The sequence below is a fragment of the Phoenix dactylifera genome, unplaced genomic scaffold, assembly GCF_009389715.1.
Source record: "Phoenix dactylifera cultivar Barhee BC4 unplaced genomic scaffold, palm_55x_up_171113_PBpolish2nd_filt_p 000545F, whole genome shotgun sequence".
Classification (NCBI taxonomy): Eukaryota; Viridiplantae; Streptophyta; class Magnoliopsida; order Arecales; family Arecaceae; genus Phoenix; species Phoenix dactylifera.
The window spans coordinates 119,333-191,421 of record NW_024067954.1 but is presented as its reverse complement, the minus strand read 5'-3'; the positions used below and the strand labels follow the sequence as shown (position 1 = coordinate 191,421).

General features: G+C 38.1%; 1 protein-coding gene and 1 long non-coding RNA gene across 2 annotated transcripts; both read left to right on the top strand.

Moving 5' to 3' along the window:
• The first annotated feature begins 24,168 nt into the window (after positions 1-24,168).
• LOC103702015 (primary amine oxidase) lies at positions 24,169-63,285 on the top strand. The gene is made up of 12 exons (XM_039119411.1): positions 24,169-24,705; positions 31,256-31,365; positions 31,473-31,778; positions 34,271-34,383; positions 34,504-34,834; positions 35,297-35,512; positions 35,633-35,869; positions 37,405-37,590; positions 51,987-52,127; positions 58,368-58,636; positions 58,995-59,076; positions 62,888-63,285. The coding sequence occupies exons 1-12, from the start codon at positions 24,504-24,506 to the stop codon at positions 63,008-63,010; spliced, it is 2,316 nt and encodes a 771-aa protein (XP_038975339.1). The 5' UTR covers positions 24,169-24,503; the 3' UTR covers positions 63,011-63,285.
• LOC113462404 lies at positions 24,714-29,645 on the top strand. Its single transcript, XR_005508559.1, has 2 exons — positions 24,714-28,818; positions 28,929-29,645. It is a non-coding gene; the product is annotated as an uncharacterized LOC113462404 (long non-coding RNA).
• Positions 63,286-72,089: the final 8,804 nt, after the last annotated feature.

The following is a 72,089-nucleotide window of genomic DNA, read 5'->3' as shown; positions in this document are numbered from 1 at the left end:
TCGAGGCAAGTGGTTTTTAAGTGGGACCTTTGCAACGCATCGTGACCCCCCCACTTACCTGGGAGCTTACCTGGTCAGCTCAGTCATTAGACCGGATTGGAGGCTTAGGTGCCCTCTTCAAACCAGTTAGGAGCTGTCTAGTGATTTTAGGGCGAACATAAGGAGTTGATGTGTTTTTCTTTTTAATGCATGCTTGACTGTACTTGACTGATCAGAGGAGTCTTAGTGTATGCTAGGGTGTCGTTCCAGATCTCCTAAATTAGTACCTTTCGATTCTGAAATAGAGCGTTCTATTAGGGCCCTTCGAGCTGAAATCCGCACCTATAGAACCATAGGATCTGCTCCACTTATAGAGATGGCTGAAGAACAACCCAAACTCCTAAAGAAGTACTTCACTTCTTCCATTTATACCTCTCCATCTTGTATTCGACTACCTGATACCACCGCTGCTGCACATTTTGAAATTAAGTCTAGTGTCATCCAAATGCTTCCCTCTTTTTATGGACTTAACAATGAAGACCCATATAAACATTTGGATGAGTTCCTTGAGATCTGCACTACTGTCAAAATTCAGAACTTCACTGATGATGCTCTAAAACTTAGGCTGTTTCCTTTTTCCCTTAAGGATAGAGCTAAACAATGGCTCCATTCATTAGAAGCCAATTCTATTCTCTCTTGGGCTCAAATGCAATATGAATTTCTAAAGAAATATTTTTCCATAGGAAGAACAAACCAATTTAGGCGTGCTATCACAAGCTTCTCCCAATCTGACGGGGAAGAATTTCATGAAACTTGGGAAAAATTTAGAGATTTACTCCGGAAATGCCCGCATCATCAAATACCCAAGTGGCAATTAGTGCAATGCTTTTATGACGGACTGTCCGAACGAAATCGTCAAATGGTTGATGCTTCTTGTGGGGGTACTTTAATGCTTAAAAGTGAACATGAGGCATGGCAATTGTTTGAGAACCTTAATGAAAATTCCCTCCACCATGCTTCCTCTGCTCGTCAAGCACCCCCGAGTTCTCAAAGAAAAGGAACCATATATGAAGTTAGCCAGTCCATAGGTCTATCTGACAAAGTAGATGCACTATCCCGCAAGTTGGACCAGCTAATGTCTAGAGAACAGCTTCCAAACTTTCACCAAGCACAAGTGTGTGCTCTCTGTTCTAGTCCGTCTCATACTGTTTTTGAGTGCCCTTCGGCAGCACAATTCCCTGAATTTGTGCAAGAACAAGTAAATGCTGCCCAAGCACAGTCCCGACAGGGTAATGATCCGTATTCTAACACTTATAACCCGGGGTGGCGCAACCATCCAAATTTCTCTTGGAAGCAGCAGACTTCCAATACCTCCCAGCCTTATTCCCAAAACTTTCAACCATTCCAGAATGTTAATCCCTACCGTCCTTCGATTCAATTTCAACACACTCCTCCTCCACCCCATAGAAACACAGCCTTTGAGGAGAAAGTGTTGACCTCCCTTCAAGGTTTGGAAACCATTACACAATCGGTGCACTCTCATATGCAATCCATCGCCAAGCTAGAATCCCAAATGGGACAACTAGCTAATGCACTGAACAAGCGAGAGGAAGGAAAGCTTCCAAGCCAACCAGTGAGTAATCCTAGGGGACAATACATGGCTCAAGAAAATCAACTAAATACAATTCATCATGAACAAGCCAATGCTTTGACTACCCTAAGGAGTGGACGTGTAGTAGACAATAAAATTGGGAAGGGTAACAATAAGGAAGGTAAAGAGGAGGAGAGAAATGTATCACATGATAATCCAAAACCTTCTTCTTCTTCAGCTAGTTCACCTTCTGTCAAAACTCACATTCCAAAGGCCCCATTTCCTGAAGCACTTAATGCACCCACTCCCTTTGGCAAGAAAGAAACTTCACTAGAGGAGATGATGAAAATTTTCAAACAAGTAAAAATTAACCTTCCGCTTCTTGATGCTATTCGACAAGTTCCCTCCTATGCCAAATTTCTCAAAGATCTTTGTACCCAAAAGCGAAAATCTAGGACACATGTGCCTAAAAAGATCTTCCTAACTGAGCAAGTGAGTTCTATTCTCCAACACAACACTCCTCCGAAATTCAAAGATCCTGGTGCTCCCACCAGGGCCTCTTTCCTCCTCCCTTTTCTGCTCACTCGTAGGGGTCCGGACCCCCACAAAGGGGGAGGGAGTCGACTGAACATCTCAGCCATTGGCAGGAAACCGAGACCCATGCTGACTCTATTAGATGAGTGGTTGACGAAGGTCTGATTTCACCTTTGAGCAGAACAACAAACAACTAAAGGAAACTGTCCCATCCCCGCTTCCTACCTCTGAACAGGACACTCCCTTATCTAAGGACTAGGTTATGGAACGTTTCCCCCCAACCCCCTCGGGGGGAGTGTTTATATGGACGTTTCCCCCCCAACCCCCTCGGGGGGAGTCCTTACAAGTGAAAGTTTCTCCGACACAACTCCGATCGGAGAAACTTACCTGCCATTTATGGTTCGTTTTCCCCCTTCGGCCGAGTCAAAACCTCTTTCTCAACAGAGAAAACAAATGAGTTTGATCGATTTGTAAAAATACCTCGAACTTTTTTGATCTTTGAATCCTAGGAACTATGAAAAGGTTGGTATAACCTTTCCTTCAGTGATCTTACAACGAACATGAGTTTTTCCATTGTAAATGAGTACGGAGCAATCAATGAATTCCGGCGAAATAGAAGATCTGGAGCAGTTGAGAGGTTCCATATTGCCGAGCCGAAGGGCAGAACTTCTGTACGTGATCGTATGAATCGTTTTTTGGCCTAAACCCTTTTTCTCGACGTTTTGGATCGAACTAATCCATTGACACAAATCGTTCATGGGCGAAAATGGATGTGTCTTAGGAAATAATTTCATTGATCGAGCACTATTAGATCTAGGGGCAAGTGTCAACCTTTTACCTTACTCAGTTTATGAGAAACTTGGGTTAGGTGAGTTAAAACCAACCTTGGTATCCCTTCAATTGGCTGATCGATCTGTAAAAATACCACGTGGGATAATTGAAGATGTTCTTGTCAAGGTAGACAAATTCTATTTTTCAGTAGATTTTATCGTTCTTGATATGGAACATGAGCCTAATCCTAAGAAACAAATCCCCGTGATCCTTGGGCATCCCTTTTTAGCTACAGCCAATGCGAGTATAAATTGTAGAACTGGGGTAATGAATATATCTTTTGGTAATATGAAAGTCAAGTTAAATATATTTTGTGCCTCTGATCAACCCGCAAAGGAAGTTAAGTGCTTTCTAATAGACAAAATGGACGATTTTGTAGAAGAAACCCTTCATTATATTTTGGCAGATGACACTCTGAAAACATGCTTGGCCCATTTTGACTTTGCTATAAACAAGACCATAAAAGCTGTCAACTCCTTGCCCGACAATCAGTCGCCCATCAATTTTTTTCCTTGGAAAATTCGGCATGAGCCCGGCATGATATAATTAAGGATGCACTGCGTCTGGCTGAAGACGTTAAACTTAGCGCTTGTTGGGAGGCAACCCAATGCTCGTAGGTTATTTCTGCACATTTTTTTATTTTTCAATTTCTTATCAGGAGTCCTCATATTATTGATGCAACTACGGTAAAATGCTTCTATCCTCCATATGCATCATATTTTCGTCCAAAATAAAAAAAATATATAAAAACTAAAAATCATAATATAATATCTCAAAAAAAAAATATTGAGGACAATGTCTGAACTAGGTTGGGGGGTATAAGATTCGAATTTTATAAGAAATTTTTTTGCATTTTCGCATTATTAAATAAGTTTTTCGAAAAAAAAAACCTAATTTCTATGCCTTAGTGCTGAAATGATAAACACACGAAGTATATAAAATCTAAAAGCCCAATGATTAGTCAGGAGTAAGACAATTTAAGTTCTTTTTATTAAAAGTTCTTTTAGCGAGTTGTAAGATCATTTTTACTTTGGAATTTCACAACACACATGGCCTGCACTTCTAAGGGTTAGGTTCAACATTATGTTGTTAAGTCTGGTAGCAACCTTGAGTCCTGATGAATCATACTTATCTAATTCCCTTTTATCTCAAAAAAAAAGAAAAAAAAATGAATTTAGTCAGGTACATCGAAAAGGGCTACCTATTGTCAAAGGTCAGCAGGCTTGTATGAGGAACCCGAGCATAGGTCCGTAGGAGAGTCTTGATGCCCAACACCTTACGCCATCTGGTGTGGGAGTGTTGACTGAATGCTCGTTACACGGAGGAATCATTACAAGAGTAAAAGTGCATAATTTATTTAAAATAAATAATAAAAAAAATAGAGAAAGAGAAAATAATATTGACCTTGAAAAAGACGATAGTGTGAAAGCCGTCGTTGTAAAATTTCGAGTAAACTGGAATATTACAGATAAAGCCCATGAGGTATTAAAGTAAACATCCACAACTTTCGAAATCCTGCAAGATAAGATAATTTTGAATCAGTGATTAGGTCTTATCTGACCAATTCTTGGAAACTACTAACTTTAGCAGTATTTTGGAGAATCTAAAGCCTTAGCTTGTGTATAGTCCAGATTTCACCGAGCACCCAAGTATAAAAAATCTTACAACTTCCTAACGGAAACTTAATGACTTCAACTTAAGTTGCATACTGACCTAAGATTTGGGCTGACTTAGTAATTAAAACTTTGTGTGCTTTTGAAATTATTGGCACTTATGCATTTGAAATTAGATTTTATAAAACAATAAAATAAATTCTTTTGACAGCAGTTTGTGGGTAGCTGCGCCGGAAACCCTCACGAGACAAAACTCGTCTACTAGGGCCACCTAGGGGTTTAAAGCCTTATTGCATACGGTAAATGCAATCGCGATTCCTGCGAAAGTGAGTTAGTTTTTTTTATTTTTATTTTGCTCGAGGACTAGCAAAATGTAGGTTGGGGGGTGTGATAAGTACTAAATAATGTATAAATTAATATCTTGTTCATAGCACTTATCATTATTTTAATTCACATATTTTGTAAATTCAACTAAAAAAATGTATTACCTTCACCAGTGCATTTTAATGAATTATCAAAGGTAATTCAAGTTTGATTTGATTATTTATTGATTAAGTTTAATGCATGCAGGTCAAGTCAAGCTCAATTAGGTAAAGCCTAAACGGACACTACATCATTTCACAATTTTATATTTTCAGAGTCGACTCCAAGAACTCCTTTCCAAAACTCAGTGCTTCCCATTAATTCCTAACTCTTCATGCGTTCACCTAAATTTCTCCTCACTCATTCCAACTCTTTTTCCACATGATCCTATTTTAATAAAATCCCTTCAATTATTTGTTTCTCATATCTCAAAGTATATCATCTAGTTGCACGGATCCCAAAGCCTCAACCCATCCTCATTCCATCTCTAAACACAACCCCAAACTCTTCTCCGTTAACAAAACCAACTAAACTTCCCAGCTCCCGTGTCCCACAATATTCCCTGTTTCACGTACACAAGTTCATCCCACTCCCCATGCTCACATCCAAATTTCCCCTCGCATCCGTTCCTCACCACATATCAGCGTTCCGAATTATTTCCCCTGTTCCGAAACAAAGATGTCTTCACCAAACTACCAGCCGAATCTCAAGCATCCAGTTCCATCACCCTCGGATTGCATTCTAACTCCCCTGTTCCAGCCGCAACCTTATCTCTTGAACAAAACCAAGCCAGCAGCCACCCTCTTCTTCCGAATTCCAAGCTTATCCCGTGATCCTCTTCACCCGGATTCATTCTAGATATCTCCCAAACATCCGCAGCCTATCCCGTTTGGAACAGAGTGTCAGCTTATCCACGGGATGAACCAGCTATCTCCCAGCAGCCATCCAAGATCTTCTCCACGTTGAAGCCCTTCCAGATTTCTCTCATCCGAGATCCCAACATCCAAGTTCATCCCCTGCATCTCGTTCGCATCTTTCCCAACTTCCGGATGAGAACCACTCGTATCCCAACCCGAGTTTCTTCCTCACATCCCATTCGGATTAACTCTATCATGGATTACATCCTTATCCCCAGCTTCCGGATCATTTCACAGCCATTCCCAAGCTTCCTTTCTCCCGAATTGAGTCCGATATCCATGGGATAAGGCCCAGGCGTTCAATCCGGATCAGCTCATGCATCATCTGCAGATCGGATCAAGCTTCCACATCCCAGCCGCGTCCAAGAGTTCCTTCCGCAACCCCTGCTTCGGAACAGAGTCCGAGTCTTCATCGATCCAACCACCCACGGATCTGTCTACCCTCCACGGATAGCTCCAAATCTCAGCAAAGCCAGCCAACCGTGGGTGATCTCCCGCTTCCAACGAACAGGGCTCTATTAAACTAAATCCAAACCAGCAGCATCCATCCATGAATCCGATTCCACCACTGCCAGCAGCTCCCCTGTTACGAGTATCCCATTTTCATCGCCTACCGAACTCAAGATCCATTTGATCCCAGCATCCCAACCACTGCCAGCAACTCCAACGTCTTTCGGATCATCATCATCCAAGCATTCCCTTCCGCATTGTTCTCCCAGCAAAACAATATCATCTCCCAGCCGTCCCAGATCCCGTTCAGAATCCAAACTCCCACGTCTCCGTATTCATCATCCTCCTAGCAAAACAGCCTTGCATCTGCTCCCAAGCTTGATCCGAGTTCCTCCCGAGCTTCACGGCATCCAACCGCATCCTCCCCTGTTTCAAACAGGGTTATCATCCCGTTAGCATCCCAAATCTCCCAACCGTTTCCATTCAGCAACATCCCATGCATCCGAGATCTTCTCAGCTTGCACATTCATCCCCTGCTTCGGAATAAAGAAATCCAACGCCAACCGTATGCATCTTCCTCCGCTAAGATCCCAGCCTTCCTGTTCTTATCCACGGACAAGTTCACAAGTGATCCTATCAACACCACCCGCATGAGATTCCTTCTTCCGGATAAGATCATCTCCCAGCTCTCATCTTGTTCCGAGATCCATCTTTATCCAAGCAACTCCTTCAGCTGTAAGCATCTCCCCGGAATCCACGTCAACAGTCTCCGCGTTGGCCTCTTCTGGATCATCACCCTCTTCCCAACGGCGGATCAGATCAATCTTCGACGACCTTATCCTCCCACGCACGTGAAGAAACGGAGGAGGAGGGAGGGTGAGCATGCAACCTATAAAAGGAGGAAGCATTCATTCTTGGGAACCCATCTCTCTCACAGGCCAAGTTCTCACGGGAAGAAGAGGAAAGGGTGAGAGAGTAGTTTTGGATATTTTAGGAATGATTTCCCAAAGAAATACAATAATAGAGTTCAAGAGGGAGAGGAAGCCGGCGGGAGAAACAAGGAAGAATCCAATCGTGATGAAGGCCTTTTACATCGCTGCTGCTGTCGCCCACGACTTCATGAAAGGCTGATCTCCTCACTAGGGCTGGATGCAGCCCTAACAAAGGGCTAAGGGTTTTATATTTTATTCTATATTCTTGGGGTTGTATGAACTTATTATTTTTAATGGATATCTTCTTTTGAATCATATTTAATTTCTGTGATTTTAAGTATGATGTTCGTACAACTGTTCTTCATGACCACTAAGTAAATATAAGATAGTCCATGCTTAGGGAAGATGCGATGTGCTACCATCTTAGATTAGGGTAGACATTTCATGCCAACTGAAGATGGATTATGCCCAAATTACTTTTGTGAATTTTTATTTAAATGTTTATTAGGCTTGTAGCCAATTTGCATGTTAATCCAAGAACGAAATAAAATATAAATAACCCTTGTTCCGATGTTAGTGGTGAATTCCTTGCCCTAGGTTCTCTAAACTGATATCCTTTTAATTGCATTTTCTTTTATTAAATTTCTTAGTTTAATTTTCTTCACAAACTCTTCCTTTTAAATATTTTTATTTTTAAGAAAAATAACTGTACCCCAATCCCTGTGGATCGATACCCGTAATCACTATCCTACCAGATACGTGCTATTGCGTGGTCTTTAAAGTTGACTATCACTTAGCTTCTTGGATGGCAGTAACTTTTGCTTTCCAAGTTTTTGGAAGTGACCTGAGAACTTTACGGACAAGATCACTATTAGTATAAGATCTGCTAAAACTTTTCAGACTGTTAATAATATTAGTGAATCTAATAAACATTTCAGATATAGACTCATTGGGTTCCATTTTAAACAGTTTATATTTGTGCACTAACATGTTAATTTTAGATTCTTTAACCTGGTTAGTGCCTTCGTGGGTGACTTCCAGCCTATTCTAGATTTTTTTTTGCAGACATGCTGATGGATATGCAATTAAATTCACTAGCATCTAATGAACAGTATAAAACATTCATGGCCTTTGCATTCAGTTGAGCCATTTTTCTTATCATAATCATCCCATTCCCCTTCAAATTTGGGTAGTGAGATGCTATCAATGATTTTTGTGGGTGTGTGCGGCCCATTGACTATGGTGTTCCATAGATCATAATCGAGTGCTTGGATGAATATGCGCATGCATGCTTTCCAATATGTATAGTTGATGCCATTAAAGAGTGGTGGTCTATTTGTGGATTGCCCTTCGGCAATAGAGGTTCCTAATGGAGCTGTCATGATCTTTAACTCTAGATGGTTAGATCAAAAGAAGCTGAGTACCGGGCTCTGATACCACTTGTTGCCCAGATATGCAGCCCAAGACGGGGGTGAATTGGATTTTTTTTAAAAAACTTTAACTAGAATGCAGCGAATAAACAACAATTTCAATATGAAAGATATAGTGTGCTTTAAGTAATGAATGAATAATAGCAGAGATTAAAATGCAATAGTGTAAAGAGAAAAGCATACACAGATACAGAGAATTTATAGTGGTTTGGTGTAAACCACACCTACATCGACTCCCCAAGACTCTTGAAATTTTTACTATAACCATCCAGATTACAGTATGGTTTTTTCAAACTCACAACCCAACTCGCTGTTTTTTCGGGATCATAATGAACCCAGTCAGTTTTCACAGGATCACCAACCACAATCTTAACCTGTTTATTTTTGGGTTTACAAACAACCCAGTCGGTTTTCACAGGCTCACCAACCAAAACCTTACATGATTGTTTTCCAGATTCACAAACAACCTAGTCGATTTTCACAGGCTCACCAACTAAAATCTTTAAACTTTGTTGAATTTTCTGATTCAACAACTTTCAATTTAGGTGTGGAAGAATCTTTATCAGTTTTAGAATTGATGGACACTGATACAACAGAGTTTAAAGCAAAGAAATAAATATTGTAACAAAGTAAACAAAGCTTCAATATAAATGAAATCAATAAATATGGATCAAAAGCTTTGAAGATGGTTGTTGGCTGCAAATGAGAATCTTGATTGCACAGTAGCACTTCTCTGTTGAATATCTCAACTGATTTGCTCACAAAATAGTTGTTCTCTTTGAAAGATCTCCTGTGAGGATTTGATCTTTGGAAGCTTGGATTTGGAGTTTTGGATTCTCTCTCTTGTTTCTCCCTTTTCTCCTCTGGCGCTCCTTTGAATTTATAGACTTCATGCTGTCCAAAAAGTACAACTAGCCGTCTCATAAAAAAAAAATATCCGTTGACACCAAAGAAAAAGCCTGTCGAAAGTATCTGTTGGAACAGTCAGGATAACAAGAGTCGACTCTCCTGGTTTAGGGGACGTCCCATGTAATCAAGGGGACGACTCACTAGGCATAGGAGTCGGCTCTTTCCTTCAATCCATATATAGTTCATGTGCTGGTCTCAAGGATCGACTCTTCAATGTCGGGAGTTGACTCGTGTAGATATTGGGTCGACTCTTCAAGCACAAGAGTCGCCTCATTTCTTTAGCGCATAGAAGTTTTCTGCGCTCCTCCAATGGTCGACTCATTAATGTCAGGGGTCGGCTCATGTATAAATTGAGTCGCCTCCTTAAACATAAGAGTCGACTCATGTAGTTGGTCTCAGGTGATGATTCTTCTCTGTTTTTCTTAAACTATATAGGGGTCGATTCAGTTTCTGTATAGGTCGACTCATTAAGTTTTTCACAGATTTTTTAGAGATCTTTGATTTTATTCTTCTTGATTCTTGGAGGTTGTAAGTGCTACTTTTGTCTAGAGTTCTAACCCTTCACATTTAAGCCAACATCATTAGAGTACATATTTAACTCAATTATTTTTGTGATCATCAAAATCCATCCTTTAGGATTGACACTACCAAAGATAAATAAGGACTTCACTGAGATCACTACCGTCGCACTAAGTATGAATGGATTATCTTGCTAGCTAATAAACCACTGTATCTGAAAGTAAAAGGTCAAAGAGGGATTTCAATAGCCCAATAAAAAAGAAGAACTTCAACCAGTTGGATTAAGTATGAAAGAAAATTGAACAAAATATGCTCATAAATTAATACAACATATTTTAGCAAAAATAGAGTTTAACTAAGATTTCATATTTTCAAAATTCTCTAAATATATAAATAATCAAAAATAAATTTTAACTCAACAATTATACTGACTATGACTACACTTATCCATGTGATAGGGCTCAAAACCATATTTAACCCTTATGGTGTAGATCTAGAATGAAATTAACTTCATTATGATCATGTTTTCCCTGTATGACCCCCTGTTGGCGGGTCAAAAAAAAATGATCGAGAGTCATAAAATAATAAAAATCCAAATATTTTTAAATTTCAATCAAATAGCTAGTTTCAACCAAGGTTTGTAATCTTGTACCGGATATTATATCGGTACCTTATCAGTTTAGTATAGTATGGTACTGTATGGTACACCTCTTAACCCAAATAGCTCTCTAACTTTTTTTTTTTAATTTTTATCTCGGTACGCCTTGATACAAACTGGTACTGGGTGGTATGCCTTGGTACAGGCTGTACGGAACTTGTACCAACTTGAAGGTATGTTTCGTACCGATTTTTTTCGGAACAGTATGGTATGTCCTGTACCAGACGGTACAGGGCAGTACAACAGACCTTGGTTCTAACATATTTCTCAAAATACATAAAATTTGAAGGATGTCCCAACCATGCACTGTATATAATTTTTAGCATTTGATAAACACGAAAAGTTGTTGGGAACCCGCCCATGCCGCTGATATTTCAAAACAAAAATCAGATGGCAGCGGAAAGGGGGCATGTGCGGGATCAACGTTCATCGCATGAACGTTGTTTCGAGACCTTTCGTAATTAGGTAAGAATTAAAACTTTTAAAACCATTAGGAAGATCAGATCTTCACCTTGCGCGGGTAGATGATTACCGCAAATCTGAATTCGTGGTTTTGGAAGAGGGTTCGCTTGAAGCCGTTCAAACGTCCGGCCTCTACGGGTATCCACACGAAGCAGGATCCGATCCAAGCTTTCTATCTCACCGGGGTGCTAGCTCCCTTGCAGAGATAACTTTTGATGGCTGATTTCCTCTCTTTCAATCAACTCTTGAATGCACTTGAGAGGAGGAAGAAGAAGGATGAAGAAGAGGAAGAAGAAGAATCCCTGCAGCCTTCTTCTCTTTTCATGCGTTGGAGCCAAGGAAGAAGACCAAGAGGAGGGAGACGCCTCCTCTTCTTTTTCCCTTTGCTGATGGCGGCTGAACCAAGGAGAGAGGAGGCCACGGCTGGAAGGAGGTTATTCACACCCCTAGGGTTCCGCCAAGGCCTCTCCTTTTAAAGGTGTGGAGCTCCTAACTTTTAGGAGCTCCTTATTTTCTTCCAAAGAGGGGCGCCGGCCCCTCTCTTCATGCCGCACCAAAGAAAAGCAAAGGAGGGGCGTGATCCTTCTTTATTGTGTTGCCCTAGTCCTCCTCTAATGAGGATTAGGAGGCCCCTATTTGGTTTAGCCCTAATCCAATTAGGGTTTAACCAAATCATGAATCAATTGGGTTCAATCTATGCTAGTCCTAATCCAATTAGAACTTGAATGAACCATGACTCAATTGAACTCTTCAATCCTAACCCAATTAGGAGTCATGTTGATTCATGAGATTAATAATTAATTAGGACTTAAAAAACCCTAATCCAATTAGGACTTATTTAATGTTAGTCCTAATCCAATTAGGACTCTATTTGAATCCGAAGTCCTAATCCGATTAGGACTCTAGGAATCCTACTCCAAGTAGGAATCCAATTTTGATTCAAAACTCCTAATCTCATTAGGATTGTAGGAATCCTATTCCAAGTAGGAATCCCAGTCCTACTCCAACTAGGATTCCCAGTCCTAATCCAATTAGGACTCTAGGAATCCTACTCGAAGTAGGACTCTTGTTTCAAGTCCAATTTAATTAATTCCCTTTCCTTCTTCAACTCCTTATCAATCAAATTGATTTCTCGTGATTCATAATCACTTTTCAACCATCGGATCGGTCAATACTTCTAGTGTGTGTGACCCCATAGGTTCTATTCTGACTGGTAGTGAGATATATTGTGATCTCCATCACTATATCATTGAAAACTCCTTTCAATGGGTTGGAACGATTCCAACTCTACTCATTAGGGTTTATCGATCATCGAGATAATCCCTGTGAGTCCCACCATCCACCAGTGACACCTAGCAGCATGTAGTGGCTATCCAGCAGAATGGAATGATGAACCTCTAGGTGCAGTTAACGTGTGATACAGTCCTTCTATCGTGGATCCCTACAGGACGGAGGTCATGGATAACTCGTCAAACCCCATCGTCTGTCATATGTCAAGATTTATTCGACTCGAGTTCGATAGTGGAAAACTCTTTTTCCACTTTATATTACTGCCCTGGCCAAGGTCTTAGAACTCAGTCTAACAAATCACATAGGATCACTCCTCTTCTATCAAGGTCGATAGATTCCTTATAGGTGCATACCCTACTCCTACAGTGAACTTACTGCAGCCAATCTACACTGCATGGACCCATATGGCTAGAGACCATGTATGTGTGCAGTCAAACTACAATAACCTCACTGTGAGTAGCCGAAGCACCGCAGGTCAAAGGACCAGTCACACTACTGCAACATCAAGCAAGTCACTGACGAGTGGATAGACATCCAAGTGACTTCTTGTCTTGGTCACGCTCAGTACCCTTGTTCTCTAACAAGCACCTGCACTATCACTTCAGTGTCCCTACACTGTGGACTCAAGTCTCCTCCATCCAGAAGGAAAGTGATCTGTGCACTGATCGGATCGATCACCGTCCTCGTGATGGTCCATTGATCAAGAGCATTTTAGAAATTAATCACCAATGATACATGGCTCAAATTCTCAACTCTTGAGAATATGTATCATCATTTTATTAATTCCTTGGACGATTCATAGACACATAAATAATATGAATGAAAAGATGCCTTTTATTTATTCAATAATAAATAGTCAAGTACAAAATTATGTCCCTAGAATTAATAATGTGTCAGCCAGATTGGCTTCTAGGGCATACATCTAACAATCTCCCACTTGCACTAAAGCCAATCAGTCATATATCTAAGCCCCATCTTCTCAAGGTGGGCTTCAGTCTTTTGCTGACTTAGCTGCTTAGTGAACGGGTCTGCCACGTTATCCGCGGAGTCTACTCTCTGCACCTCTACATCATAGTCGCGTATGAAATGGAAGCGCCGCTCTATATGCTTAGACTTCTGATGAGACCTTGGCTCCTTAGCAAGGGCTATGGCGCCATTATTATCGCAGTAGAGTGTTATGGCATCTGATGTCATCACGTCCAACTCTGCAATGAATTTCTTGAACCAGAAGCCTTCCTTAGCAGCTTCAGAGGCGGCGATGTATTCAGCTTCCATAGTAGAATCAGCAATGATCGGTTGTTTAGAACTCTTCCAATTTACCGTACCACCATTGCACAAGAACACATATCCAGATGTTGACTTCCTGTCATCGACATCAGTCATGAAGTCTGAATCTGTGTACCCTTCTACCTTTAACTCTGATGATCCTCCAAAAACCAAGAATAAATCTTTAGTTCTTCTCAAGTACTTAAGAATATTCTTCACAGCTGTCCAGTGTTCTTCACCTGGATTCGACTGATATCTGCTTGTGACACTCACAGCAAGAGCTATATCAGGTCGTGTACACAGCATGGCATACATTAGGCTTCCTATTGCCGATGCATAGGGAATCTTGCTCATGCGTTGAATCTCTTCAGATGTGTTGGGGCACATCTTCTTGGAGAGATGAATTCCATGCCTAAGGGGTAAGAGACCCCTCTTGGAGTTTTCCATGCTGAACCTCTTCAGCACCTCCTCTATGTACATCTTCTGTGAAAGGCCAAGCATCCTTTTAGATCTATCTCTATAGACCTTTATTCCCAAAATATAGGATGCTTCCCCAAGGTCTTTCATGGAGAATTCTTTTGACAACCAGACCTTGACCGAGGTTAGCATGGGAATATCATTTCCAATCAGGAGAATGTCATCTACGTACAGTACGAGAAAAATGACAGCACTCCCACTAACCTTTTTGTAAACACACGGTTCCTCTTCGTTTTTGATGAAATCAAACGTTTTGATTGAGTCATCGAAACGAGTGTTCTAACTCCGAGAGGCTTGCTTTAGTCCATAGATGGACCTTTGCAGCTTGCAGACCTTGTGATCTCCATCACTGGAAGTGAAACCCAAAGGCTGTTCCATATAGATATCTTCATTAAGATATCCATTCAGGAAAGCAGTTTTCACATCCATCTGCCAGATTTCATAATCATGAAATGCTGCAATGGCAAGCAATGTTCGGATGGATTTTAGCATGGCTACAGGTGAAAAGGTCTCCTGTTAGTCAATGCCTACGCGCTGACTATACCCTTTCGCCACAAGCCTTGCCTTATAGGTCTCTACCTTTCCATCCGAACCTATCTTCCTTTTGTAGATCCATTTGCATCCAATAGGTACAATACCTTCTGGTGGGTCTACTAAGGTCCAGACTTGGTTGGAATGCATGGAGTCTAACTCTGACTTCATAGCTTCCAGCCATTTCTCGGAATCGATATCAGATATCGCCTCGTTGTAGGTTTTTGGGATCCTGTATGTGATCCCTATCTCCCACTAGGAACATTTCCTCGGTATCCTCTTCTAGTATACCTAAGTATCTATCGGGAGGATGGGAGACCCTACTAGATCTACGAGGTGGTTGAGGGACATCGTGTACTGGTTCAAGAAGGAACAGGGGAGAGTTCGGTTTGGGGAAGAAGAAGAGAAATGCTCTGTTTTCTCTTTTGAAAACAGAGCATGTTCTGTTTGTTTTTTTTTTTTAGTTTTCTTTTTGTTTTATTAAGAGTTTTATTGTGAGAGCAAGTGTTTTGGGATTTTTAGTTTTATTCATGCTAAAGTTGTAATTTCTGTTGTTTTTAATCTACTTTAATGTTTTTCTTTTGATATTCAAAAATCGATTTTGAATCCGAGTGAACGTTCTAATTTTTATGCAACTCCAATCGCTTCCCTGTGGATCGATCTCTTACAACCGCTATTTTTCGAGTAGGAAAGGTAAGAGTAAAATTAAATTTAAAATTTGTTTGTCGGTTCTAACAACGATCTGTTTAGCATCTTTTTAGTTAGACAGGAAAGGACGAACAGAATTTTGGCGCCGTTGCCGCGGAGGCAAATCGAGAAGCAAGAACGATCACGAAGATCTAATCGGATTTTGGATGCCCGGAGTGAACGCACTCCGGTAGTAAGTTTTTATTTTTATTAATTTTCCTTATTTTGAGTATTTTTAGTTAGTAATTTCGTAGTTATTAAATTCTGAAATTTGAAATTCGAAATTAAAGTTTTCTAAAAAAGAAAGTAAAAAAAATCTTAAAAACAAAAAAAAAATTTTAAAAAAAATCAAGAATTCAAAAATTTAAATTCAAAATTTGAATTCTGTGATTCGAAATTTGAAATTTAAATTCAAAAAAAAAAATAAAAAAAATTAATTAAATTAAAAAAAAAAATTAAATTTTTTTTTAAAAAAAATCTATATTATTTTTGCTGGTAATTGATAAGGCGCAATCCCCCGAGGTGATCATACCTCTATTGGGGCTCCTCGCGGAGTAATCTTCAGAGCTTATTCAACGGGCATTCGGAGATTGACTGACGCATAAGGATTAGTTTTAGTTTACATTCAAGTTATTCCTATATTAAAAATTAAAAAAAAACAACATAAAATTAAAAAAAATTTAAGAAAAATAAAAAAATAAAAAAAATTGCTTGCTCATTTAATCAGTACAACCTAATGACATTGCATAAACTTTAAAAAAAAAAACCATTGATTATTTGCTGCATTTAGTATTAAGCATTTGCATAAAGTAATTAAGGGCAAAACCCATTAAAAAGATAAGGTCGGAAAGTCATTACCTGTCCTTAGCCCAAAAAATCACCACCTTGTATACTTATCCTAAGCCAAATTAAATTAAAATCAAATTAGACGTTGGCCTTAGGGTTTTCGAGCTCAATTAGGCTCTTGGAAAGAAGCGGCTGAAAGCCACTCCAGTGAGAATTTAGTAATTGGTGATGTCTAGGAAAGTTTTACAACAGTGAGAACTGTTACGGGTATTGTGGTATCGGTGTATCCCTTCTGGCACCACCACACACCCCGGGACTTTCCTGGTCACTGATTACTGGATTGCTTAACTGGTAAGCTCAAGCTTAATCTGAAAGGGAGATTAGGAGCTGTCTAATCTAGAAGAGAATTTCAGGAACTTTTTAACCTGATACATCTCTGTGCAACTAGATTTAAGAAGCTACTAAACCTCACTTAGTTCTAAGACTAATAGGGTCAAATTGTTGTGTGGTGTTGGTTGTGGTCATCTGTGTCTAGCCCTTCTCTTCTTTTAGGATTTCGTTTAGGAGTCGAGTCTAATTAAGTTGTGGAAAATGTATGCATGGTAGAAGGTCATTAAGGGATAAGTTAACCCCATTTGATCCTGAGATTGACAGAACTTTTCATCACAACCTGCGAATTGTAAACCAACCGTCGATCTCTACAATGGGTGAACATATTAGAACCCTAAATGAATTGTTTGCACCCGCATCCGCTAGTCCCCCTACCTGCATAGTATTACCAATTAATAATGCAGCCCAATTCGAGATTCGGGCTGCAACAATAAACATGTTACCCAAGTTTCATGGGTTCGAGAGTGAACAACCCTACATTCATCTAAACAAATTTTTTACAATTTGTCAAACATTTAGAAATCAAAATTTAGATGAAGAGGGTATTAACTTAAGGTTATTTCCCATGACTTTAGAGGATCGTGCTGCTGCATGGCTGTATTCCCTAGCTTCAAATTCCATCACATCATGGGAACAACTATCTAAGAAGTTCATGGCTAAGTTCTATCCTATGGTAAAGACTGAAAAAATTAAGGATGCCATAAGAACTTTTAGAGGAAAATCTGAGGAGGAATTTTTCCAACTTTGGGAAAGATTCCATGACTTGTTAGTCAAATGCCCACACCATGGGCTTGATAAGGCTAATCTGGTCCACTTCTTTTATAAAGGACTACCTCCAGCACATAGAAACATGATTGAGTCCATGCACAAGGGTAGGTTCATGAACCAAACCCCGGATCAAGCCTATGAATTTCTTGTTGACTTAGCTGAAAATGCCCAAAATTGGAGTAGCTATGGTGAGGAAGTAATTAGAGATGAGTTTGGGTCTAGAAAACCAGGTAATTATGAAATGAAAGCAGACCCAGAACTCAAAAATGTCATGTCCAATCTGGTGGCTGGAATGAACAACTTGAGTAAAAAGTTTGATGCTTTCACTGTTTCCACTAGTTCGAGTTCATACAAAGAGTCAAATCCCGTCATGAAAGTGGATCACGAGTCATATAGTTTGTGTGTTTTGTGTAACAGTCCTGAGCATCTAGTGGAGTGCTGCCCTAGTCTGCCTAACATAAAGGCCGAGCAAGCAAATGCTCTAAATTCATATAGTGCCTTTAAGAAGCCCACTCCCAACTCGTTCAGCCCAGTTTACCACCCTGATAATAGGTTCCACCCAAATTTCTCATACAAGCAAAATGAACCTATTCAACATCAAGGTGGTCCACCAGGTTTTCAGAACAACTTCCCTAGGATAGGTCCACCACAAATGAACCAACCTTTGGTTCCATCTGTACCGCCTTATAATGCCCCTATCCCACAGCAACCTTCACAATTAGAAACCATGATGGCTAATATGATGAAACAACAACAAGATTTTATCAAGCAACAACAACAGACCAATACAGCCCAAGCTCAGACTAACCAATTCCATGCGCAAGCAATTGCAAAACTTGAGGTTAGTCTGAGCCAAATAGCTAACTCTCTAGGGGATAGGAAGAAAGGTGAACTACCTAGTCAACCAGTGCCTAACCCTCGTAGACAACAAAATCAAGGTCAGATAGGTCAGTATCAAATCAATTCTAATGGAAATCCGACCTATGAAGTCCAGGCAATTACCACTTTAAGGTCTGGCAAGCAAGTGGACAATAAAGTCCAACTTCCTGAAAATGAAAAAGAAAATAAAACTGAATTCGATAAGAACCCTATTCAGAAGAGGGGTCAAGAACAGGACAAACCGGAAAAAAGGGAAGAACCCATAGAAACATACAAACCCAAGGTTCCCTTTCCCAGTAGACTTCAGGACTCCAAGAAACAATCTAACTTTGATGAAATCATGGAAGTCTTTAAAACTGTTCAAATAAATATACCTTTTCTCGATGCCATAAGACAAATTCCCTCCTATACAAAATTCTTGAAAGACCTCACCACGGTCAAAAGAAAAACAAGTATTCCTAGGCAAGCTGTTATGGCTGCACAAGCCTCATCTCTCATTCAACAACAGATTGCCCCGAAATTCAAAGACCCTGGTTGCCCAACTATTGAAATAAAAATAGGAGAGACGATCATCCAAAGAGCTCTATTAGATTTAGGAGCCAGTGTAAACCTACTTCCCTACTATGTGTACCAAAAATTAGGTTTGGGAGAATTAAAGCCTACAAATATTACCCTTTCCTTAGCAGATAGGACAGTGAAGTACCCCAAGGGGATTGTAGAGGATGTAATAGTGAAAGTAAATGAGTTTTACTATCCTGTGGACTTCGTTATCCTTGAGACTGAACCTGCAATACATCCAGACAGTCACACACCTATAATTTTAGGTAGACCTTTCTTAGCCACAGCAAATGCTGTGATCAACTGTCGAAATGGAATGCTGAAGTTATCTTTTGGCAACATGAAAGTCGAGCTTAATGTCTTCAACATAAGTAAACAACCACCAGACGACAAAGAAATCAATGAAGTTGACATGATTGAAAGTCTGGTTCAGGAGACTTTCTTACAAACTTATAATAAGGATCCTTTAGAAGCTTACCTTGCCCATTCCGAGGAAGGGGTCAAGAATGCGCCCCTTAGTTCTGTTCCCCTTATGAGCATAGATCGTCATCAGCCGACTGTTCTTCATCGGACTCTTTCAAAACCATTCTTAGATAATGGTTGAAAAACAAAGGAGGATTTATATTTTGTTTGGCTGAAGACATAAAACTTAGCGCTCTTGGAAGGCAACCCAACATGTAAGTTTCTTTTATGAAAAAAAAAACATCAATAAATTACTAACATGCCGGTTTGGGAGATTTTGCCCTAACTTTCAATTCACCCACCCATATCAGGTACTTCTCCTCTGTCCTCTTATTGCTTTAAATTTTCTTTAACATTGAGGACAATGTTAGATTTAGGTTTGGAGGTATTTTTACGCATTTGAAATTTTCTAAACAAAAAAAAAGAGTTTTTAGTTAAAATTTTTGAAAAAATATATATATATATATATATATACAACACACAAGGTATATAAAATCTAAGAGCCCAATGACTAGTTGGAAGTAGTGCAAAGTGAGTTCTTTTTATTAAGTTCCTTTTAGTGAGTTGTAAGCTAATTAGTGCTTTGAATTTCACAACACATCTGGCCTGCATTTTCTAAGGTATAGGTTCGACATTGTGTTGAGAATATGGTAGCAACCTCGAATCCTGATGAACCATCTTTTTCTGATCCAAAAAAAAAAATGGTGGATTTAGTCAGGTACATCGAAAAGGGCTACCTATTGTCAAAGGTCAGCGGGCTTGTGATGAGGAACCCGAGCATAGGTCCGTAGGGGAGTCTTGATGCCCGACACCTCATGCCAACTGGTGTGAGAATTGTCGACTAATTGCTCGCTACATGGAGGAATCATCACAGGAGTAAAAGTGCACAATATATACATTATCATTTCTCTTTAATGCAAAAAAAAATAAAAAAAAATAAAAAAAAATAAAAAAATAAATAAAAAAAATGAAAAAAAAAGTATATTGACCTTAAGAAAGACAATAGTGTGAAAGCCGTCGTTGTAAAAATTCGAGTAAACTGGAATATTACAGATAAAGCCTATGAGGTATTAAAGTAAACATCCACAGCTCTCGAAATCCTGCAAATAAGATGATTTTGAATCAGCAAATAGGTCTTGACCGACCAATTCTTGGAAACTACTAATATTAGCAAATAGGTCTTGAAAGAAGCTGCAGGGAGGAAGAAGAACAGTGTTTTCACGGAACACTGTTCATATGAACAGTGATTTCAGCCATGAATAGAAATTTTGGGAATAAATAGTAATTTCAGCTTTTGTTCATGGGATTGGAGGTTAAGAAAAAATTCTTTTTCTTTGTGATGAAGTGAGAGTGGGAATCACCAAGTTCCGTCCAATCATTCATATAGATAAAATTTTAAAAAAATAGTGTGATATGAAATTTGGCTTGTGGACCAACGGACTTAGTTCGTCACGGGTCATCTGTTCTGACTGGAGGTCAAGTGCAAGTCTTTCAAGTCATGGGTCACCCAGCACCTCATAGTTATGATATGGTCAAATTAGATTTGCCCAAAATTCTTTTCTAAAAGCATAAAGAAATTGGACCCGATTCGGACCCGAACCCGACTCGGACCCGAGTTGGGTCTGGGAAGTCAAATTTGTACTCAATGTGCATTTTATCTCTAATTTATGATAATCTGTGTCAAACCCAAATATAATATTAATCCAGTGAATTTATTATTATCGGTTAGCAATAATACTAATTTAGGTGACATATAGGTCGCACTTTTGTGCTCTCATCAGTTACTTATATCAAATGTCCGTGTAGTTTTAAAATTGTCCGATATATATAAAAGGTACCATTGAGAAAACAAGATCTACAAGCTTCGCTTTAAAAAATACCAACACTCTTCTCCTTTTAAGACCTAGTAAATCAACATGTCACTCAACGGCTCTCCACTCAACATAGCAAGGGTGCTCCAACATGCATGATAATGGTCCAAAGTGTACACATATATATATTCTCCTCTCAAAAGGAAAGGGTATCTACTCCTCTCGAATCCAAAATTAATAATAGAGCAATTTAATCAAAAATCCACATCATTGATCATGATCTATTTTTGAACTTCCAATATTTGACCACTTGATGCATAAGCTAAGTGTTTCCAAATCATAAGAATGTGATTATCCTTTTTTGAAGAAAAAAGAAAACAACAAAAACTACTAATACCAATGATCATAAAATATTTGGAAGGGCTAGAATTTAACTACATATGCTCAAATTCTAGCAATTTGTTTTAGCTAAAGTGGGAAACAAGACCCTCAGGCAACCAAGAGATTAAGAAACTGCTTTAATTCTATCATAAAATTTCTAGTGTGACTTGAACATGATCTTTAGTTCTCTTTATCCTCTCAATTGCACATTAATTTTTTGTCCTTGAAATTTATGAAGTTTCTTTCATAACAAATGTGCCAAATTAGAGCACTCATGCCTAGGGTTATTACTCCATGAATTAGTTGTCATATTAGAAAGCTTGCTCCAGGATGGTGAGTTTATAAACTTTCAATTGGATGGTCATTCCTTTTGAAGCACATCTACTTGTACTACTATATTTCTTTTAGTGTGATTATATCAATATATAAGTGGAAGGCTTTGAGGCTGGTATCATGGGGTCAATTCCAAACCTTAAAACCAGACCTTGTTTTACAAAACACCAAAAATTCTCTTTCCTTCGCACTCTCCTACCTCAAATTTTTCTAGAGCCTACTATAGAGTATGGGAGAGGGGAACAACAAGTTTTTTGTTCTCTATAGGATTCGGACCGATCTACTACAAAGCTATTCCTAGATATTTATGAATGTAGGTCTAGCCCAGCCTGTAATCCTAAAATTTTACTGGTTGTATTGGCCCTATCCATGAATCAAATAGAATTTTCAGTCCAATTATCAAACAGGCCTTAAAACAGGTTTCATGGCGTGCTCTCTATATTTTTTCTTTTTTTTAAGACTAGGATAGGCTATTTCCCACCTACCATCCTATATAGCAAGCGCACTTGGGGGTTGAAATGAGGGCTGATGTAGTTTGAAATCTAACCTGCCCTTGCCTAGAGTTGCAAGGGCTTATACCATCTGAAACCAATATTCCTTACCCTTTATTCCTAGTTTATTTTAATGTTTGTGTGGTTTTCCCTCCACCCACCTAAACTAATAACACTAGCCATATGGTGAGCATGCCCTTCAATGGAAATCAAAACATGGAATTTCCTACCTAGAGACCATTCTGGCTTTCTGTCAATATACCATACAGAATTCTAACTTAATCCAACATGGAATAATATAAATGATGATAGCTCTAAGGACAACCATAGAATCTTGCATGGTCACTGGCAGGGTATCTAATTCATTATTCATTATTTTGTCAATTGTGTCTGAAAACAGAATAGGAAAAGTATGTAGCCCAAACCAGACACCCAATGGTTCTGGACACCCTGGCATTTGACATGATGCCGCATGAGGCATGCAAGGGGGTCCATTTGTTCACTGACTTGCACCATATAAGTTTGAAATTTAATTTAGTATATTGACTACGAATCAAATCACTGGCTCACTTCATCGGACTGATACAACAATTGTTGAAAATTTATATTAGTATATTGATAGGTGGTTGATATCATCGGATTTCATCCATCTCTCAGTCAATCCCTAGCTTTCGTGTTGGACCAGCGAGCAATCTCTAGCTTACCTAAATGAGTTTGGTAATTATCTTGCGCCGCCAAGCAATACTGGAGAAAGGAAAAGCTAGGATCATGGGGTTGGTGGTGGACTGGAAGTGGCGTTAGAGTGGGCTAACAGCAGAAGCCCACCAACTTCAAAGTTATCATAATCGGATCTGTTTATTATAATAAGATCCTGTCCAGTTTCTTATGTTACATTTCCAGTGGAATAAGACATTGACGCGGATGGTAGCCAGCCCGCCAATTTTGGCCGCCACGCTCGGTCCTTTCCGTGAATGCTTTTGGGAACTCGTAAACAAGGTGGTGTACACCTCAAAACGTAAAAAGCCAGGGAACAAAGTGGACATAGTGGGAGCTTTTGACGTGGCCTCTCCGTTGGTTTGTTTTCTGGCCTGGCTTTATTATATCAGCGAACCCTCACTGACAAGTTCGTGCTCCTATCACGCACCCCACCTTCTTATCTTTATCCGGATCGGACCATACCCGCACCTCCGGTAACCTGCACCGTCACCGTCCATGCCGTGGCTTCTCGTTCGAGCTCTAGGCGTGGGCCGTGGTGCCTCCGCGCCTGGAGTTACGATCACCGGGAGCGGTGAGAGGACAGCTGGGTTGCCTGATAAGTCCGTCCTCGTCCGGAGACCGTAAGGCTTCGCCTATCTTGCGGCTCTTTCTGGGAAGTTATTTAAGTTCACTCCGGTTTCTGACAATTTGTATGGTACACTATTCTAATTGAAAATAATAATAATAATAGTAATATTTATCTAAAATTATTCGATTATGCTAATTATTGTCTTCAATTGGCTGGTATAAACATAATTAACTCATGACTGCAATTTAATTTTTGATTTTTGCACCGGTTTATTAATGGCAACCCCGCTCTATTATATTAGAACCGATGGAACGCTAAAAATATAATAATGCTTTTGCATGAAGGATTGGCAATCCGATAGAAACTGGCATTCCAAGTCCGATGCATTGCAACAGTAGGCAAATAGATAGGTGGACTGGAAGCTATTGGAAGAACATGTATACAATGGGCGATGAGTCTACAAGAAAGAAAGGTGATTTTATCTTCGCATCTACGGATCAATAAATATTTTAGGCTGGCCGGTTACATGTTTGAGAAAAGTGACGTGTCCATCCCGCTTATAAATGCACGTGACAGGCCGTCCATAACCTATGAGCCAAATCCTCTCCGCCACCTCTGTTTCTATTTCTGGCGGCGAAGCGGAAGGGAGAAAGTGCTGTTCGTGCAGGAAAGGAAAGAAAGGAGGAGGACGGAAGAGACGAGAACCGCCAGGAAAGCGCTGCGGCAGGAGTGGAGACAGAGGTATTCCAGCTCTCTTTTTGAGAGAAGGGAGAAGAAAGAAAGGATTATAAAACAAGGGAGTTAGGAGAGGAAGAGTGGAGAGGGTTTGAGAGAGAGGGAAAGGCAACGGAGGCCTGCTGTATGTCAGATCGTAGTGAGGGATACTACGGCGGATTCGGTGAGCTCGCGAACCCCTTGCAATGGCCACAACTGAGGAAAAAGCGACGCCCTGCTGCGCTTCCGCCACCGCCGGCGGCGACGGAGGCCTCCGACGGGAGGCGACCGGCGTGGTCCGGGAATGGACCGCCGGCGAGAAGCAGTCCGTAGCAACGGCGTCCATGAGCTCTATGATCCGCCCGGTCGAGGAGATCCCGGAGCCATCCGCGAAGCCTTCTGCCAAGGGTAACCCTTCCCTTCGTGACCTCCCTCCTTATTTTGTTTCGTTTGATGAATCGTTGCATCTTTCCTGGATGCGTTTCTTGATCGGACTTTTTTTTTTTGTCATGGATGGTCGGTGGCGATGGGAGAATGTTGAGAAACAGGGTAGGAGAAAGGATGAGTTCTGAAGAAGTTGAGGAGGGAGTGATTGGAATGAGTTCTTTGATGCTCTGATCTTCATCACGGTGGATTTAGATTTCTTTGTTTCTTTATTTTTTAATAAAGACAAACGAGTAGTAGATGAAATCAGCGATAAGTTTAGAAAAAGACATGACGAGGATAGGCGTCTGTTTTGATAGTTGAAATGAATACAATAATTTGGAACGCGTTTGCTGGGAAATTCAAGGAACATAAAATAGTTTCAGATAATTACAAGATGAAAGAAGGTGTTTCATTTTGGATCTCATAATGATCTAATGACAAGAAAAATGAAGCAAAAGAGAAAATTAATAATGACAAGATCATTTATACAATTACAAAAGGAATGAAAACATAAGAATAATCAAAGGAATGATAAACCTATCCCATCGTGACCTGCCTCCTTAGTTTACTTGGATGATTTCTGAAGAAATTGAGGGAATGATTTCAATCAGTTCTTTGATGCCTATAACTTGGATGATTTCAATCAGTTCCTTAGATTTCTTTCTTTCTTCGTTTGTTTTTCTTTTCAACAAACAAAAAGTAGATGAAATCAGCAATAAGTTTAGAAAAAAGAAATGACAAGGATAGGCATCTGTCTTGATAGTTGAAATGAGTAAAATAATTTGGAATGCATTGTGGGAAATACAAGGAACATAAATTAGTTTAAGATAATTAAAAGGTGTAAGAAGGAATTGTTCATTTTGGATCTCATGCACAGTAACCGGAACAGCAACTGGTCTTTTGTCACTCTCCCTGTAGTCAAGACGTAGGGAGTATTATGACCAGCTTCACTGACGTCTGCTTTCGTCTCTCGTCCTTCGCCCGCTATGCTTCCTAGTAGGTATGATGCCCAGCAACAGGCGCACAAGCAGGACTAGCTTATTGGTCCACTGGTTGTAGCAACAGGAGCTGGAGCAGGTCTTGAAGAGCCTACTACTCGCTCTCGTATGTATATAGCTATCGTCATAGGCGTATATTTGCTGTAACTCCCCTCTGGTTAGCAAGCAACCGTAACCTTACCTTCGAAAGGGGTCAACGGGCTCCTACTCTTCCTAACTTGACCTTCTCGAGCTGCCTGGCACAAGAGCAAGCGCTGTACTCTATCTGCACCCGTCCCTGCACTCGCCACAGAAAGAGCTACACAAGCAAATAACGACAAGATCTTGTTAGTAATTACAAAAAGGAAGAAAACATAGGAATATAATCATTAATCTGTGATTAGATATTAGTAAACATGTTGGGAAGTATTTCTATTAAGAATTGCTTCAGTCTATTACTCAAGTCAATTATATTCTCTTACAGATGCCTGATGATGGAGTTTTATCTTGATGTGCCCCAGCTTAATACTATTTGATTAATTAATTTCAACCATCTTAGGTGAATTTTTGTATGAATAACTTTGTAAGTTGAAATGGCATAAGGGTTTGAGATTTCTAAATAGTTCGCTAATTTAATTATGACATGTACCAATGCACAAACAATTACATAGTTTTTTATAATACAGTAGTTTGCCTTGTTGGAGTCCCATATTGTTGTCACTTGTCACTGTAGACAACTTTGATATTGCCAACCATATCACAGGTGTTGAGTAGTAGTTTTTCTGTATTTTTTATATACTAAAGGAGGTAGAAGCATTAAACTCCAGTGGTTCCTTTACTGTGAAACTCCTTTGGTGCATATTGTAAGTCATGCAATATTCTCTATAACATGGGATTTATCTCCTCTGGTGCATACTGCACAGTGATGTCATGCATGATATCTAAAACCAGTTCAGGAGTTCAGTACTTGCATTAGTACCCAAACAGCTCCGACTGTGCTTTGTATGCTCTTGCATGCATGTATAAATGTTGTGTTCATGATCAATATGATATGTTATTGTTAGAAAAATACACGCAGATAAGATTGTTATATATCCTATCCAACCAGTATTTGAAGAGTTTGCACGTCCTTCAATACCCCCCATGTGTTTCATCTTGATTACGTAAGCACAAATGCAGCTCACCTCTGGGCAGCTTAGCATGATTCAAGCTTTCCTTTTATGCATTGTCCATCAGACTCTGTTGTATGCTATTGCTTCACCCATATCATGTCTCCTCTTGGCTGAGAAAATTTCGCCCTGTCAAGCTAATATGTTTATAAAAATAGTGCCAGCAAGGCTGTGAACATGGTCATGAGCTCCAATGTCACTTGAGGCTCCTTATGTATAAAATATAATTTCCTTTTTGGCATTATTCTTTCTCGTAAATCCATAATCAGTTATCTAATCATTAAAACAATATTATGAAATAAACCAAACTTGTTGCCTGATGGTATGCTTTAGTTTCTTAATTTGCTTACAGCCCCATCCTGTAGAGTAGCTAGTGTCCAAAACATCTTGAGAGCATATCCTCTATCTATGTCAATATAGTGTGATCCTCCACTGCACATGGCCCTGGTGTTAGACTTCCTTGTACTACACATCTTCATTAAATATTTGCAGTGATAGCTCATTAAGTGAAGTTGAACTAGTTCTTTTATATTGCCACCTTCTGCATGCACTGCCTCTGTTTAAGGTTTCAACTATTCTACATTACTTTCGTGTCACACTGGTTGATGTTTCTTTCCCCAATACATGCCTTGGATACATGTGTGCTCTTTCCATGCTTGAAGAAACTGTGAAGATAGTGTTGTTTTCTTCTCATGAGGAGCATATGAAGCAACAATATGCTTAGAAACTACCATAACTAGCTATATATGTCAGTAGTGCTGTCCAACTACTTCATTTTGCATAACCTGTTGGAGCCTGTGCAATACCAATTTGTGATACATTTTCTATTATGTTATCACTTGTGTATCCAAATTGAAGAACTCTTAATGAATTCTGTTCTGAGTCATCTGTATACCAGTGTCTGCTAAATCAGAGGCAGAACTATCTAGAGTAGTCTATTTTGCAGGAAGCAATTCACTAACATCCTACATCCTAGTCCATTTATACCTAAACTATCAGCCATGATGCACCATATATGTGTAGCTTATTTGAAATTTGCTGACTATAAACTGGACTTTCTCTTGCCTAATGAGAGACTGTCTTAAGAAAAATGTTGGTTATCATTGTGATATGTGTGGACTATCTAATTTCATCAAGCTTTGGCTTGAAATTTAGGATAGTTAATTTAGTTAAGTCCGACATGCTTTCTGCATCATAGAAGCCTGATCTAGTGTCTCTAACATTAAGATGGTGAACCATGCGGTATTGGCTAGAAGCAACAGCTTACTATGCAAGAATTTTAGATTCATTGTCTTGTTCTGTTTTGCTGCTAGTGCAAGACTTGTTTCTTTCTGTTCTCATCTTGTAGGGTGCTGGATTTTTCTATTTGCTACACCTATTAGTTGCGTAGGTTGACTGATAATGATGAGCCATCCATGACCCTTATGTTTGAAATTTCCTGTGGTTACAAGGTTGCCTGAGATTTTTCTCTGGGCATCAGTTTATCTTCTCCCCATCACAGTTGCCCCCAAATGATTATGCTGGCAGATCCTCATGGTAATTTCCCCTGCCATCAAGCTGATTGATTCTGTAATTTTCTTTTTCATCATCTTCTGCGTTGCTCTAATTTGCAATTCATAATGTAATATACCCTCCAATTCATGGGGAAGGAGAGATAGAGGCCAATATTTGTTGGATGGTTAATGATGCTTTTTTATTCTAATCCAACCATAAATTATGGTTAGATAACTTGGGAGAAGGAATTACTATTTTGTCAAGGGAGTGCTTTGCTGTCATTTGTTGGATACAACACTGAATCCTTTTTCTCCATTGTATAGCATTGTATTAGTTCCCACTGCAGCACAGGAAGACCAGTCTGTGGAAGCATCAAAAAACCAACAACAATCAGTCAGTGCCCCGGGGCCCGAGAGATATGGAGGAGGTCACCAGTCCCACTACCCGATTCGGTGGTATCGACACAAGACCTGACTCATTTGCTGAGAGACTCCATGAGGAGTCCTAGATCTGCTGAGGCAGGGATTCTTATGGCATACTTGTCCTACTACATTTGGTTGGATAGGAACACCGGCCTGTTTGAGGGGAGGAGGTCGTCTCCAAGGATGGTGGTGGATAGAGCGACGCTATATGCGGGGAAGGTCACCGCGGCTGCCACTGTGATTTCTTCTGGAATGGCCAGGGACACATGGGGTACTTTTTACGCTGTCAGCGCTCCGGTTTGCCCTTGTTTCTTGGGTACTTTCACCTCTTGGTCATCTTAAAGTAAACTTCGACGGTAGTAGGTTAGTAGATGGTGTGACTGGAGGCATTGGATTTGTGATTAGGGACCATCTTGGTAGGCTGATAGCGGCGGGAGGGCGGCGCACGCCAGGTCTTACGGTAATCGGGGTAGAGCTGCGGGCAGCCTGGGAAGGTATATCCTATGCGAGGCGGGTATTTGGTGCTGAGCGGGTGTACCTTGAGGGAACTCATCTATGGTGATTAATTGGATCCGTGGAGCGAATAGATATGGTGATGGTCATCTCCTTATCCGAAAGACTCGCAGGCTAGCTCAGATGATGGGCGTTTTTCAGGTAGCACATGTGTTCAGGGAGGCAAACAGGGCAGCAGATTGGGTCGCCTCCTTTGTCGCCCGACACTCCGGAGATTTTCTTTGGATGTTCGCATCGGACGTTCCTCTTCCTTTGTATTCCTTACTTTCTCGTGATCTGGCAGGGTGTACTTATGTCCGAGTTTTATAAAATGAGTAGCCGTTTTCACCCAAAAAAAAAAAAAACAACAAACTTCAAAGGCTTGAAAATAGGCTCATTGTCTTAAACCTACAGAAGGCTTGTGTGGCTTGGTTATTTGGTTCTCAAATTGGATATCAATACATACTAGAAAGACAAGTTAAATCTATAATTAGATCTCATCTTGCAAACATTTCAGGAATTCCTCATATTAATAAGCCACATCCCACGTTCCTTTTTGTCCTTGAGTGCCATCAATATCTTAACATATATAGATTCAGACAAACTGAGAAATGAATTGATTTCTATGCAGTTTTTCTCATCTGAAATGGTTATCTCAACTTTATGCATCATAGTAAAGTCAGATACTGCCACTTTCCCTATGCCTCTTTTTTCTGGCTTTTTAATAATTTCTGTAGATTATCTTCTTTTTTTTCCTGGAGTAAATTACTGTCACCACCTATAACAATGCCTTCATTTAGTGTCAGGTCATTGTTTGTGGAATTTGTTGAATGCTCGATTTCATGTTTAGTTCTTTTGGATATGTTTCTTTTATAATACTTATGGTTTTCTAGCCTCTTCCTGCCTTTCGCCTGCCGTTCACCAATAAATAACTTTTGTAACACTGAGAGACCATCCATGTATTGCTTATCATATTATCTTCATCTTTATTCAAACTATAAGCCTGTTGTTAATTAGGTTTGACTTTTGAGATCCCACTGACTAGTGATTTGCTATTAGATTGTATCCTTCGAGACATGCTAATTTCTTTGAAGAGCTAAAAGAATGTTTCTTCTTACTTCAATGCCATGTCCTGTTTTGACCAACATGTTACATTATATGGATGTTGTTTGATTTTCCTAGTTATCTCTGTATCAGGTGATATCTTTGTTCTTTGCTCTCTGTGATACTTGTTCATCTTCTAAAAAAATAACAAATTTTCCAGAAGTGAATGAAACAGATGACAATTTTCTATGACTTTACTGTGAGTTCTCTATGTGCTGCCATGTACTTTTTCACTTAGTCTATTATGTAGGTTGTGACATTTATTAATGGAAAATCTTGCTTCCATGCTTTCTCAATACCTTCTGGGCAAAGTTTCTTCTACTTTGTCACGAGTTAAACAAGAAGGTTCGTGGCCTACATGATGTTGCAGTAACTATATATCTTTTAATTTTTCATCGATGTTTCATGTATGTTATGCGTGTGCTTTGTAAGCTCTATATGATCTATTGGCATTTCATTATTGTCAAGGTGCTTTTCTTTTGTGCTTTGAACATTTTCTGTTGGAGGGTGGTTAGCATAGTTGGATTTGTAGGGTCTTTTCCTTTAATTATCTTTTTGTTTGAACTTTGAACATATATTGTCAGTCAATGCCTGGTTGATGAGCGCAACAGGGGCAAATGCTTTTGTAGCTCGTGGCAAGTCACCCTTAGGGGCCTCCTCTAGCAACCCTGCACTCTATCTTTTGTTTGGTTGGGCGGTGACTATCTAAGATGAATTATCTCTCCTATTCTCTTTATTTGCTGATGTTGAATAGCCATGTCTTTACATTTCTTTTACTTGCTGTTGTTGATCAAATGAATATTTTTACTTGATTTGAAAATTATTATGGTTATTTCTTAGATTGTTTATATTGATGTTTGGTTGGCAAATGCAGGGCTTCCAATGATGATGAGAGCCCAGACAAAGCATCCTTTAGACCCATTATCTGCTGCTGAAATCTCTGTGGCAGTAGCAACTGTTAGGGCTGCTGGAGCAACTCCTGAGGTTGGGCATCACTTAAATCCTCTCTGTTGGTCCATAAATATTTTCCTATGATTTATATAGCTAGGAATATTGTCAGGAAATAATGATTGAAATGCACACCATTTTAGGTGAGAGATAGTATGCGGTTTGTTGAAGTGGTTCTTCTGGAACCAGAGAAACATGTGGTGGCATTAGCTGATGCCTACTTTTTCCCCCCTTTCCAACCATCGCTACTCCCTAGAACGAAGGGCGGTCCCGTCATTCCAAGTAAGCTTCCTCCTAGGAGGGCCAGGCTCGTTGTCTATAACAAGCAATCAAATGAGACAAGCATCTGGATTGTTGAACTATCAGAAGTACATGCAGCAACCCGGGGTGGTCATCACAGGGGAAAGGTCATCTCATCAGAAGTTGTTCCTGATGTCCAACCTCCTATGGTATGTATCTACATAAAGCTTGTTGAATGGCTACATGGCCCAGCTTCTAAAAGTTAAGAACTCTAATACACTACCTATTCTGCCTTCAGTCATGCTTTCACGTTCAGTCTTCACAAGTTTACTGCCATTACTAAAAAACAGTATCATAATTATTTGGTGTTCACTTCAAATTCAATATGTATTAGATCATTTTAGGACTACATCAACTTTATGATATATTAGTCTATGGATCCAAATTCCAAATAATCTGCATTTTGGGGAAAAATGATGTGAAAGATGCTTGCAATGAGTTTCACATAAGAAAGTCTGGAGAAGCTATTGCAGTCGCTGAGAAAGTTGAGTAAAGAAAACTGGACTCTCTTATGTACGATTTCCTCAGTGGGAAGAAAACTGAATAGCAATGTGAAAAGTCTGTACTAGTTTTTGTTGTATCTTGAATATAAAGGGGAAGAATCAGAGTATATTAAAGCCAATCACTCAACAAGTGGTTAACCATTAAATGTAAGGTTATCCAGTTATGAGCATCCTGTTTTGTGTGGTTATAGACCACATTTTTTTTATTATATATAATTAGTGATAGCAAAATGAGTTCTTTTTTCCTCTCATGGTGTATCTTTCTGTAAAAAGAGGAGATTAATTCATCACACACTTCACCAGTCCAGTGGAATTGAACATGGCAATAGCTTGCTTTGCATAAAGCATCTCAATTTAATATTTTATATCTCTTCAATGGGATATGCTAATTCAATGATTTCTTGTGCATTCAACACTCATAACTTGGTCTTAAGTTAGACCATTTAATAGATGTTCTTAAATGATGATTGTGGTTTCCCGATGAGAGACGAGTTTAATAAGTAGTACAATTTTTTTTCAGAAAGGAAAAAAAAAAATGAGATAATTGATTTTGACCATTCAGAACTGCATGTACATTTGATATGTTTTGGTAGAAGAATTGCATAGACACCATTCTCCCATTCAATTGGATCTATTGATCAATCACATTGATTCAAGATCTTGTAGGAAGAAACGAGGAGGTGAGATGAGCTGGTTGATTCTGAGAAAAGAAACCTCCTTGTTTATGTCTATTATTAATATATATTCTTATCCTTAGATATCCTTTATATGCTATTTATAGCTAAAGTAATTGTTACCAGTGAAAAGTACTTCTATCCCTTCTGCAGACACACATATGGTTGTAAACTTTTCATCGAAAGTGCACTTGCTTGCTAAATCTATCCGTTGTTCTAAATATAGTTTAGAGTTTAGACTTTTCTTTTCTATTGCTTTATTTGGAAATCTCGGACTATGCGAAAGTGAATGATTGTCTTGACCAAGGTTTTAAATATCGGTGGGACTTTGGGGCATCTCACTTTCCTGATTGTCAGGATGGGACACCGCCTCGAGTGATGGTGGTAATCTTGAATTATGTGAAAGTAAATGATTGTCTTGACCAAAGTTTTAAATACCCGGGGGGGGGGGGGGGGGGGACTTCGGGGCATCCCACTATCCCAAGTGTTAGGATAGGACATTGCCTTGAGTGTTGGAATGGGCCGAGTCAGGAAACGGACCAAGACGGGCAAGACATCCACCGTCTCAAGTTTGAGTATGGAGGGCATCCGGTTCCATGGAAAAACTAGGATGGCCTCACCCAACAATATTTAAAACCTTGATCTTGACATGTCTAAGGTAGTACAAGATCTTATGCTATTTTGTATTGGTTCCAATTAGCATACTTTGCATGCTGACCTGGAAATTTTATATATCTTCATCAACCATCTTGTACCTTTTTTTGGTATTCTCTTCATGGCCATTATTGGGTATAATGATTTGATATATACTCTTCAAAAAGTGCCTATTTGCTTTCCTTCCCTTTCAAAAAGTCTGATCAGCAAGTGTAGCCATTCAAAAGTATGAGAGTTGCATATATGCTTCAAAAATCTGAAATTTTCATTCACACCTCTACAAATATGAAAAACTTGTACATTGTTGGAAGTAGATTACATTCTCTGAACAAAGTAATGTTACTGTATTCTGTTACTCTTTTATTCCTTGAGGGTTTTTGCATGGTACATCTACTGGCCCGAATCGGGCGGTATAAGGCATACTGTACCGGTTCGGTACCGATACCTGGTACGGGTAGCGTACTGACCCTTGGGACGCAAAAAAAATTTCGTACCGTACCGTACCGATACTGTGCTAGTGTGGCACCGCTACGAGGTCCAGTACCGAGGTGGCGAACCTTATTTCGGAAGGTTCTTAATTCTTTATTAGCTCTTGGAAAATGTAATATGTTGGCATAAAGCTTTAATTATGTGACAGGAACTTCTTAAAAATTCTATAAACCATGGTGGCAATTGATACTCTGGTATTGGAAGTAACATAATACTAGAAGCTTAGAAGCATGCATCTATGTTCTCAAATATTGATGCTAATGATCACAATTGCTTTTGTATTGATCATTTTGAACCACAAGTGTTACTTTTCAATTTCAGGATGCTGTGGAATATGCAGAATGTGAAGCTGTTGTGAAAGGCTACCCTCCATTCATAGAGGCCATGAAAAAGAGAGGCATAGAGGATATGGATCTTGTGATGGTAGATGCCTGGTAAGTGAAATTTCATATATTTGTTTTTTTAAGCCATTTCTGTCAAGAAATGTCTTCTAGCATGATTGTTATTTATTCATTTATTATTTCTCTAGCAAGACCCACACATTTTTTTCCCAGGTGTGCTGGCTATCACAGTGAAGCTGATGCTCCTAGCCGCAGACTTGCCAAGCCACTAATTTTTTGTAGAACTGAGAGTGATTGCCCCATGGAGAATGGTTATGCACGTCCTGTGGAAGGCATTCATATTCTTGTTGATATTCAGAATAATGTGGTAATCGAGTTTGAAGATAGAAAACTGGTTCCTCTACCTCCAGCAGATCCATTAAGAAACTATACTCCTGGAGAAACACGAGGAGGTGCTGACCGTAGTGATGTGAAACCTTTGCATATTCTTCAGCCTGAAGGCCCAAGTTTTCGAGTTAATGGTTACTTTGTAGAATGGCAGAAGGTATTTTTCTTCTGTTATTCCTTTCTCTACATATGGATACTTAGGTCCTATTTGGTTGCTAAGAAAGGTAAAGACCAGAAGGCTTGTTAGGGAAGAATCTTCTTTTCCACTATTTGGTACTAAAAAGAAATTCAAAAAGAGAACATCAAGGCGAAATATGGGTCCAAATTTTCTCCAACAAGCCTAAGATTTTTCTTTTACACAAGGTGGTAATTTTGAGAGAGAATAACAGGTGGACAAGAGGCTCAAGATAACTTAATCATATCCTCACTACTTCCGCAACAATTTTCTCTGCAATCCTCTTACTTAATCAAATATGAGAAAATACTCGATTTTCTTTTCTTTTCTTTCTCCCACTGATTTATCTTCCTTTTCTTTCGTTTTCTTGGCTACCAAAGGGAGCCATATTTCCTACAGAAGATACACTAATTTGCAAATTTTTACGTTCTTGCTGTTGAGCAGTGGAATTTTCGAATTGGTTTCACTCCAAGGGAGGGTTTGGTAATCTACTCTGTTGCATATATTGATGGTAGTCGTGGTCGGAGACCTGTAGCTCATAGGTTGAGTTTTGTTGAGATGGTAGTTCCTTATGGAGATCCAAATGAACCACATTACCGTAAGAATGCATTTGATGCTGGAGAAGATGGCCTTGGAAAAAATGCACACTCTCTTAAGAAGGTCTACATATTCTATGCATACAACACTGTTCTTATATTTTCCATTTGGTTCATTATTTGTTCTTTCTTCTCTTTTAAATTTTATATGTACTTAAGTGTTTGGATAACATTTATGATCCAGGGCTGTGACTGTTTGGGCTACATTAAGTACTTTGATGCCCATTTTACGAATTACACTGGTGGTGTAGAGACTATTGAAAATTGTGTTTGCTTGCATGAAGAGGACCATGGAATCTTATGGAAGCATCAAGATTGGAGAACAGGCCTAGCAGAAGTAAGGCGATCAAGAAGGCTTACTGTATCATTTATATGTACAGTAGCTAATTACGAGTATGCCTTTTTCTGGCATTTCTATCAGGTAAGAGCATGAAAAATTTCATTCCGTGGTTCTGATATTCATTACTTGTAAGACTATTTTTTTTCATGTTCCAAGGTTGTTCTTTAGCTATTATTTCTCATGTTGCAGTGTGAAAGATATATTCATGTCTTACTCCAGGTTCCTAGGCTTAAAGTAGATAAAGTGCATTACCATGATGTGAGTATCCTCATACAGAATATGGGAATGAAATTGAATCAATATTCAAAGGGGCTGCTGGAAACATGGAGCATAAAGTTTGATGATCTATAAAATGTGTCATCTTTGAAGGTTTTATCCTTTGGCTAAGAGGACATTGATAAGTAGGTATTGCAAAAGACTTTTAGACCTATAAGCTAGTGAAAATTCACAGGACATTGCCATGATTCCTCCAAATCATGAAACATGTAGCTACATGCAACAATGCAGGCTTGTTTGTGATCGGTAGGAACTAGGCAGATCAGAATGAGGGAACATACATGATGAGTACATATACACAAATTAACCTCTCAAACCTTGCTTTGGTAGAACAAAAATTGTAGTTTGCTGGGGCAACTGAGAAGTTGTGTTCCTCTTATCTCCTATTTTTGTATTATGCAAGGCCTGAGTACATATAGTGGACTTCTTGGGTGCTTTACTCCAGGAATGATTTGGTTTATTTAAACATGGAACGTAAGTCCGGTTCGCTCCTAAAATTCAAGTGACTGGTTTTGATGGTTTGGTAAATCAGAAAATTATCTGTTAATATAAATTATATTTCCTATCTTTCCATGATTTTATATTAATAATCTATATCTTGTTGCAAGAAGACTTTAACATCTATGCAACTGTTAAGACTGTATATCACGATCAACATATATCAACTGTTGCATCACTTATGAGATTTCTGGCTCCCCTTCTCTTCATCTCTCCGCAAACTATGATATTATATACAAAGTTAGGTGATTATTGATTCAAGAAAGTCAGTTAAAAGCTCTTTGTTGCCTTGGTAGTTTTACATGGAAGGATATTTGAGATGCTTGCTCTAATTCCATAAAAACAATATAATGAAAATGAAAGGATGAGGCATATTTCAAAAAAAGAAATAAAGGACATGGCTGGGGATCCAATGACTTAGCAAGTAAACCTGCAATTACTTCGGGTTTGTGGTCAGATGAAGTATCAACTCAGGAAGATTCACAAGGTTTTTGGAGTTTTGGTTCAAGTCACTAATTAAAGCAATCTGTTATGTGGATATGCACTCTGAATAGAAATTTTGAAACAGATACAAACTTACCATTGTTGTGAGTATTGGCATTCTCAACGACGTCTGGTTTTTTTCTTAAGATCTGAAAACTTGTGATTGTCATGCCATATACTCAGATCAAGCCTGATTTTACACAGGCATTCGTGGATATGTTTGCCAATGATTTTGTTGTTTTTTCCCTCTTTTAAAGCTATGTGCAAATCAGTCCATGTTTTGACTTATGCTAGTTACTAGCTGTCAGTAATTGGATGATACTTGCTGTGTATGACAAGAAATTTGTCTTTGGTGGCAGGATGGTAAAATTGAAGCAGAAGTGAAACTAACTGGAATTCTCAGTTTAGGTGCATTGCTGCCCGGTGAATCAAGAAAATATGGTACAACCATTGCTCCTGGTTTATATGCACCTGTTCATCAACATTTCTTTGTTGCACGTATGGACATGGCTGTTGATTGTAAGCCTAGTGAAGCCTTCAATCAGGTTTGTCAAAGTTATATATATATATATATATATATATATATATATATTAAATATTCATTGTCTCACATGTTATACTTTATGTTTTTGCTGCTTTCTAATTCTACCTTTTCTTTTCTTTCCCCATTTTTTAGGTTTTCTTTCTTTTGATGTAACTTTGTTTTGTGAGGTCATTAGATAGCCAGTTGAGCCAAATCTAGGTTCCTTAAGATAATGACTTATCCAATAAAAAATCATTAAAACTTTTCTTAAAGGAAAATGTTTATCCTTCATGAACTCCGATCTATTGAGAAAAAGGATATAAAACTAACCGCTTTCATAGAACAAATTGAATCACCTGATTCTGATGGTTCTTGGCAGTGTGATCCTAATCTGAAACACACTCTAGTCTCTACGCCACATCTTATTAACAATGTGAATTATTGTATCAGCTTGAACTGGTTATTTTCTACTTAAAATCTAACCAGCTGATTTGTATTTCTGTTAGTTTTTATTGAAATCAATTGGCAGCATGTTCTCATAAAAAAAGGTGTGCTTTTTATGGTTAAGAAAATTCTTCTAGATTAACATGTGACTAATTTGATGCCCGGAGTGCAAGGATTATCAGACCAATTTATGAATCAACTTTATAACCAATAGATAAGATTAATATAACATAAATTTATCGTTTATTGCACCATCAATTCTAAGTCAAGATTCAGACTGAACCAGTACTTGGAATCACATGTCCTGGACCAAACTGTTATGGTGGCTGGGTCATGGATTTCTGTTTTGACTCAGGGTCAACCACAGTTGAATTGAATACACCTTTTCTTCAATCAGATGTCCTTTCCTGATCTCATCTTTGTGTCTCTTATTATGAGAAGGGTCATCCGAGCATATATAAATAGATACAATTTTTACATGTGAATCCGTATATTTAGGATTTTTCATGTCCTTGCTTCCTTTCCATTTCAAACTAGGAGAAAAGAGGAAAAGGGGGAGGAAAGAGAGGAATTTAGTTGCGAGATGATCTTCTCTCCCCTCCTTCCCTCTTCTTTTTTGGTCAAGCCTTTGGCTTATGATTCTCTTTTGGTTCAACTCCTGTCCCCTTAATCCTCTTCTTTCTTATTCTTCTCTAATTTGGCTCTTCCGCCATGATGCTATGGTAGTGGCCTGAGCCTTTCCCATGATGAAGCAATAGTTATTCGGTCCCTCTCCCATGTTGAGGCCCCACCGTCTATGACCAGTCCTTGACACCATGGCTCCTCTCCCATCACAAGATGTTGTCACCATTACTCCTCTCCTCAGATGTTGTAGTATCTCCAAAGGCAAGGTTGAAGCATGCATGTCTAGTGTGTCTGGAAGGGGGTTGATGAGAATTGGGATTGGAAGATAGGCATTAAAGAATCTTTTGTTTCCTTTTTCTTCTTTCTTTCTTGATTGGAGCAATTGACCTATGCAAATTTTGTCTGTCTGACCTGGATGACTTGATAGGTTCAGCAGCTAGAGTTGGTGATCTGTATGGCTTTTATGTAATTATGAGTTTGGGTGTGACACAGCTTGCTAAAGGTTGTAAGTGGCAAGTCAGATGCATCAACCTAGTCGACTCATCTAGGTCACATCACATGGAACTAAACTTCCGACCTTCTTCTGTTATGCTATTATGTTCTATTGATTAACACAAAGTTCTTTTTTTTATAATGCTATAAATGACAGGTCGACTTAGTATGTTATTCAGCATATGTCATATATTTTTACGTAGTTATTAAATCAGTCTATTTGTATTGTGCGAAAGTTTCCTCGACATTACCCTTCTTTAAATTTATAGCTTGAGTTGTTTGACTCTTTGCACCCGGACAGTTGGCTCTTGTGATAATTGACATATGCCTAGATACTATTGCTCACTCCTTTAAAACATATAATATCATTAAAAATTGGCTCTCCATCTCGGTACTGGACCCATTACCAATATCATTCTGTTACTGTGTCAGTATGCCTGGTATGGGGGGCTGCTCCGGCATATCGACAATCGGTATGCCTCTTGTATTGCGTACTAGTTCTATATGGTACTGTTGGTATGCACTGGTATCGATCGATACAGCAAACTTTGATTAAAACATTAAAAGAAACTTTGATATAATGTTTGTCATTTATAAAGTAGGCACACTAATATAAGATTGGACTTGTTCTTTCTTAGACATAGTTGTCCACTACTTTGGTCATTAGTTGACATGTGGTATGCAATATGCCTTGTATAAGTATTCCTTGTTTTCCCCTGTACCACTAACCATGTATATTGACATGCTAGATTGTATTAAATATTTAAGGATTTACATCTTGATGCATCTTTCTAATATCGTATTGTTAGAATGAGAAAAGTACATGAAATGCACCCAAGAGGCCAAGACATTTGTTTGCTCATGAAGTGGGACGTCCCAACAGTCCTGGAGGGGATGGACTGGGACGATTGCACCTTACCACTTAGAATGACTTGGCATCCCAAGACATAGTTTGTTACTTTTCTATTTGTTCTTCTTGTTAATAGTTGTTCTGGTCTTGATCTAGTCTAGTATCATGCCAACCTCGGACTAGGCTATAACAAGTACTGTTACCAGGATGTTAAGGATTCTAGGATATAGTCCCTTGTATCTTCTTTTGTTGGATTTCCTTTGGGGTAGGATGGACCATTGATTACCCACATATAACACTATATGTTAGGTTCTCTATCATGGAAGCTAGGAATGCGTAGGGTATGGAATTTGGTGGATACTTTTCATTATCTTCCTTTTCACCCATAATCTTAAGTTTCATACTAGCATATACACGGTTCATAATCTTGGTACATAATACCACACCGGTCTGGTATTGGGTCGATATGGTATAGTATCGTACTGTATCAACACTCGATATGCAAAAGTATATTGGTATGGCATCCTTCACTTTTTTATTTTTTTACTTTTTTCAGTATTTTGTTGCTATTGTTATTTTAAGGTTTAGGGATCATGGAAATGCAACTTTAAGATTGTTTTATAGTTATTTTATTTTTTATTGGTCTTGAAGACTGTATGATTGCTTGATGGATGCAATTGTAATAAATAAAAATAGACAATACACAGCTTTTAGCTTGAAAATGCATATTATCAAATAGTTCTGAATTACAAAATACATACCAATATCTAACCCCTCATAGATTGTCCATGGTGCTAGTAGATATTGAGATTTTTTTCGTGGGTGGGGCCTTGGACTTTGACTCCAACTTAGATACTAGTGCCGAAGGTTTGTTATGCTAGAACCGGGGCCTGGACCGGTTGCTCGATGACATGGGTCGGTATGCCCTTGCACCATTCTGTGTTGACCTCGTACTGACACAGTAGAGGAGGCGGAGGAGGAGAACGAGAAATAAAAAAAGAGAGAAGGGGGAGAGAGGGAGAGAGAAATACGGTGGCGGAGGGGCCCTCTGCATGGCTCGTCGGCCGCTGTGGCCCTCCATGCAGTTCGCCTGCCGCTACGGCCCTCCGTGCGGCTCGCTGGCCTCCACGACCCTCTCTCTGCCTTCCTCTCCCTCTCCCTCCCTCCTTCGCTCTCTCTCTCTTTTTTCTCTTTCCTTGTCCTTCTCCCCCTCCGTTGGATGCTTTTCGTTTCAGTTGCCGGGACTGTCTCGGTCCACCGCCGGTATGGCTTGGTACTCCTCGAACCACCCGGTTTAAGATAATTCTTCCGACCTTGCTAGTGCCCATCTCTACATACAATAAGCTAAGGTTCGCGGTACTGGTGTGTACCATCTTATATCAGCTGTACGGTACCATACCAGTTCCGAACCAAAACTCAGTATGGGAGTGTACCAAGTCTTAGAACCAACTCCCATACCGATCATACTGACACTCATGGTAACGGTGCAGGATTAGGTACCAAGACGACAAAACTTATAGTAAGTTATAGCAGTATCAAGTCCTGAACCACCTCGAGAGGCTTATCTTCTATATGCTATCGTATCCTCGCAGATTTTATGTTGTCCGTCATGGCCTGCATCCTATGTAGCAAGAGTGGAATGAGAATCAGCTGTGAACAAACTCAGACCTTGTGGTTATGAGTCGTATGCTCCCCACCACCTTGGCCATCAGATGCATCTTCACTGATACTACCATTAGCATCATGACTCTTATCATTAGATCTAGGCAATCTGTCATGCTAGGGCTCAATTGTCTTCTCATCAACCCTCTCTAATGGATTTGCAGCTTTCTTTCCTTTCCTTTCTTGATACTCCAATGAACTGCTTTCTTTCCTTTCCCTTTCTTGCTACTCTGGTGAACTGCTTTCTTTGTCTAGCTACCCCCACTTGACAAACTCTATTGGGTGGCTCAACTAGGCCCATCACCCTGACTGGAGTAGGTGCCATGGTGATCTCTCCTCAATATTTCCTTGTCATATCTATGTATAGAAGTCTTAGATATAGAGCCTTGCAATCCTAACCAGCTCACCCAACACCTTTGTGGTCGCTCGTGCTGTTAGGTATTGGTTGGTTTTGAGCATGCATGTGTAACTCTGCCTACTGCATAACTCTGCTTACTGCTCTACAGTCATCCTGCCCTTCTTTGCTATGTTACTAGCTAATGGAGGGGGCGATCATGGCTCATTAAGTTTTGGCTGCTGTGGGCTCTCAAGCCGACCAATCGTGGGATTTTGGTCATCGTATACAAAGTCATTATAGCATGGGTCGACATATTTAATTTGCCCCTCCTCATGGATGCACTTCAATCTTAGTTGTAAATCATAGTGTATGTATACTAAGTCATTCAGTCTCTTCTATGTCAGGTGATTTCTCTGTTTATTATGTATTAGAGAAAAGGTAACCTGTTGCATTTGTAGCCACTAGAGGAGACCTTCTGTCGGAGGATCTTGATTGCTAACCTTCTAAGATTTTTGGAGGATAACCTAAAATGGAACCACTATTCAGCTGAAAATACAATCAACTAAATTGCATGTTGGATACCATTTACCATAAAACATTAGATTTGTTAGATTCGTTGTCCAAAAATACGTGAATTAATATTCTTTGCTTGCCACAGCTGCTTATCACCAGAGCTGTGGAAGCTCTCCCTAAAAGCTGTATCTTGGAGATAATATTGCGTAGGGTAATCATTAGATCCTCATCCAAGTTGACACTTAGGACACTATATTGGAATCTTAAATTGAGATGGTGGGCTACCAAGATGTGCAATTAATTTGATTAACAAATAAAGGATTGCATGATTCTATTAATTTGATTCTATTATATTGTTTTCATTCCCTTGGTAGGTGGATTGTTTGGGCCAGTCTAGATCTATTCATTTGGACCAAGGAAGGGAAAGATTGCTCGATTATCTACTTGATTCAATTTGGAAGAAGGATTTCGTTCAACCCACTCAAATCTCGAACCTCTTGAATAAAATATTAAATAATAAAATTTTAGAAAGAGAGGTTCTGAGCCCTTTATTTTTGTTAATTTTTCATGATCCACAAATTTGTGGTACATAATTATGTTGAAAATAGGGCTTGTGCTCTTTCTTTTACTCCCCCTAATTCCATTCTCCAAACTATAGTATGTGCCCTTATTTATACTGTTGAGGTCCTCCTTATGTGAGTTGGGTTCTTTTAGCTAAAAGAGAAAAAATTGCAAATTCTTTACTATTCTATAGAGGTTCACTTTCTTTATTTGAGCCTGATTTCTCTTTTGGTTATAAGAGGATGAAGACTTCCCTTTTTCATACTAGTAAATTTTAGCATAAATGAAGTTGGGTTCTTCTCCTAATTAAAAGATACAAATTATAAAATAATAAAAATATTTTTAAAAATTTTAAATTTGGGCATAAGCTAGATCTTGACTTTTATATCAACTGTCTTCAATAGCATCGTCAAATCCCTCCCAGATTAGAAGTTATAGCTTCTAGTACTCAATTGGATCTTGGATGTGGGCCAAGTTTGGTCCCAATGCTTATTCAAATCTACCTGAAGTGGCCAGATCGGTCCAAGACATGCTAGATAATCCTCCTAGATCATTATTAGATGCAACTTGTTACCTATCTGGCAATTCCACCTCTCCTCAATAATGTTAGTATATTCGTCAGCATGATTTGGATCCACTTGTTTCATCTTGGCCTTGATTTGATAGTCCTCATCATATGATTCAAGAAGCTTATTTGGAGGTTCGTCTCACAATTCACAACCCTTAGCACTCGATCTTCCATGCCACAAGCATATTTGCTCTCATGCCACTATGCACTCAACGAACATCTGGCATAGGTCACCTTTCTTATGCACTGTAGTATGTGGCGAAGCATGTGCTAGCTTCAGTATCTCACCCCTGTTGTGATTCCTTATGTGAGCCAGCATCCATATGTGGGTTATATGTCACTTGCAGTCTTGTCTTTATCTATCAGTATTAGGTCATATAGTGGACTGCAAAGAGATCCATAAAATGCACAGCCTCCCGATCATCAGAATATCCCTTGCAATCTTGTATTATGGTCCATGATTGCATATTTGCTCTGGCACTCCAGGAACATCTGGCATAGGCCTGCTTTCTCATGCACTGTAGTATGTGGCGAAGCGTGTGCTAGCCTCAGTATCTCACCCTTGTTGTGATTCCTTGTGTGAGCCAGCATCCATATGTGGGTTATATGTCACTTGCAGTCTTGTCTTTGTCTCTCAGTATTAGGTCATATAGTGGACTGCAAAGAGATCCATAAAATGCACAGCCTCCCGATCATCAGAATATCCCTTGCAATCTTGTATTATGGTCCATGATTGCATATTTGCTCTCATGCCACTATGCACTCCAGGAACATCTGGCATAGGCCTGCCTTCTCATGCACTGTAGTATGTGGCAAAGCGGGTGCTAGCTTTAGTATCTCACCCTTGTTGTGATTCCTTGTGTGAGCCAGCATCCATATGTGGGTTATATGTCACTTGCAGTCTTGTCACCTGGTCCATGATTAGTAACCATCTACATGACATGTTGCTCCCTTGTCTGATCAATGATTTGCTCTATCAAGCTTAGTATGTACCTGGCATCATGCACCTTATCAAAAGCATCAATTGATTTGCGGAAGAATGTTCATTTATCACGATATATCAAAAAATTGAAGACGCTTCTTCTGTTGGGTCCCATCCAACTATCTCACATCAATGTCAACTCATAACTCGCTTTGATATGAGGTTATTCATCTTCCTAGATCTTCATTGTTATTATCAAGCAAATCACCAAGAATCAAGGTCTGCCGAACTGGTACCAGGACCCGCACCGATCGGTGGACAGCTCGGTACAGTAGTGAACCGATACCGTACCGACGCACAGTATGCTTGGGACCAACACACCCATTTTGTTTTTGGATTTTTTCAAATTAATTTAATTGGTAATCAATCTTTTTGAACTTTTTCAATGATTTTAAGTTTAATTTGATATTTTTTTATGTTTCTATGATCTCGGTTTAATCTAAGTGATGCATCTTATTATTTTAAAATGATACAAATCATAAAATAATTAGTAAGATGTTGCATACTTCAAAAATTACTTCTGAATTATATAATACGTACTACTAGTTTTTTTATAATTTTTGGTATTATTTGTATATTTTTAATTATTTTTTAAATTTAAAAATAATTTTTAAATATTAATATTTTAAAAAATTAATTTCAGCTCAGATCCATGTAGAACCTAATAATGGATACTACATATATTTTTATAGGCCCGTGGGCATACATCAAATATTGATTTCTCATTTTTTTTCAAATTTATGCTTAGGCCATTGTGTGCATGTTCGCATCAAAACTTGAATAATGGACACCAAATTTTGTTGGAGAGTAGCTTGCATGCCCCTAAATACGCTTCTGATTTTATAGTTTTTTAATTTTATTTCTTTTATATTTTTTCTATTTTTTAATTATAAAATATAATTTTAATTTTTAAAAATTATATAAAATTTGAAAGTTAAAAATTTTTATGTCATCGTTTAGATCATTCATAGATCTACAACATATAATAAAATCAAGCCAAATCGTAAATTTTGGTACGATTTTTCCTTATTTTGCACAATTTGAGCTATTTTTTAATCCAAAAAAGATAAATTGAGGGAATGAGATAGGTGAGAGGAAGCATACCTTATTTAGGCTTGGATCTTTCTTCAATCGTGCTGAATCGGTTTGATTTTCATCGTGAGGGGAAGGAAGAAAGCCGGAGAGCTTAGAAACCTTTCCAACATCTTTTAATCAGCAAACAAAGGAAAGAGGAGGGGACCCTATTCAGAACCTGGTCGACTCAGTGCGAACCGGACGATTCACACTGAGTTTGAATGGAACGGGCCGATTCCAAACGGTTCCGGCCGGTTCTGTTTGGTTTGGGTCTCTTCTTGCCAGTTTCGGCCAGTTTGGTCTGGTTCGGGCCTTTTTTGGCCGGTTCCAGTCGGTTCGAAATCAATTCTGGCCGGTTCAGGGTTGGAACCGACTCCAATAGGTGAACCGATCTGGTTTTCCACGGGTCGGCTCGGTATGGGCCGAACCGGGCGGTTTGGTCTGGTTCGGCCTTTCTTGCCATGAATATCCCTTGATCCAGAAGGATTGACATGATAGCTAGCTTTTTGGATGGAGCTAATAATAGAATTGTTTTAGATGTTGGCTATGGAATTTGTAGGATGTGGTTGCAGTAGAGCCAAGAAGTAATATCTCTTCACATATCCCTTTTCTTATTCTTGACGAGCGTGAAATTAATCCTGTGTTGCTTTGAATCTTTGCTAGAAAAGGCATGTGGATCTAAGTCTTGAATGGTGGTCCCTGTTGGTATATCTTTGGATTTTTTCCTTTCTTGTTGGTAAAAGTCCTTAATATAAATGTGTTTACACCATGTTCTAACCTATAATGAAGCTCAAACTTCAGTTGGATTGCGGTTACAGGGCAATCCTAGAAATTGAATAATTATTAGAGGCTCTTGCCTCAGTAAAGAAAATAAGCTGACCTTTAAGTTTGATTTAACAAGGTAGACATGTGAGCCACTAACCAGAGTTAAGTGGTAGATAGTACAATATGCATTATATCTCCATTAAGAACATCAAGAACGGCCAGCTAGACTTGGGGACCAAATGATATAGCAGAACGATCAAACTATTGAGCCACATCTAAAGGGAATTGGTCGAACAAGGTCAAGTGGTTACTTGAGGCATATGCCGAATTCTAGGAAGGTTGCAAGTACAAGCCACTTGTGATTGGCCTACCAGAAGACAAAGTATTGACTTAACACAAGATATTGATGAGGTCTGGAAAGCTTGACATGAGAGGGGAATAGTTAATGAAAGATTAGAAGGTGGAAAGTGGAGACGTCGTTAGAATCAACTACAATAGCTATCAGAAGAAATTGGATAGAGCGGTGGTAATCAATAGGATTGGTGTCAAATCTGTCGATGTTGGAAGGAGATAACTGTCCAACAGTTAAAAAAGATTTGTATAAATGTTAAGTTGTAACTCTATGACCAAGACTTTCGCCAAATTAATAATCAGTCTCCTTGTCATTTTACCTTTTTCTTTCAGTTATCTTTAATCCTTTAGTTCCTAATTCATCGTGTAGTTCATAGCCTCTAGCCACCACTCCCTTCCTTGAGAAGGCTGTACCCAACAGCGAAAGCCCTTGAAGGTCAAGGTAATAGGACCAATTGCCATCTCTCGCTTTCTGGTTTGGATGCTTGTGGCATGCCTAGCATCTAGCCAAGCTCAGCTGTCGACATGTGCTCCATTGCATCTCATCCTGAAAGGAAAAGGGTGCGAACAAGATTCTGTTTCACTACCACCTTTACCAGCAAGCTCTCTCACTGATTGGCTCCCCTTGTAGTTAGGATCTATCTTGGCAGACCCAGAATAAGATCCATCCTCCCACTATGAGGGTCCAAATTTTTTCTTGTACGTGGAAATCTCTTCCCTTTGCCATTGATCATTTAAACTATCTTGTGTGGTAGCCTGAATTTAGGTCTTCTTCATCTCATCTGGATACAATGCCTTATAGGCCTCTGAACCTTGGAATGACATGGTGGTGGCTCAGCTGCTCGATGATTAATCTCTGTTTATTTCTTTGCACTATTTCTTGCCTCCCTAAAATTATGAAAGTGTTTCTTCACCAATTGGTGAACTTCGTGTGGACATTTCTTAATGCAGTTATATCAGGATATTCATTGGCCAAATATTGCTTCAATCTCATCCCATTCCTTCCACTCTACATTGCACCACTTGTACTTTTAATGATACTAACCATGGTCATGCACCATGCTTTCGACCAATAAAAACATCTTTATCCTTCTTTTTTGTTGTTGAATCCATGTTTGCAAATTTGATGACCACGCGTCATAAACCACCTTATTTATTACCATGAATTACATAAAGTGGATCCACACTTTTAAAAATAAAAAATATTTTTAGACATATTAGTGATTTTTATAACTTAATTTCACTTAATACATGTGCTAATTTACAAATAATGCAAAAAATATGCACATTGTCCTGGAAAATATGTCCTGCTTATAAATACACATTTCTAGTTTAATAATTTTAAATTATTAAATACTTGACTAATTTGATAATTTACATTGTAATGCCATGGCTGAATTATTTCAGAAAATACTTCTAAATTATCTATGTAGAATAATAATTTTAATATTTTCTATTTTTAAATATTTTTAGTTAATTTTATTTAAAATTAATATTTAATTATAAAATATATAAAATTAATTTTAATTTAGATTAATGTAGAACCCTATCAGAGGCACTACATATATTTTTTAGCCCATAGGTATGCATTTATTGCCATTTTTGAAATTTTTTTGGCATTTGGCTTAGGTTTAGGTAGCCATAATCATGCCCAAATTTAAACAAATTGCTGCCAGAAAAGAAAGCAAATAATATGCACACCCCTAACCATTCTTCCAATTTTGTAATTTTTGAACATTGTTTTTTGTTATTTTGTTGAAAAATATATTTTTAATCTAAAAATTCATAATAATGAAAAATCATGATTCCATTTCCAATGCATAGATCATCCTTCGATCTACGAACTACAGCATATAGTGAAATCATACCAACATAAAAAATGTTTGGCACTTGCTATAGTAATTTGTGGCCTATTTTTGGCTTAAGAGGGGAAAAAAAAGGAGAGAAGAGAGGGTAGAAGTTTCTATCATTTTTCTTCTTTGATCTGAGTTGCTAGTCTGCAAACTTCTTTCCCCTTCTTTTCCTCTCTTCCCCACATTTTCAAGCAAGATACGCCGTACCGACGTGAACCGGGCAGTACGGGGCATACTGTACTAGTATTCCGTACGGATGGCGTACTGGTATTCCGTACGGATGGCATACTGACACTTAGTATGCTAAAAAAATCCGTACCATACCATAACGACACTATGCTAGTGTGGCATCGATATGGGGTCTGGTACCGAGATGGCGAACCTTGTTTCCAAGTCTTTTGAAGTTTAAAAGGAGAGGACAATGTCGTTGAGACAATTCTTTTTCCTTCTTCCTCTTCAATTATTAGCTTGGAACCAACAAGTGGCAGTCTAAAGCAAGTTCAACCAAGCATTCCGCCTAGTTCAAATCAGTTTGAACTGATTCCCTTCAAGTCCTAAACAAAACCCCCTTATTGATCCTGTTCTGCACCGATTTGGTATGGAACACTTGAATTGGGCAGTTCATCTCTGTTTTGAGAACCTTGAGTAGTTGAAACTTAAAGGAGACCATAGATCGCCCAATGGTGAACCTCCACCTATCATTAGTTACAGTTGCTCTTGTAGCCTGACTAACCATCCATGAATAAAGGTAGCCAAAGATATTTACTTCAGAGTTGGCCTCAAGATGTTGATGAGTAGTTGGAGGAATACCTTATACTTGATGGAGTGGTTCATCATATCCAAGAGATTGGTTTGCTTAGGATGCATCTATCATAAGTTCATAACATTGCCCCGAACTGGAAAAAAAGAATGCAATTCTCTTGAAAAGCTCAAACCTATCAAACTGCATAAAATATCTTAAAGCGTCTAGAAGTGTAAGGTAGTCCTAGTGAATATGTTGAGGCTTAATATCAGTTTGTCTGTATATGGAGAAGGAACGTAGCCACCCCATTTTCATAGTATTGGTGATTGTTTGTTAAGTTCAACAAGTGTTGTATCATGATTATGCATTCTCAGGCACTAGCTCATGTTGGCCTAAAATAAGGAGCAATCTTGCAAAATGACACAGTAAAGAGGTATAAGTATTAGTTGAGCAACTATTTCTGAAATTTTTAAAAATTGAATGGACTACTTCATGGGCTCTATTATCAGAATTGTCATGTTTTACCCTCGCATTTGATTAATCTAACTTGTTTTACTGAGGAATATATAATAACCTTTTGGGTTTTCTACATAATGTCCCATGTCATGACCCAGTCACTTGAATGAATGATTTTTCAAATGCCATTGTTTTTCGAAAACAAAAGCAACCGGAAAAAAAGTATTTTTATCAATACAGGTAATATACATGAACATCCCCCCCCCCCCCCCGCCCCCCCCCCCCCCCCCCCCCCAAAAAAAAAAAAGAAAAAAAAAACTGCCCCCAAATCATATCCATTGTATTGTGCTTCTGTAGGTTTTCCAAATGTTGGGAGCACCAATATAATGGTGGAATGATCCTTGATAGAATGTAAGAAAATCTACAAAAACAAGAATCCCCCCTCAAGGTGACTATTACTAGATTTAGGTTTCTGTTTCAGTGATCTCCAGAGGCTGTTGCTCCCAATAGCATTACAACTGTACTCAAATTAATTTAAGATCTGGGCATATCAAAATATTCTTGTTCTATAATAGTAAAACAGCATGAAAAAGAGTATCAACAAGAGAAAATGGAAGAAGGTGAGTACAAAGAGGGCAGATAACAAGGGGGTAAACACCTCTATGAGAAGCTATATCGTTCAATATAATCCATAATTCATACAAAATAAAGTTGTTGTCACCAGATCAAACTTATAGATTCTCAAAGAAACCTTAAACATTGTTTCTTAACCAATAAGGGACTCCAAATTTACCTATAGTGAACCTAAGACTAGGCTGAAACTTCATTATAGCAGAACTATCATTTTCTAACAAAAGTTAAGTAAAACTTTTACAAAAAAATATATTTTCTCAGAAAAACCTTCCCAGAAAAAGGGAAATTCGTATTTCTATTGAATCCTTCATAGAAAGCCATAGAAATTACATTGAAACATAATTGTTGTTACCTAATTCCTTTTAATCCAATTGAGACCAAAAATAGGACCTTTAGATTATAATCCTGCTTCTAATAGGATTCAACAACCCGTTAGAAAAATAATCCTAAAAGTTCATACAGAGTTTGCGAGAAGTAGACACTAAAAGCCTAAAAATCGAGAAATACATCTATCTATCTTAAACCTCAAATCCTTATTTTCTGAACTCCCCAGAGTATTTTAGATCCAGAAATTCCTTATTGATGGTAGAAAAAATCCTTATTTTCTGAACTCCCCAAACTATATTAGATCCAGAAAATCCTTGTTGATGGTAGCAATCACAATGTCATCTTCCAAATTGTCTGATATTTTTTCTTAGAGTTAATTTTTTTAGGTAGATGTTACAATGCATTGAACAAGTGTAATGGTGAAGATGGGTGGAAAAAGAGCAAATTATTGACAGTCAATCTTTGAAGTTGCATGATGAAAAAATATTATAATTGATGATCCTCATCAAGAACCTGATAATCATGGAATTGTTTGTCTCTCTTGACTTACTAAAATGAAGATAAGAAACAGTAAATTTGATGCGGCTGAAAAATACTCAAATTGCTTTAGCCTTCGTTCCTTATATATATCCAATCCCACGACTATACTAACGCTTTTAACATCAAAATTATCAGGGCTTATATGAACTTATAGTTATGTAATCTTGTATGTTTCACATGCCTAAATGTGAAGAACATAGAAAATTATCCAATAACACTAAAATATTAGCATTATGCCCACATAACACTTTAATATGTAAAAAAAGTGTTGATTAACTTATACCTTTTAGCATCTTGACACATCTAAAACTTTATCAAAGTTGTGCATACTTATGTCCTCCAAAAGAAATGTCCTAGTTCTGCCCCTTCATATATTCCTGCATATAGTACATCAGTATATGAAACGGGTACCTGTAATGAAGAAATAAATGGAAAAGGTTGCCTGCATATTTCAAGATTAGATGGTTTATTAAAACTATTATGCCGTTATGCATGCACTTTGTTTTCTCACAGTTATGTGTTGCTTTGTAGTTTCATAAAGAAATGATGATCGTGCCCCATCATTTATGGAAACAGCAACTTATTTTCAATTTCATTGTATGTAAATTATTGTTATTATGACTGCTATTTTCACTTCTCCTTAGGTCGTTGAGGTAAATGTTAAAGTGGAAGGACCAGGCCAAAATAATGTTCATAACAATGCATTTTATGCTGAAGAAAAGCTTCTCAGATCTGAATTGCAAGCTATGCGTGATTGTGATCCTTCATCTGCTCGCCACTGGATTGTAAGGCACCATACACCTTTTACCTGAAGTTTTTTGTTGTTAACACATATGATTGCCTTTTTCTTCCAATATTTTCATCATTTGAAGTTCTTGTTATGCATGGTCACTTGCGAAATTGTGGACATGCATTATAGTTTCATATGTGGATCAGAGCATAGTAGATCAATATCAATGCTAAGCGACTTGTAAAATATCTTTCTAGTCTACTTCATGTAAATAGCCTATGGATGTATTAATTTATGTGTTTTCTATGTTGTTGTGAAATTGAGGTACAAAGTCTTTGACAACACAACCCTGAGGCACCTGCAGCTTTGGTGGGTCCTGGGTGGGGTTGTCTCTTGGGCTTTTAGGTTGGCACTTTGATGAGCGATTCTACGCCAAAGGTTGTCTGGTGCTTTGCTTGCCATTTTGAAATGGGCCCATCACTTAAGAATAGCTCCATAATTCTAATTCGTTCATTTTTAGAAAAATGCCAACAAAGTAATCCTCCTTTTGCCTTTGTCTTGATTTTCTGCAAATAATGTTTTAGCGAGAAGCAAGAAAGTGCATAAACGAAGTATATTGATGATTCATCCAAACTTTATTGGTTAATGAGATCACAGCCATCCATATCCTCTTCTTCATATGGAAGCTACTTCTATGGAATCCAAATATCAAATGATGAGTTTACAATTTGTACATATTTTTTTGGGTAAATTGTTGTGCTTAGCCACCTAGGCTTTCCACCTAAGATTTTATAGTTCATCACATAGCATTGTCTAGGTTGTTTGGAAACCTTAGAACACAAAACACTATCCCTAGTTACATTCTAAATGAGGAAGATGTCAGGTCTTCTGTAAATAGACTAAGCTATGTAATTACAGTGCTTGGTAATGTATGATTCAAGGATTGCCGTACTGCTCCAATTGCCTGGTTCGGGGCATACCAAACGGTACTGAGGGCGAATCGGCATGGTTTCGCCCCTTGATTCGAAAAATCTGGCGAGAGAGGGAAAGCGAGAAGGAGAGAGAGAGAGAGAGAGGAAAGAGACAAAGATGGAGGGGGGAGAGGGAGAGAGAAGGAGAGGGAGGGGGAGAGGGAGGAAGGGAGGGAGGGAGAGGGAGAGGGAGAGGAAGAGAGCAAGAGGTCGAGAGAGAGGGCTTGAATGCTCTCATCTCCTCTGCTGTCTATAGGGGCTTGTCCCTATTTGAAATGAAATAGGGGTGAAGTCCTAAATTTTTTTGCGTGTTCTTAAAAAATTTAGGCCTCCACCCTTGTTTCATTTCACAACAGGGATGACCCCATGGATGGCAGAGGAGAATAGGGATTTCAAGCCCTCTCTCTCCCCTCCCTCTCCCTGTCCCTTTCCCTCTCTCTACCTCTCTCCCTCTCCCTCCCTTTCCCCCCTCTCTCACACTCTCTCTTTTTCGCTCTTTCCTCTCTCCCCCTCCTAGCTGGCTCTCCCTTTGTTAGTAGAGGTCCAAAATAGCACGATACGGCACAATACCATATCGTACCATACCATCGGGCAACTAGTACAGATCCTGGTATCGGTACATCCAACTTATTATTATTGATTATAAATCAACATTATAAGTAGGCCTATCAAAAGAACTTAGTAGCTCGAGCTTGGCTCAAGTTCCGTTTGAGAAAAGCTTATTGAGCTTAATTTGGAGCTAAATAAACAAGCTTGAATCAACAAAACATGCCTGAAATTCATTTCAAGCCAAGCCGAAAGTCAACCTATCTCGATCAAAGCTTGTCAAGGCCCAAATAGTTTTTTTATTACATATTTTATATTGTTATTGGAATCAATTAATTGTTAGTTCAAGATTGAAGCAAGCTTTAAGTCAAGTTTTAATTCAATGTTGAACTAAGCTTTATTCATATTCAAATCATTTTCAGTTCTGTTTAAGATTATCAAGCTGATCAATTAGGCTTGTTTTTGGTTTGCTTTGAAATTAAATTTGAATTGAGCTTCAAATAATGGTAAACAAATCAAGCTTGATTATAGAGTTAAAGCTCAAAATTAATTTCAAACCAAGTATGATTGCTGATCAGACCGAAGCTCAGTCAAGCTTGGTTTGATTGCATGCAGCCACGCATAACTATAGGCTTCAACTGTGCATTAGTTTCGAAGCAGGAAGATGTCATATGTGAAAGTGAATCCTAGGTTCTTCGGTGTTAAGCATGCTGATTTTTTTTTTTTAAAAACCATGGCTGAACCTGATCGGGTTGCCTACGTACCCCTTCATAAGGGGGATCAAGCCATACGTAGTTCTTTTTAAGTTTTAAAACGCAGCGGAAAAATCGAATCAAACAATTTAATTCATGCATGCTTACAAGATCAAATCTAGAAATCAGCACCTTAAGAACACATAGGATTATGCCGGAATCGTTTAAACAATTATGCTAAAATTTTCATGCATGATTAACTATCAGATCTGAAACTTAAGAACTCTATTCCGATTAATCTCCGAATATCCATTGAATGGATTCTGTAAATATCTCCGTGAGGAGCCCCAAAAGAGGGTAAAACCTCGGGGAATCAGACCTAGATCTTGACACCATAATAAAAGATTAATGTAGGATTAATACCTTTTATGATGGATGAAACTTGTGGATCTGATCCTCGACTTCGCAGCCACGCACACGAATGGCCTCTACGAGAAGTCCACGCGAAGTTCCTGAAGAGATCCAACCCTGCGGAAGTGCTAGCTTGCGCAGAATTTCTTGAGGCTGAAATTTAATCTTCCAAACGCTATCAACTTTTGATCCGCCTTCTTGGAAGAACTTGGAGGAAAGGTTTAAAGGGACTGAAGAGGACTTAGATCTGATCTAAAGACACTTATCAGGGACCCCTAACACTAATGGCGCGATGGACTTAGAGGAGGAAGAAGTCAGCTAGATTGAATGCAGAATTTTTCCATGCATGAACTAGGGTTCCTCTCTTTTCTTTTTCCTTTTTTCTTCTTCTTTTTCTCTCTTTTCTCCTTGAATTCGACCACCAGATGATGGAGGTCCTTTTAATGTTGCTCTCCTACCTAACTTCATGCCAACCATCCCATATTTGTGGAGGATTTTGTGGGGTTTTGAATTTTGAATTCAAAATTCAAGTTCATGTGCCATTACATGATGAAGCTTGATCTAATCTAAACCATTCATCATGTTGCCACTTTCCTCTTTCAATTTCGAAATTTCCATGCCCCCAAACAGATTAGAGGGTCACGTGGTGATTTTGTGGTGATTAAATTCGAAATTCAACCTTAATTAGAAGTGAGATAAAGATAAGGATGACATATGTCATGAAGAGAGAGAATTTGATCTTATCCAATTCTTTTCATGAATTTATCTCTCCATTTCGACCCATCTAATGATGAAAGAGGTCCCTGATGTTGCCAAGTGTCCCATGGCACCATTAAATAAATTAAATTAATTTTTAATCATATTAAAAATCAATTTATGGCGCCATGCATGGATATGTGACAAGTGGATTTCAAGATCCGAACAGTTTCAGATCAAACCCATTTAATTTAATTAAATCCTAACAAATAGAATGATCCAATTACCATGGGTTGAACCTAATCCAATTAGGTCAATCCCTAATTAAGCACAAATTTAATCTAATTTAATTTGGTCAACCTAAGTCCTCTTGATTCAGACCTAATCCAATCAGGTCAAAAACCCTGATTGAGCCCAGAATTGAATCTAATTCAATTTGGCTCATCCTTAGTCTAATTACTCAATCCAATTGAGTTCATTAGCAATCTAATTACTAATTAATCCTCCGATAATTACTTTAATTATTTTATAAGATAATTTGTCAATCGAATTGACCAAATTACCCCTGAATGATTCTTAATCATTCATCAGCCTTCTTAATCAATCAGGAATCTTCTATGCGTGTGACCTCATAGGTTCGAACCTAAGCCGGTAGTATAGGAACGACTTCCTACACTAATTGATGTGACCATCAGCAATGGTACCCGACGTCCGAATAGGCCGAATATATGCGAAGCAAATATTCTGGAACCCTGAACTATGGTTACTGTATAATTCAATCCCTTTGACTCTTAATGCTAGGATGACTTAGAGCTCACTGTCAACCCTATAATTAGTACATCCATTATGTGATTAACTTTAGATATCCCGTGACTCCTCACTGGGATTACCCTGGCCAAGGTTTTGCTAAATTAATCACAAGATATTATTCCTGTTTCCAGGAGGGGTCAATTCCATCTTGACTCACAACTGACTACGCAAGTACTTGACTGCACCCAGTGACCTTCCGTCACTGAATTAGAAATTCAGGTAGTCCGGTACCAAAGTACAGTGAGTTGCTTGCTAGTCACAGGTTGCGGTCTCAGGTCAGAGGGCCAAACTTATACCCATATCCACTCGGAACATCTCTCGACAGTAGAGCGTTCCGGAATTGGTCACGTTCAGTGAAATGTACTCCTACACTTCACCTGTAAGGCATATCAGTGTCTCCACACTCCTTGGTTAAGAGGACAACCAACGTATATGTCACACAACGACCTAATCTCGATAATGTTGTCGTCCTAGTAACAACATATTATTTGGTCGCGAACAAGTTTAAGGACTCAAAGATAAATCCTCCTTTATCATAACATAAGTCCTAAGGACTTCATTATATAAGAGTTCATTTGAAGATGAAATGATGAATAATGCCAAATAATACTTTATTAATTTGTCAATTTATTTACAAAATTCAATCATCAATATGCTGACGATTGACATTTAGGATACAATTCCCAACAATATGCATATTGAACTGCTTTCAAGTTGTGCTTTGTTAATTACGTGTCTTTACTTAAAAACTAATAACGGTTTGATCTTATGATGTCATCTTCTTTGTGGACATGTTTATGTGACATACACCAAATCTAACAAAATGACCTAGTTTGAATGTTCTTTAAATGACTTGCCCCTTTTGGATTGTAATTCTTTGCCGGAATAATAAATCTGTGGATAGCAACTAAGTTAAAATGCCTACTGAGATATTGATTTTCTTGATGACCAGGGTTAGATGTGCATTCTACTGAGATATTGCTTTATCTATTGAGACATTTCCCCTGCTTTGGTGATATAGTTTGTATATTTCTGAACAAAAGTAAGGTTATAGTTGGTATATTGCTTACCCGTCATGATAGCGAGTGATGGTTACAAGTCCCAACCTGTTTGATATCAATATATTCAGTCTGAATTTCTTAGTTGTTCTTGGCCATAACTTGGAAAGCATTAAACAAGTGAGTTTTGATTATTTATATTTTCTTGTGGGGTCTTGTCTATGGAATAACATTTGGTAATTTGGTCTAAGAAATTAGATAGAACTGGAACCTGTTGGAGTTATGGGTGGCTGCCTCGGTGCCTAAGCATCTGTTTTGTTGATAGACATGCATCCTGGTGATTGTGCGATAGAAATGCCTTTGAATGCATAAGAATCCCTTACCTTGACTATTACATGGATCCATACATGCGAGCGTGCATGCACACACACAAAGAACACACAGAATCATATATACATACACTAACATATGCATAACTATGTACATATATCTGTGCCACTTATATCTATAGACGTTTGTCTGGTGTGTTCGTTATATACCAATCATTTTGTTTTAATTTCCTTTTTTATAAGTGATCCACTAATGAAATAAGGGAGTGAGATACATCATATTCAACTACAAGAAAAAATCAGATTTTCACAAAAGGTATCTTAAGTTTTAAACTAGCAACTGTAAAAGGTCTTCTATTCAAAAACCTAAACTTGATCTCTAGACTCGAGCATGATAACTGAGGTTGCCCAACAATTTATACCACTTGATTTGGAATAAAATGATGCATTTGACAAATAAAGGTTTGATAATATAAATGAAGCAGTTGAATCAAAGATTAATTTATATTGTCTGTTTCCTAGCTGATCATCGCTGTGACTGCCTAAGGGCTGCTTAGGCTATTTGACGAGCCTGAGTCTACAATCACCACTTTGATGTATTGACCTGTTTGATGCATTGTTATTAGACTATGTCCTTTAAAATGCGTTGTTTTAATTGTGAATCTTTACTTGGCAATGTCCTTGAAACTTGATGGCTTGCATGAGTTTAAAACCATGAATTTCCTACTACATATTCTAGTTAGGGACAACTATTCTTGTTTTGACCTGAATCAAATACAACATCTAATAAATTATTCGAATTTTATTTTTTAATTACTAATGCATTCCATTCTCATTTCCAGGTAAGGAACACAAGAACTGTTAATCGAACTGGCCAACCTACAGGATACAAGCTTGTGCCTGGTTCTAATTGTCTACCTTTAGCTGGTCCAGAGGCAAAATTTTTGAGAAGAGCTGCATTTTTGAAGCATAATCTTTGGGTTACACCATATAATCGTGATGAGATGTACCCTGGAGGAGAGTTTCCCAATCAAAATCCACGTCCAAATGAGGGATTAGCAACATGGGTTAAGAAGAACAGGTCACTTGAGGAAACTGACATTGTTCTCTGGTTAGTTTTCATTTCCTAGAATTTGATAGCTTTAATAGTTAAACTTTTTTACTTTCTATTTTCTTGGTACGTGTCAAAAATTTTTGGTGAGTCTCCTCTTAAATCTTTATTTGTTTTTCCTATGAAGGGCTAGTGTTTCTCCTTTGATTTTTGTGTAGAATATTAGCACAGATTTAGTTCGTAAACTGTTACCATTTTTTTTGCTTTTTTTTCCTTTTATGGGATAGGCGATTATTTAAATCTTAAAAAAGGACATTTCTTCTTCTTTTTTTTAAGGTTGCTAGTCTTGCAAGTTATTTTTTTTTATTTCTTGAAACATCCCTTGTTTGTCATTTCATTCATTATGATGTCTTTGCAGGTACATATTTGGGGTTACCCACATTCCAAGGTTGGAAGACTGGCCTGTCATGCCTGTGGAACGCATTGGTTTTATGCTCATGGTATCACTTTCATTATGTCTAACTTTTTTTATGTTTATACTCTGTATTGGTGCATTTATTTTTGTATGTCTAGAACTTTTTGCTTAGAGGACAGTAATACCCTTAATCTAAATTCTCATATTTGGCCTTGACGCATGAATCAGACTTACTACTGAGGCAAATGTTGTGCTTAAAGGATTCATATAGTGCAGTTGAATATGAATCCACATTCTATATCCTGTTATATGTTGGTATACATAGTCAAGCCTGTTTATACATGCCATTGTAGTGTATTAGTTTGGTTCTTGAAGTCCCTGTGTGCATATGATAGGCTGCTTGAAAAATGTACTCCTTACACATGTATGCAGATGCACACGACTTCTTCTTGAAGGGTTAAATTTCATTTTGCCTTACATTTTTGTATTCTTATTTTTCTTAATATTAGGGTGGTCTGTGATGACACAGAACCAGGCTCGGCCAAGTCCAGAATGTGACTGCAATCTCGTTGATCGGTGTTTGGATTTAGTTTGATTAATTTTCGCGGGAAAACATATTTACCGACTTAAACCTCAAGACATGTAATTATAAAGTAATTGGTCATTGGTCATATAGAGCAACTAAATTTTCGTCCAAACTATACTTTTGCAATACATAATTCTGAAATCAATTGTTTCGTTCTATCATCTTATAATACAGAAAATAGTTTAGTTTAGAGGTAAATATTGCATCCCTTGGTATATACAACTATCTCATTACTTCATTAATACATTCACTTTTGATGCTCCTTGCTTTACTTTAAGATACACAAAAAGGATCTAACTGACTTTGATGCTCCTTGTATGGTGGGAGCTTCACTACATGCCCCAAAAATACTTCCAATCTTTTAGTAGTCTGAGTCAACAAGCTACTCACTTTGAAATATGGTAAATAATTAGATGAGCTACATGGTTTAGCAAGTACCCAAACATAGTGAAGTCTAGGGTCAGCGGAACCGTCCCGAACCGGACGGTTTTGCCATTTTGAGCCGTCCCGGCGGCTCATCGGGATGGTTCCGGCAATGGAAATGAAAACCATTACCAGAGGCAGAGAATGAGAAGCAAAAAGGAAAAGAGAGAGCGAGTGGGGGAGGGAGATGGGGAGGGAGGCTGGCGGAGGCCTACTTCGGGGTAGTAGGCAGAGGCTGCGGCTTGCTCCCTTGTTTTGTTCGAAACAGGGGTCCAGCCGCTATAAAATTTTAAAATTTTTAAGTGAAGTCGGTAAATCGCTTGTCGACTTCACTTAAAAATCACGAAATTCCCTCCCTTTCTCCGCCTTCTTTCTCTTTCTTTTCCTCTTCTGTTTGTCCTCTCCCCCGCCTCTTCTATTGTGTCGGTACGGGCCTGACATGGCATGGCACGGTGCCCGGTATCGGTTCCGCCGATGTTGGTGAAGTCACTATTGTATGAAGAAAATAGAATCATGGAAATGATATGGTTACATACTTACAAAAGTTCATATAGTTAATAACTATCTTATAGTACATATGTAATGAGTACACTTACTAATGTAACATTATTTGGAAATGCCGGAATGCTTTTTAAACAATTGGCATCATGAAGATGCTTGCCTTTTCATGCAAAATTATGGAAAACACTGGTCTTAGGGATACACTGACATACTCTGAGAAACATTTGAAATACAATAGGGTATACTTAAAAATTATTTGAAAACACTGAAACTTTGAAACTTACTATGATTTTCAATATCAACTTGTTAGTAATCAACTATCATACCCGCTGGTCTGGGGTTCGCTGAAGCCAACTATCACACCCATTGGTCAGGGATTTACTAATCAATAAGTCCATTAGCTAAGGGTTCACTACATCATGTCTCTTACTGAGAATATGTGGCCAACGACTTAACCCTGCTGGTTGTGCCTCTACTGAGAACACTGCTGTCTAGGGTCACTGCTTCGTGTCCCTATTAAGAACACGAAGGTTAACAACTTAGGCCTTGCTGGCCAGGGTAACCAGAAGTTTTTCTTTCAATTTGTAACAAACGAAACTTCTTACTTTTAGATGATATAATGATTAATGAACACTGTAAATGACGAGTTAAAAGAAATCTCTTTGATATATTAGTATGAATTTAAATCATGATGACTTAGCATTGATGAACTTGGATGTCAAATAGTTATTCAAAGCACATGTTTTTCAAAATTCACTTGACATAAAAGATTGGGAAAAATATCAAAAGATTATGAAAACTTTGCTCATTTTCATATAACAAGGATATATAACATATAATAGTCTTCATGTAACCAAGTGCAGTGCTGAAATTAAAATCAATGACCTGCCTCAACTTTAGTTAGAAACAGGGATTTCAAATGATTTATAAATAGTGAAGAATAGAGAAGAAAAATCTGAATCCTCATAAAATTCATCTATTACTTGCTAACCATAAAACATCAGCTTTTTAAGGAACTTACCTCTTTAGATGATTTACAAACATTCTCACACCCTTACTTTCTTCTAGCTTGCCCCTATTCTTCACTGTCTTTCTTTGGTAGCTGATTTCTGTAAATAGCTAGAATTTTTAGAGTTGCAGAACCATCGGAAGAGGGCAGCACCCTCCTATTTACTGATCTCTTGAAGCAAGAGTTGTGCAGTCACAAATAAGAGTAGTTAGGTGTCACACTATGATTCAGCTAGGTGGCTTATAGGTAAGCACGTGGTAGCTCCTTCATCAGCCTTAGCATGAGGTATACAAGCATGAAGTGGCAGTTCAAGACAAAGTAACAAGTGATGTCAACTTAAACACGAGCTTAAGATGACAAGTCAATTATGAGGTGGCAATCACTACCATGAGGTAACACAAATAGGAAGTGGTGCAAGCAAGAGGTGGCATTTGAGCATGGCGTCAATATTACCATTAAGGATGAGGTAGTTAGAAGCATAAGGCGGCTATAATAATGATAAGTTAGTTCTAAAATTTTTCTTGTTCTATCCTAAGTTCTTTCTTGTCATAAAATTCAAGTCCATACTAATATAATTTCCCTTACAGAGGATTTATTTCCATGGTGATACCATTCACACATATCAATAGTTGATATAATACACTTAGCTCACATATACAGTGATCAAGAAGGCAATAATATATTGGGCTTTCGGTACTTAAAGCCCACATTGATCAAAATCTGTCTAAACCAGCTGGTACAAGCATGATCTGTTGGATTGTTATGTGTAAGAACAAATGGCTGGTTGTTTGTCAGATCTTATATACATAACTAGCGACGGTCAACCCTATATATGTGGGGGCCATAAGTTTAACTCAAATTTTTCATCTAATCTGTACTGTCAATTACTCCAAATTTTTCCTATCCTGGGAAGGTAACTCTATAAATGCTAATAGTCTACTCAAATGTGCAAATGGAACCTATGAATTTCAAACCAACATTCTGTCTATTTTACTCTCTGCCAGTTACACAAATCAAACCTTTTTTGGGGTCACAATTTTTGGGGATTCATTTTGAGTATTCATGTTATAATGCTGCTATGTTTTTAATTGCATGCCTTTGGTTTGTTTTGACTGATTGTGATGTGCTAGTCTTTACCAAACGGGGACCTATGTTAGGTCTAACAAGCATGCATAGCACTACTGCTTACTAAAATAATTTCATATTCATTTTATGAGTCTTGAATATGCTATTTCTTTTTTCTTTTATTCCCAGATGATAACTTCCTTGTCATAAATTTAGTTGAAATGTAGTCCAAATGATGGTAGACATATTTTCTTTTTTCTTTTTTAACATAATTCGATGTGTCCATTTTCTGATAGAGTGATAATTGTGCAGCCTCATGGTTTCTTCAATTGCTCCACCGCTGTGGATGTGCCTCCTAGTACTAGTGAGATGGATGTGAAGGACAATAATGGAACACCAAAGTTGATTCAGAATGCACTGCTGGCAAAGCTGTGAGGGGAGATGTGAAAGGGGAAACTGGAAAAAACAGAAGGATGCCTGTAGGATGTCTGAAAGTTGCAATAAGGGACTTTGGACTGCGTTGTTTGTTGTTTCTTTATTGGCATATGTTTGATCTAGCTCGTACTTCACTTAAGCCACAGGTCTTGCCTGCGGCTTGAAGAAATTCCATCGAACGTATAAATTCTTAAGAGTATGTTTGGTTGTAATGAAAATCGCTTGGAAAACTTATTTTTCTTGGAAAATCTAGAGCCTTCTTGGCATTATTGCTTCGTGTGGGTTTGTTACTACTACGATTACGGAAACATCACCAAGAGATTGATGATGAAGGTGACATTTGCACATACTTCTGCCGTCCCTTGTTTTTCTTATCTCATTTTCTTGAAAGCAAGAAATCTTTGCTTCCAAAAGTTCAAAAGATGTCAACAAAAATTCGAGAATACAAAATGGTTTAATCATGCAAAGCTTTTCAGTCTAGCTCCTTTTATTCATGGATTTTTGAAAACAAAAAACAGAAAACAAGAGCAAATAGTCCTAATTTTCTATTCATTTTTTTTATTAGGAAATTAACAAAGGTGGAAGGCTAGTAATCGGCTTTCTTTGTTTTCTATTGAAAGGTTCTTTGTTTCTTTTCCTTTTTCATTAATTTCTTTGCAACCAAAAATACTCTTATGGGCCTAGGTGGTAAAATTATTCTATGTATGAGGGCATTTTTTTTTTACTTTTTAATAGAACTAGGATCCAAGGAAGCCTGCATGAAAATGAGAGAATATCTGAACCAGGCCACTGGTGTTAATACCAATGACTCGACTTTGAAATTCTTGTGGCATGCGTTGTCCACAATTATAAAACACAGATTGAATAATAATAAAGAAATCCTTGTGGCATGCGTTGTCCTTGTGGCATGCCTGGACTCTGGGACTTGGTTCCTTTGCTAAAAACCCCAGGATAATAATAATAAAGAAAATGAAAAACTGAAATACAAAAGAGGCAGACACTAGGATACCGGAACAGGTAATTTGTCCTAACATATTGATATTGTGAGTTTGATGGTGGAACCATGGATCCTTACAGCTCGTCAACTTGGAATGACCAATGATCGGTGAATCCATATGTACCTCTTAACTGCTGGTTTCTGAATCTGTAAGTACCTCATGACTCGCCATTTCTCCTGTTTTATGCCCACTTAGTGTACAAAAATGATTGAAAATACTCTTCATTAACAAAAGTAACCACAAATGGAAGAATATATTGGTCTTTTAATCCCAAAATAATAATTGCTAGATTAGTTGTGCAATGGTATTAGGTTATCATGAGATGCCTATATCTCCATTCTACCCAAACACGAGAGAGAGAGAGAGAGAGAGACTTAATCTTAATTATTGGCGGTACTCATCTATGGTAGCTAAAAGATACTCCAAATTTTTTTACTTAGTTTTGAGATTATTTGCAAACAATTGTAAAATATCACTAAGTAGGTTATTTAAAATGTCATCTTTAAAATATTGCTAAAAAATATCCAAAGGATGTTGTTAATTAAATGCTTATAGTAGTTAATTTCAAAGGCCCAATCAAGTCTTTTAAATTTAATCAAGAAGACAACGGGAGATTGATTACGAAATTTATCATATGTGTAGGAGTAGCTATTTTCTATTGTTGAGTATCTATTTTGTTTTAAGAATAATAATCTGCATAAAATAATTTCTAGTGAAACAAAATCTGTTTAAGATTCTGCAAATTAATTTCTAAAAATCATATTGTGTTTTTTTGTATATTAGATTTATGTATGTCAAAATTATGTAATTTAAGTGTTGTAAAATTAATAAATTCTAGGAACTTCATTTCTGCAAAATAATTTTCTATTTCAAGTTTCTATAAAATAATTTTCAGGATATCCATATACCAATTTTCATATTTCTGATCAATAACTAATTTTTGGAAACTGAAAGTTATGTAAATTAAAACATATGCAATAAATTGCAACAAAAATGCAAAATATTAAATTTCCTATAAATATTGTATTCATTAATTTAAATTCTGCATAATATGTTTCAGAGGCTTAGTTGCACGAAATATTAATATGAAAATTTAGAACATAATAAGCTGATTGGAATTTAATTACTATATCCTAGGATATACTATTTTGAATAAGTAATAAACTGAATTGATTTTTGGGTTGGCCAATTCCATGAATCATGTTGATGTCGGATAATTATTAGCTTTTGTCTAGAAGTTAAAATTTATCATGTCTATATTTTGATAAAAATATAATTCTTGGAATGTGAGGTTCATGAGGAATTTTTAAGGTTTAGTTAAATTTATTTATTGAGTGTGCTCGCAAGATAAGTAATGATTTACTTTCCCTAGAGACTTTAATTTTTGCCTATTAATAAATATTTGATTTCAAATAAATTATAAATTGACAAATATGCAAGTTATATATTTTATGAAATTATGTATATAATAAACAAAAATTTGTAAATTAAAAGTATTACTTTTATGAACAAATATTATGCATATTTCGTTGAGAAATCTTTGATTGAATGTGCATATTTTCTTTATATTTTAATGTATATAGGATTTACGAATAGCTTTGACATGTTTTGTGTCCGGCTATGTTTTGGACGTTTATAGTGAGGATTACACATTGATATTTTGACTATTACCGAACTCATTATTTTTGCCCACTTCATAGAAAACAAGTGTAGTTTTCTGGCCCTGCCATAGGATATACATATGATCGTCTAGCAGGTTGTTGAGTAGAAATACAATATTTTAAATTATTTTTATAAACATGAAAATGAATTCTTGAGCAAATCTTGATATTCTTGATTATAAAACTTCTCTTATTAAAATTTAATGATTTTCCTTTATGCTTAGTATAAACTAGTTACTTGATACAATCCGATGAGGTGATATGATGACTAGTTTATCATGACATCTTTCAAATGGTTAGAGATGAGTATATGGTTTATTTTAAGGATCGGTGAGTTGGATTTGTCTTTGATTAAAGGAAATTTATCTTAATAATCTCTTAATTTTGTTATATTGGATAGTCGTAATGATTAGAAACTTGGAGCGACCTAGACTAGCTCCATAGGCAAGTTTACTTAGTTGGAAAATTATCTAAGATTTGTCACTTATTTACCATTATTATTTAATTATTTAGATCTACAGATAAAGGATTATATTTGTTTTAAAATTAGGTATTTGCTAAAATAAGCGATGAACTACACGGTTTTCACTTGGATCATTGGATGATGCCTAAGAAGTCTATTATAGTTAGTGTCATGGGATGATAGTTTAACTGGATTGGTGAGACGAATCTAGGAATAATCAAAATATAGAACTGATCTGTTCGATGCGAGGCCTTTATCTCGCATGGAACCTGTTTTCAATAAAATCCCACATTCATCAGTTTTTGCATCAAAGATGGGCCATGATTTCATGTCTATACATAAGATGTACTAACACTTGTAGGTGAATATTTTAGTGGCAAGTGCCCATATGGTATGGCGACAGATTGTGATATGAATGTATATAATTTTCTTTTATTTAGTGGTTAAAGTTTAAATCGTAAACATCATGTTAGGATGCAATACAAGGCCAATGTGAAGGGATTGGGCACTTGCCTTATGGACCACCTATTTTTTTATATTTTCATATCAAGAGATTGCTAAGACCCAATCAACATGCATCAAAGTGGAGCAATGTGATAAACCAATTGCAACAAGAATATGTTTATGTGGTTGTATTTGGGGCACCATCATCACCATACAAGGTTTTGATTTATTGCTTTAGTACTATTTACTTATTTGATTGCCAATGGTTTTTCCCATGTATATGTCATGTCTTCTATATGTGACATGAAGTATATTATTACATGCGTGTGTATTTGAGGCATTATTTTTACATGTATTGTTGGTGTTGCCCAACTATGCAGCCCAAGAGAGGAGATGAATTGGGCTTTTCAAAAACTTTAAACAAAATGTAGTGAAATGAAAACTTAATTTGTGTGTGTAATTTGCAATTGAAAAACTGACCATTTTAGGATCGACTTGTTTGCTTCTAGGATCGGGTCTTGTTCAACAAAAGTCAGCTCGTGATCTGTATAGGTTGACTCATGATAGTATATATTTTTATTGCTCTCTGTCTGTCTTTTGAGACTATTCTGGGGTCGACTCATAAGATTCGGGGGTCGACTCGTGAAAGCATACCAGTCTATATTAGTGTGCTAGGGTCGACTCTTGAGATAGCCCAAGGTCGAAATTTTCTTTCTTTCTTGTAAGCATTCGGGGTTGATTCAAGGTTTTCTTGGAGTTGATTCTTCTTGTGTAGAGCTTTAAAAAATTAAGTTACATTCTTTCACATTGAGAGTTATAGAATGATATCTTTTTGGCTTCCTGCGAGCATTCCAATACACTCCAATCAATTGATTAATAAACTTTTTACTCAAACATTTTGTATCATCAAAATCAAACATTTTCGATCAACAATCTCTCCCTTTTTGATGATGACAAAATCTTTGCGTATCAAAAAAAAATAGAATAAACAAGAATGACATCCTTTTTGTTACATAGTCAATTTGTAAAGTTTACTTTTACTTTCAATTGAATAGTGCTTGTGAAGTTTCTTTGAAAACTACCATAAATTTTGCTTTGTATCATAGTTCTTATCATACTTCTCCCCCTTTTTGTTGTAAATATTTTTTTTCCTCATTTTAGAAGTTTAATTCTTCCATATTTATCATTGTTTCTCCCCTTTTTTGTTGTAAATATTGTTTTCATATTTTTAGAAGTTTAGGTCTACAATTTTTAAATAAATGCTTCAATCTTCCATTTTCTCTACTTCCATTTTTCTTTCCCTTTTTGTCATAATTAAAAAGGTATGTTAAAGACAAAAAGACTTGAAAGCAACGTCTAAGCAAGGAGGCATACACATTACATGGGTAGTTTCATAGCATAAACTCATAACATTGAACATACACAAATGTGAGAGCACAATTACTTTTAAGATAAACAAAGAACACATGACATATGGCAAGAACTTAAACTTAGAGTTGAAACATCATAACATAAAAGAAAATAAACAAAAGTATACTTCCATTAAATTGTATTTTTTGAAGTATAGTTAATAAACTGTAGTTTAGATAACCCTAGGAATCTATACAAGAAGAGAAGATGAAGGTTCCTAGGTCCTAGACTCGTTTGAGGAAGAGGAAGAGGATGAGGATGAGATATGGTAAGGATGATAAACAGTGGATCCCCTAGTCCTATGGGTTGGTTGTGGAGGTCTAGAGGGACCAGGCTGAAGCAGTTGATTGTCTCCCAACTCCCGTATGAAGCGACCAATCATCTCAACAAGAGTAGATGCTGATATAGTAATAGACTCAGTTAGTCGACTTGACTCATTCCAAAACTCCTTGAGCATCTCTTGAATCTGTTCCCCTATCTTCTGAGCATCTGAAGCAAATTGCTTGATCTCTTTCTTCATAGAAGTCTGCCAGTTCCTTAACTCTACCTCCATGTCTGCTGTCCTCAAGAGCTGACTAGTTACCAAGAATTGGATGTCCAAGATGTCGGGCCTCAACTCCGCTACCATCTGGGACAATGAGAAAATATGAGGCTCCAATCTCTTATCCATAGAAAATAAACCATGTGGTGACTCAAGGGCTCTTTGCTCCTCCTGACTGATAGCTCCAGACGCAATCAGCCAGGCAATCATCTGCTCAACAATAGATCTCATCTGCTCCTCATCTAATCTAATAGTGTGACTCGTGCTACTCTCGGATGTGGAGGATAAAAATCAAATGATGTTGTGAAGTCCTCAACTCTATGCTCCATAGAAAACTCTGTCTCTACTGAAGGCATCTCCATGGGCGTAGGTGGCTCGGTACCCTCATTAGTGGGAACAGTAGACTCACTAGGTCTGGCCTCTGCCTGATAGTGTTTATCTCCTCTGGGCTCATCATATCTCTCACCTCCACCACATCGCACCCAATGACCATTGATCCTAGAGTATCCCATTTGATACAATGAGCGATCATTGTAGGTATCGGTATACAATAGTGCTCTTGAGGTTTCTCCTTCAAGTTCAACACTATGATCCTTGAACACTAAGGTCAAGATCATGTTGAAAGGTAGAGATACCTTTGACTTGCTCGCTACCTTGTGCATTTGGCGGAACATGAGTGCGGGCCAATATGTCCTTAGCAAGTGAAACATCACCAATATGTCTCTCTCAAAAATAAAATCGAATCTTTCCATTTTGGGAAGGAAAATCCTATTGATCATATGGTGGAAGATTCTCATCTCTATAAATAATTGACTAGCACTAACCTACTCTAGTTTTCCAACATCTTCATGTCCCAAAATATGCTATAGTCTGATCTGTCGCTCATCCAGATGGTCTAACTAAGTTGGGGTAAGTAGGTACATCCAGAGAGCAAACGAACTCCAACCCATTTGCCTCTATTTCCTCCCAATTGTGAAACCCTCTCGATCCAAGAAACCGAAATTCACTTTGGTGAAGTCTCAAAGGACACCACTCAGCCAAAGCATCCCTCTTTCAATCAAGTTCTCATCTTCTCTTATAGTGCTCTTATATTGCTCCTATTGTGCTCTTATTTTACTATTATTAGAGAATTATGTAGTGAGCTTACTTGTATATTAGATTTGTGAGAATCAAAATTTGTAATTGTGAGAACAAGCTTGTGAGATATCAAACTTGTGGGCTTTATATTCAATCTAGTAGAGTGCTAGATTGTAGAGTGCAACTTGGTGGTTTTCAAGTTGTGGTGCTGTTGCAAGTTGGTGACCTTCAACTTAGATGTTGTAAAGAGTTTTACAACTAGTGGAACCTTAAGGTGGGGTTGTCCTTGGGAGAAAGTGTACATAGGTAAGAGTTTGGCCGAACTATCTCATAATATTGGCTTCATCTCTCTATCCCTATCTCTCTTTACTTGTATTTATATATCTTATTTGGTTGGCTTGATTACTAACATTTACTATTATTGTGATTGTTTAGTATTTGTTTTAATTTGCCATTATTTTTATAGACACCTAATTCACCCTCCTTCCTCTTAGGCGTTGATTTCAAATATCATAATGAAGATTGAATTAGAGTTGAAAATTTTTGAGTGATTCTCTTTTCTCTTTGGAGTGCGATGCTTCCTCTTTTTCTTGGTGAGACGCCAAGTTTGGGAGGAGTTTGAGTGAAGTGGGATTCTTCACCCATTCTTATGCCCAACCCTTTGGAAGAAGTTGAGTGGAGGTGAGACTCCTTCACCCATCTTCACGCCAAGCCTTTGAGAAGTTGTGTGAGAGTGGGACTCTTTCACACAACCTCTTAGTTATCTCTTCTTTCCCACATCACTTTATTTGAGAGTCCTCGTGAATGTAGGACTTCTTTTTCTTTCCACGCCAATCCTTTTCCTTTCCATGCCACCTTTATTTGAGATTTCTAGTGAAGTAGGACTCTTCCCTTTCTCTTGCCATATTTCTTTCTCATGCCATTTTCCTTTCTCATGCCATATTCCTTTCCCACACGACATATTAAGAGTTTGAGTCCCATTAGGACTTTTTCATACTAACCATGCCACATTCAATTAATCACACCACATCAAGTCCAATTGCACCTCATTCAACCTAGCCAAGTCCTCACCAATCTCACTAAACCACAAACCCAATCCCACCACGTCCTCAATCTCTCAAGCACGACTCACACCCAATTGAGCCAATTCCATGCCTAATTAACCATCTTCTCTCATCCCTAACCTAGCCATCTGCCAAGGAAGAAACTCTAGCCTGACCAGTCGCCATAAAAAAAAACAAAAAAAAAGGAGCCGGCATCTTCCCCAAGGTCGGCCTCCTTCCCATTCCTCCACTGTGTCAAACACAAAGGAAGCTATAGCCTCCTATCGTGAGGTCATAGGCAGGAAACCTTCCTAGGAGCCAAGAGGGGGCACGAGGAGAAAAAGGAACCAAGCACTACCTCACCTCAGCATAAAAGGGGCTCACGGCGGCTCAAGAGCCCTTCATAGAACTTTGGAAAGTACACTCTGCTCTTTGTCCCAAAGACTCATATCCTCGTGGAGATTGAGGGCCAAGGCTACCTTTGCCCTCCACGTCCGATAAGAACCCCGATCACCAAAAGAGATCAGAAGAAGTACTGTCATTTCCACTGAGACCGCGACTATGATACCAAATAGTGCATCCATCTCAAAGATTAATCGAGGTACTCATTCGGCATAGGCGGTTGGATCGGTACATGCACCCTCAACAGGATCGAGGAGTGCCCGTTTCGGCCTCTGATCCACCGCCCTCGAAGATAATCGACAACTGATCGATTGCTTGGGTCATCAACACCATTGGTGGTTGTACGGTTGAGATCCTGGGCACCTCGGATAGCGAAGCTCCTCAAGAAGTCGAGGCTGCCCTAAAGAGGCAACGCATAGAAGACGTCATCACCTTCTCTGGCGCTAACCTAGGAGGAGTTCAGACTCCTCATGATGATGCTATCGTTATTTCTCTTATTATTGCAAAATATGATGTAAAAAAAATATTTGTTGATAATGGAAGCTCGGCCGATATATTTTTATACAATGTTTTGTGAAGAATGAGGCTACCTGCTGAACAACTCCAAAAGGTCAACACCCCTCCAGCAAAAAATAGCTCAATACTATAACTCAAGGGTCAAAGGAAAAATTCTTTCAATCTGGCAACCTCATCCTGAAAAAGACCGAAGTGTCCCCACCAAGAGAACTCGAAAAGCTGAGCTCTAATTGGGAAGGCCTATACTGCATTGTTAGATGTATGCCCTAGAAGCCAATTTGGCTGACACATTGTTGATTCTAGGGACATAATTTTGTACTTGACTGTTTATTATTGAATAAATAAAAGGCATCTTTTCATTCATATTATTTATGTGTCTATGAATCATCCAAGGAATTAATAAGATGATGATACATATTCTCAAGAGTTGAGAATTTGAGCCATGTATCATTGGTGATTAATTTCTAAAAGCTCCTGATCAATGGATCATCACGAGGACGGTGATCGATCCGATCAGTGCACAG

Bases quoted from the DNA above. Each gene is read 5' to 3' on its own strand.
- LOC103702015 (XM_039119411.1), top strand. From the start codon at position 24,504: ATGGCCACAACTGAGGAAAAAGCGACGCCCTGCTGCGCTTCCGCCACC. The intron at 31,779-34,270 runs GTATGTATCTAC...TTTCAATTTCAG, and splicing joins CTGATGTCCAACCTCCTATG to GATGCTGTGGAATATGCAGA. The intron at 59,077-62,887 runs GTATCACTTTCA...ATAATTGTGCAG, and splicing joins GCATTGGTTTTATGCTCATG to CCTCATGGTTTCTTCAATTG.